Genomic DNA, 72089 nt, shown 5'->3' with positions numbered 1-72089 from the left:
TTGGACTGTAGTATTAGGTCGGCTACTTGCTCCCCACGACCATCGATCCTCAAGCTACCCCATTGATAGTGATGGGCGTTAAAGTCGCCCAACACTAACTTATTCCCAGGTAGATGTTCGACTAGTGAATTAAAAGCATCACTATCAATGGGGCCATGTGGAGGACAGTACAGAGAGCAAATAGACAGATACGTGTTATTAAATTTTACTCTGCACGCGACCGCTTCCAGAGTAGAATTTAGAATCACTTCCATTTGTGGGTGTGATTTGTGGGTGTATATGGCGACTCCATGACCTTCATATCTTCTCTATGAGTGGTAGTGTTTTAAATGTGAAGGATCAGGGTGATCCTCCAGGCGCATCTCCTGTAAACAAATAACGTCTGGCCTGTGTTTTGACAGCAAGATTGGTATATTTGGTAACTTATTCCCAACACCTCAACAATTCCACTGTAATACAGTGAAAGTGACGGTTTAAGATTTACGAGGGTGGCCAGTGCTCTTAGTTTTTTTATGCTGCCCGCCACCAGGTGAGTGGCTACCGGGGGACCTTTCCCGGTGCTTGCTCGTGGAGATTTCACTATTCTCATCAATGACAAGGCTCCCCAAATCCACCGGGGAAGAGCTATTCTTTCTCTCCCTCGCTGGACCAGGAGTGGGAAGGACATGAGGACATGACTGTTTGGTGACGGTGGTCAAGTTAGTTTTGTCAGACTTGTCAGGCTTCTGTTTTGGCCGCACTGACTGCGAAGGAGTAGCAGCAGCCTGAGAGTAGGAAGTGGCAACAGGGATGTCTGTCAGAGAGTTGGAACAGACAGGAGGCTTAGACTGAGAGGCAGGGCGTGGGGCATGAGGAGCGAATGTAAGGTCAGTCTGCGTCTCCACAGTGCACATCACAGGACGGGACACAAACGCCGATGCATAGGAGATATTAGGTTTGGGAGTTGCATGCAACTCCTTCACCTTCTTCCTAGCATCGTAAAAGGATATGCCCTCCATCGCTTTCACTGTGTAGACCTCTTTCTCCTCCTTCCACTTGGGACAAACCCGAGAGGAAGTGGGGTGAACACCCTGGCAGTGAAAGCAACATTCGTTCTCTGATGTACAGTGGTCAGCAGAATGGCCTACAGCCGTGCACTTGCCACATACTAGGTTAGAAGATTGACAAGCCTTTTCATGGTGTCCATAGATCTGACATTTAGCACAACGAAGGGGGTTCGGGATGTATGGTCTGACATTGAAAATTTCGTATCCAACTTTCACATTGGCTGGAAGAGATACTTTACCAAAAGTCAAAACAACTGTTGCGGTCTTCGTCCTTATGCCTTCCGTGAATCTGGTAATAAACCTTGCCTCATTTACATCTTGCTGAGCAAGTTCCTGTACAGTTTCTTCTTCCTCCATAAGCACAAGATCCCTGCAGGTGATAACACCCTTGTAGGAATTCATGGAGTGGGGGATCGTAGTTTGGACATCATAACTGTGGAACTTCCTCAGTTTCAGCAAATCCTTTACCTGGGTTGAATTTATTGTCTTTACCAGGAGATCTCCACTAGCAAGTTTTTTTACTTGTTCCACCTCACCTGCACATCCATCAATCACCTTCTTGATGATGAAGGGATTGAGGCTGGACAGGGGAGTGGAACCAACCGCATGGATCATGACAAACGATGCATTATTTACATTTATGTCTAGCGGTTTACGTGTCTGGGGCCGTTCAGTCTCGGGGCAGTCTGTCCGTGCAGCAGTCGGGGGTCGGTCAGGACTACCTCCTCCCCTGAAGGGGGGGGGGAGGCAGTAGGGGCATCCACCATAGTTACCACTTCCCCCTAAAGGGGGAAGTGGGAAGAGGGAGAAAAATGAGCAAGGGACGAATGACCGGGGTCCAGACACCTATGTCTGAGGTTGCCCTCTCAAACCACTCCAGGGAGGCCCGACCGTGTTTATTCACGCCCCAGAGCGATCAGTGGGGGGGACCCTCCGTGGGCGATAAGCAAAGGTAAACTCAGAAACAGACACAAACACCTATTGTATCTCTAAATAGGGAGGGGAGGAAAATGAATACTAGCTATCCTAACTTTATTGAAAAATGCCCTAGTGGCGATCAAAAGAAAAAGCTAATGCCGGTGAGGCAACCCTCGTTGTGACAGTGGGTGGGTGTATATGTTAAACTGTTGGACTGCGATTGCTGCAGTGGTGTGTGTGTGTGTGTGTGTGTGTGTGTAACGTGAGGGGGCGGGAGTTCACCACAAATGCTTAGTGTGTATGTGTGTGACACAACAGTGGAAATTTTATGAGAGAGAGAGAGAGAGAGAGAGAGAGAGAGAGAGAGAGAGAGAGAGAGAGAGAGAGAGAGACAGACAGACAGACAGACAGACAGAGAGTGAGAGAGATTCCTTGGCTGAGATTGAACATTTCCACCAAGTTTCGTTTTACAGGAATTAAAGGTTATTTTCTTTACACACACACACACACACACACACACACACACACACACACACACACACACACAATAGTCCTATTTATAAAAATAAGCAATAGCGAGAGACGCGTCTACATTTTTTTAATGTGTCCGACTCAGGGCATAGGCTTCACAACTTGTTCCCAAGGCCCAGTAGTCCTCATGCATACTATATACCTCCATTTGTCACCACTTCGGCGCTAACACACACCGTCCATATTGGATACATGCTAGCTCTGTCTCATACAGGACTGGTGTATTGGTATTAGAGGGGGTATTTTTACATGTCGGCGTGTCATTTGGTAGATCAGGATAGTCTGCATTTATGAAGTTCAAATCCTTAAAATGTTCCTTGGCCCAGCCGAGATTCGAACCTGGGTCCTTTAGGACTGCAGGCCACATTTCTACCCGTTAGCACTGGCTAAATTTTAATACCCAAATGAATAAAAACATGCACATGATCTATGGCTATGTCAAATAGCCTTTGAATATATCACCCTACATATCAGAACACCATGTTCAGATCAAATAGCCATTCCGTAAGCAAAGATGTCTAGTATTCTGGGCACACGAATCAGAGAACAAAGGATGTATAAGGCTGCATGCTGCATAAGTATTGTCGGTGTAGTCGCCATATCTCAGAAACAAACCTAATACAGGGCGAAGGAAGGTTGGAAGTTCACTCCTACTACCGATTTGCTTCCTTTTACCACACCAGTGATGTATATAATTGGTGCTCTCTCTCCCCTAAGCACATGAATGCCACTAAGAATGTGTCTTACTCTGATTTGCCAACATGACATAAAATGCTCAAGTTTGGTCAGAGGTCAGAATAAGCAGTTGAAGGACTGCTTAGTAGAAACATTTGGTTAAGATACGAGTGTGGTGCCTGATACGTATCGTTGTGGTAGTTGTGATACCACGTCCGAAACAACTCCGCTGAAATTTGCTTACTGGATTTCATATGTTTTATATGCCCTTGGATGTGTACTTCAACCCTTACTATGAGACTGTTGTAACTTATATCTTGACAGTAATGATGATAATAATGTTCCTTGCTATACAGCGCAGATCACTATGCTGTTTCTGTGGATGCTGTAGTATTTTAGAACTGTGAAGCACCGCCACACGTCCATTCACTCAACATTCCTGACATCGAAAAATTAGCCCCTTCCCAGAGGTAAATCCATCCACCTGAAGCAGTGCTTCATATTGTTTGCAGGGTAGAGATAATGCCGTCGACTGCAACCACTGCCATGTGCATCTTCATACATGTCTTCATCCATCCAGTTCATTCCTTGCTGATGACGATTACTGCTTCAGCTTTCACTCTTCTCTCTTTCATTCGCTGACAGTATCTTTTCCACCCACCACCTTGTTGGGTTTCTGTCACTTACTATCAGAATTATCGCTCAGCCACATCAATTCTTTCTTTAAGTTGTCATACCATCTAAGCACATCTTCCCGTTTACAAATGTACATCCTTACTTTAGTTTCATAGTGAATCTTTTTATTTTTCAGTTTCTGAAGCTTATGCGGCCCACATATTTCCTTATGAGTTTATTTCTTCTTCCCTCACTCTTGACGTATACTTATTCCATTATTAAGTAAAACACCCATGCGTTAATACTAACACCGATAAACCTCCATATGATCTTGCAGCCTCTACATTTCTGTCTCGTGTCATGTTTATCTCGTTAACTTCTACAGTACTAGCCAGTTTATTTCCATGGGTCACACTCTCTCCTTCCTTCACACAATTACGAGTAACTCTCGCTTCTCTGCAACAGCCTAGGTTCTTGCAATAATTTTATTTTCTTGTCATACATCAACTCAGTACAATGAATCAGCACCTATCTCTTCGCTCCTATTTACTTAAAACTTTTTGATCAATAACCAGCCACAAGCTGAAGGCCTAAGTTACGGAGGTGAGCACCGCATTTAGGTGGCTCGCGGCATGTGTCCCCACCTTTACCTTTTTGGCATCGTCACTCAAAGAAATAAAATAACTCTGAATCAGTTTTTTTTTTTTTTTTTTTTTTTAACTATTAAGCACAACGAAGTACCATCTTCATACATCAGTTTTACTTTCATTTCTACGCTGTTTATCACTAACTTCACATCCTCCACCAATTATGCTTCGATCGTCCCTACGTGGGCCTAATTGCCTAGGCCATCTGGGTGGGCTGGGTCTTTGGCGCAGCCCACCCAGAGGAGCCGAATGGTAATAGCCCACCAAAATCTGGTGTTGGCTAAATTATAAGACACCTTTAAGCCAAATTTAAAGAAAATTCGCAAAACTCTACGGAATTGAGTCACCTCGTCTCACAAAAAAACAGTCCATATTAAATGATACAAAAGCAGTCAGGCGCCAAATGCTAATAGCCTGGGAAATATGTTGTTGGCTAAGGCACAGTCTACCTGCAAACCAAATCTGAAAGTATGTAAAAATCAATGGAATTCATGTCGACGCGTTTCACAAGGAGCCAATCCATATTAAAATACGTAGGGCGGCTGGCATTCAGCCGCCTTTAATCAAATCCTCACCAAAAATATTAGGCTTCAGCACATCCATGTAGTTGCTCTTTCCTGCATGTTTGGTGACAGTTCGTTCAAACTTTTCGTGATATTTTGGGATCAGATAAACACACACACACACACACACACACACACACACACACACACACACACACACACACACACACACACACACACACACACACACACACACACACACACACACAGAAAGACCGACATCATCTCGCCTTGCTAAAGACGGGTTTTGTCCAATGGCATTGAATTTATCCCTCTGATCTCCGTCAAGGGTGGAATTATGAATACTTCAAGTGGACTACAACACAATGAAATCCTCCATCAGCTTCAGATTAGGGAAAAACAACAACACGCCATCATCAGTTGGTTTTTAAAAAATCGTAAAATGCACCAGGGGTAGTTTCCGGTGGACATAACATTCAATATACAGAAGAGAGATGTGTAGGCGATATACCATGTACTGTACTTTGCAAACACTGATAACAGTGACATAATTCGCTGCTCAGTGCTGTATAGTGGTAGCGCGATGATGTCTGCTGGTGTGTACCGCTCTGCTGGCCTCTCCCCAAACACAGATATTAACTAAACTGAAACGGTTGGCAGGATTCTTTAACACTGTGTTGATGCTCACTCTGTAAAGACGCCAACTTCGCTGCTATATAGAGTACCGTGTTTGTGGGACTGGGTGGAGGGGCTTGCTACATAGGCTACACTAGTTTTATATACCATTGAGTCAAAAACGTTTCTTTGCATTAACTCGCCCCCCACTCCTCTCTCTCTCTCTCTCTCTCTCTCTTTCTCTCTCTCTCATTGTACAGGGCAAGATATTGAACAGTGACGAAAGAAAGACATGTGAGACTGTTGAACCCTAAATATCGAGAAAAAGAATTGAGAGAGAGAGAGAGAGAGAGAGAGAGAGAGAGAGAGAGAGAGAGAGAGAGAGAGAGAGAGAGAGAGAGAGAGAGAGAGAGAGAGAGAGCCAGAGCCAGAGAGAGAGACAGACAGACAGACAGACAGACAGAGACAGACAGACAGACAGAGACAGAGCCATCGTGTGTGTGTGTGTGTGTGTGTGTGTGTGTGTGTGTGTGTGTGTGTGTATGTGTGTGTGTGTGTGTGTGTATAGTATGTTCTAGGGCCTTCAATAATGTATGAGGCCTAAGGGATGGATGTGGGCCCCAGCCATATAAAATTATGTAGAGTAGGTTTTGTGGAGAATATTTATCAAGACTATCACCACTGGCGGCAGCCTGGCCGCTTATTTACCATTATAGTGCGTTTGGTGATGAGCTTGTGGGTACTATACGAGTATATGAAAAGGAAAAAGAAGCAAAGGCTAAACCTCGTAAAAATAATTTTTCTCTTCATGGGGCAAACTTGAATATCCATTCACTTGAATATGCCAATATACACTGCTTTTAAAAGCCCACATCTCACAGGCAGAGAGGAATATGGGCTGAGGGAGACAGTTGCAGAGTTGACATGCTGCACATTTAAATGACTGACGGTATCGGTTAACTTTTGCTCTAGAGAGTTCGACAGAAGAAAGGTGAATGTACTGTCAAACCGGTCCTATGTGTACGTCATAATGGAGGAGAGAATGCAAGCAGATGTTGCCAAAGCGACAAAGTGACACGGTAGAGGAATAAACATTTAATACTGCGGCCAGGAGGCAGAGTTTTAAGCAAGTCAATAAGTGAAGACAAGTTAATGACAGGAAAAGTCTTTGACTCCTGTCTTTTTAGATAAGCATTTGTGGTGAACTCCCGCCCCCTCACGTTACACACACACACACACACACACACACACACACACACACACACACACACACACACACACACACACACACACACACACACATGTACGAGTTCTACTTCACACAGAGGCAAATAAGATCTATGAAAGCAATCACCAAATGCGAAACGGGAAAGAAAGCATAACGTCAGCGTAACAAACCCAGCGTACTGGAACGAGGTTTTGCAAAGCTGGCAACTTTATTTTCTCGTGAAAAGTTCCAGGAGAAAGTGACCCCTTGGATACGGAGAGATGATGAAGATCGTATTCTATTGTATATTAAGCAATATTTCTTTGAATGGGTTGTTGAAACATTTAGGAAATTAGTTTGTGATGCATTAAAACCAAGAAACACTCGGAGAATACAACTTCCATGTCGCACACTACAACTGGTCTGAAATCCCGCCCGCACGATCAGTGGGGACATGTGGTTTTCAAGTATGGTAATAACGCACTGCAGGAAAATATGTAGATATGATGAATTGAAGCATTTCTTCGCTTTAGATTTACCCTGTATAGCGTGATTTGTCACCATGCCCCGAAACTGATAAGTCGTGTGATCGGAAATGACAGGTGCCATTGACCCTACCTTATGGCCCTGGCCTTTGACTACTCTCATAATCGAATTACTTCATCCATATCTCTACACAACTTTCTTTCTTTTTTTTTTTCCTGGTTTTGAGCAGTGTAATTTCCAAGACATCATATGGCTTTCCTCGAGTCACTTGACTTCAGTTCCTCATCTCCAGAAACTCAGGCTTGGCAAATAATTTTTAACACTTCTTGCCTATTCATTGTTTTATTATGAAGAAATAAACCTTCTAGAATCTAAGGTGGATGGACTCGTTACTCAGTCAAATTATAAGTTATATGATTTTCCTCTACGAAACTGCAGGGGACGTCAGAAGTGGTAGCTGTCGGGTCATCATTTAATACTTCGAGAATGCACATAAGCTTGTTGATGGTGTCCAGAGCCGTTTGGAAATTCTCGGTAAAATGGGTTCAGGCCGGGATATAAAGTATCCAGCAAGACCTTGCACACCTTCTATCTCACTGGTCAGCTTAGCATCCATAGCCTCGTATTTCCTGTTGATAAACTATAGGAGCCCTTCAGTTTTGGACAGACATCATCCGCGTACCCTCTGCAACTCGTGCTATACGCTGTTAACAAGTTCCGCCACTCTTCTAGTCTCTCCTTTAACCTTCTCATCAAACAATGAATTACCCTTGTTAAATTTATGAACAGTAAGTACATTCATACCCATTATGTCTTCACACAGTTGTTCTACAGCACTTATAAACTCAATCTTCACACTGTGGGTCTTTGTCTCATAACGTTCCGTAGTTGCAGAGATCTCACCATCAACATAGGTTTTAGTAACAGCATCAATCGTTTCTAGAGGACTAGCAACTTTAGACAACCACGTATGTGTAATAATAACGTTCCCCTCACCATCAAGAATCGTGAATCCCACTCCCGGAACGTAGTCCCCATTGTTGCTGCTGTTGCCGGTGTACTGGTTCGATGTCGAAGATGTTAGCACTCACTTAAGGTGAAAAGACCACTCCCGACGAATGGTAGGATAGTTGACTTTCTTTACAGTTAGAAGAGAGAACGACTAAACACAGATGATCGTTGATGATATCGTTTAATTGCTGGATGCGGTAGGTTTAATTGCTGGATGCGGTAGGTTGAGTACGGAAAGGTACACTTCATGCAGTCTTCGAATTCCAGGGGAGGAGTTACTCCAAAGGTGTAGAAGGAATAGCACAGTGTTATCGATTGTTTATACCAGCAAGTCCAATGAGTTCCTGGACCCTGTACTGAACTGAGGTTCAATATACCGTATTCCTGTTCCTTTGGAGCCTCTGCAAGGGTGTCTCTCATGTACGAGTATATCCCCGAAAAGGATGAATGTTTAGATTTTTCGCAAATGTTATCAAATCATATCACTGACTGAGTGTTTTATGCGGGATGTTTAACCGTTGTATGTTGTTTATAAATGGTCTTTGCCAGTTTTCTGAGGTAAAGATTTTAGGAAATTATCCCTGCCATTTTTTTTTTTTTGTGCGGTAAGGTTTAAAAAAACACCGTCTGCTTCTCCTCCATCCCTTGGTTACGTCTTTGCAATTCTTTTAGTGGTTTGTCAGTCGCTCTTTCATCGTTAAAGCTATAGCAATATAGCAAGCACCACCAGTGTGAGCACAGAGTGCACCAGATGCTGCCAGTAAAGATGGTATAAAGAGGAAGGCCACACTTTGTTTAGACAACAGAGTAACCCGAGTCTTATTCAGTTTAAGGATAAAGGGAACTTGAATTCTGATTTTATCCACCTATGTCTGTGTCAGCAGCACATATATATTTCAAGTCTTTCTTGCATCGATCCTGACGGACACAGGCAGCTAATAATTAATGGTTTGATTCTGCATTTTGGCCTTACCTTGTTACAGGTGTATTTTGTACTCCTTTTATCGGAACGGTAAAATAATTCTAACTGTACTTTCATCATATATTCCCAACCGCAGAAGCTCGTCAATAATAGTCTGCAATTAACTGAAGTCATGTCTAGCAATAATATACGATGTCGGTCAAGAAGGGCATTTGAATACATGAGTAGAATAACTGATTCTCTTCCCCTTACACCTGTCATCAAGTACTGTTTGATGTCAGTAGGCTTCTTAGGTGTGTTTGACGATTAAGGTACATATTTTACCTCAGTTATGTAGTGTTTTGGTATTTATTTCCATTGAGTGGTTTGATGTTACCATCTCATATTTGAAACGGTTTTGTTTTCAGTATAATCTTCACATAAGGATTATCCTTGTCTGATACCAGACCTGATTCTTTTAAGATCAGAAGTTTCCATTATCCCACCGTGCCTTGATATGTTGTACTATCAAAAATAATATCGTTTTCTTCAATATCTATATCACTTCCTCCAACTCCTTGCTGAGGGGGGGGTCACCTTAATGTGGTGGCGGGGCTTGAAGTGTGGCTGGCAATGTCACCTACTCAGGAGGCAAGCCTACCTTTGTAGGGTTCGGTATTTGTCGGTCTCGTGGACGAAACATCCCCTACATCACTGGTGGAGGAGGCCTGCTGGTGATGTTAGTCCCTGCCCATTTGCCATCTAGAGCGGGACTGTTGCCTCCCCACGTGTGGGCCGTGTGTGGCGTCCCATAATGCTGTGAGACGGGAGTCCTGGAGGTTGAGTGATGCCGCACGATGCGCCCTGCAGCTAGCAATACACCTCTTTGGTCCCTTATTCCAGCTAAACGGGCGGCCTGGTTGGGCCCGACCAGGTCAATCAGCTGGTCATGCGTTGGCTAGGGTCAAGTGGGCACTGGGGGGCCTGTTGGCTCCTATTGTCCTGGAGTCACCCTTGCCCAGGTGCCCCGGTGGTTACCCGCATATACTCTCAGTTGAAAGGAGTGATTTTTTCTCATGACTTGCTTCGATACTCAGAGGCCAGGTTGTTGGAGGAACTGCAGTCTTCAGGCGTGGTGAAGATCGAACACCTACAGAAGAAAATCGAAGGTATTTTGACCCCAACACCGACAATGTTCCTGACATTTGATAGGTTAACGCTACCTACATCTGTGAAGCTGTCTTGGCTGTAACTTCCTGTGAAGCCATATGTGCCCACCCCAAGGCAGTGTTTTCACTGTCAGGGATATTGCCATGTCATCAAATTTTGCCGCCGAGCACCAGCTGGACTTCCTGGTGTCTGTGTGTCTTATGGTGGATCAAGCCATACCAGCGACTGTACATGACCCAAGAAATGTTATCACTGTGGAGGTCCTCATGCTGTCTCTTCTATAAACTGTCCAAGATACTGCCTTGAAAAGGAGATCTTATCCATTCATACACGTGAGAGGGTTTCGTTTCCTGAAGCAAAAAGAAGAGCCCAGACACTCTTCTTTCAGCCGGAGGTTACTTATGCTTCTGTCCTTTCTAGAACACCAATGTGTCGCCCTGTATCTCAGAGGCAGCCTCGACCCACTCCAGTACCCACTCCTTCAACTCGTGATAAGTAGAATGCTGTTCCCATGATTAGTACTGTTGGGGAGAATGATGTTTTCCCTACCGCTACTCCGACTGTTTCTGCCCCTGCTTCGGTGGCTGATGCCTTGCACACTTCTGTGGTGGTGGCAGACGTCCACGTTGACCGGACTTCTAACATCGTAGCCAGTATGCCCAAGGCTTCATCTGTACCTTGCAAACGTTGTCACCATTGTTCATCAGAGTCCTCTGAACATGAAGACTGGCCACCTAAGGTCTCTGTTGTTGACCCTTCTGTTGACACCTGTCCTGTTCCCTATGCCCAGCAGGCTGAGGGACCCAGCCAGGAGACACCTGAAGCTGATGGTTCAGCTCTAGTCCAGTCCCCACCTGGGGATGTTGGACTGCTCGTTGGTGCTTCAGATCTGAAGCATAGGATGGCCTCCTCAGATGTCTCTAGACCTATGGACTCTACTTCCACTTGTAGGGCTTCTGATGAGGGAACTGGGTGTCCTAAATCTCTAAAGGCAGCCCCCTAGCCGCCTTCCAAACAAACTCATATGCCCACTCCAAGAAGGAGTGTTGTAAAACTTACTTCCTCATCCTCACGATTGTCTTCGGATGTTAGACAGAAGGTTTTGGTTTCTGGTGCTGGGCAGGCTCCTGTGAAGGGCCTTCATAATCATCACTCCAAACCTGCTTGCTTGTCAGGTGTACAGTCCCACACTTAGTCATCATTCCTCCATTTTGGGTTCTATCATCCAGTGGAATTGTCAGGGTTATGTGCTAACTATGAGGTACTGTGTCATCTTATTTCTCAATTTACTCCTCTATGCATGTGCATCCAGGAGACCATGGTAGGTGATGCTGTTCCTTCCAGTTCTTCTGGCTACCATGCCTTTTATTCTGAACCTGTGCTGGGCCAAGGTCATCATGGAGGTGGTGCTCTCTTCCTTCGCCAGGATTTCCCTTACAGTCATCTGGACAGCCCTTCTCCCCTGCAGGCTGTTGCTGTCTGGATGTTTTTATGTCGGCAGTATACAGTTTGCAGTCTTTATCTATCTCCAAGTGCTACTGTTGAAAGGGGGATCTGGAACGCCTTATTCATGGCCTTCCTTCTCCGTTTCTGTTACTGGGAAATGTGAATGCTCACCATCCACTATGGGGAAACAGTGAGGCCAACCCTCGGGGTGTTATGCTGGCCTCTTTAGTGGAAGATGAGGAGTTAGGCATTTTAAACTCTAATATAATGACTTATTTCCATAGCCAAACAGGAACTTTTACTGCCATTCATTTGTCCATATGTTCAGCTGATGCTGTTTTAGATTTTAACTGGGATGTGTTGCCAGACCTGTATGACAGTGACCATTTTCCCTTACTCTAAACTGCTAATGCAGGTGGACCTCAGCCACGTCTTCCTCACTGGCTTCTGGATAAGGCTGACTGGCCATGTTTTAGGGAATTAAGTTCCATTTCCCTTTCTGTCAACGAGTTTGGCTGTCTTACTGAGGCAGTGTCATATTTCAATACCGTGTTGCACTCAGCAGCCCTGTTATCTATTCCAAAAACGAAGATAAGTTTCCTAAACATCTGGTTCCTTGGTGGAACTCTGAGTGCAGTTATGCAGTGAGAGTCAAACGAGTCGCCTTCCCTCAAGTTCGTCGTCACCGTGGGGATCCTCAGTATTTGGTGGCGTATCAGAAGGCACGAGCTCATATGAGGCGGGTTTTAAAGGAGGCCAAGCGTTCACCCTGGAAGGGTCATGTTTCCTCCATCAATTCGAGGACTTCCATCAACCATTGTGGAACCGGATAAGGAAAATTTCAGGAAAATTTACTGTTTCCTCCCCTCCTGTTTTATCTGTAGCAGGTGGAACTGTGGCTGATCCATTTCCTGTTGCAGAGTTGCTTGCTGATCATTTCGCCAGTGTGTCAAAGAAGGATGCAGATACACCTTCGGCTTGCCACCGTCGGCGCCTAGAGTCTTGTTGTCTCAGTTTTGCCTCTGCTGGGGAAGAGCCTTACAATGTTCCATTTTCAATTTCTGAACTCCAGGCAGCTCTGTTGCAGTGCCATGATTTCTCTCCTGGTTATGATGATATTCTTTATGCCTTTTTATGCCACCTGTCTGATGAGTCCCTGTTGTTTTTGCTTTCACTGTTTAATAAGATCTGGTGTTCTGGGGAGTTTCCGGCTTGTTGGGGTGTTGCTGTAGTTATCCCCATCCCCAAACCAGATAAGGACCACCTACAGGAGACGAATTATCAGCCTATTTCTTTGATGTCTTGTATATGTAAAGTTTTGGAAAAGATGGTCAATGTTAGGCTTGTGTGGTTTTTAGAGAGAGGCAACTTCTTCTCCTTTGCCCAGTATGGCTTTCGAAAAATGTGATCTGCCTCTGATGCACTACTGTCCTTGGGATCTTCTGTCTGTGAGGCTTTCGCCACTAACCAACACCAGGTCACGGTTTTCTTCGATCTGGAGAAGGCATATGACACTGCCTGGCGTCATGGCATTTTACTCTGTCTTCATGAATTTAGTCTTCGTGGGAGCTTGCCTATTTTTATTCCACAGTTTTAATCTAACCGAATTTTAAGGGTGCGAGAGGAAGGAGTGCTTTCTAATGGCCGAGCACTAGAAGATGGAGTACCACAGGGGAGTATCCTTAGTGTTACTTTGTTTGCTGTAGCCATTAACAACGTCATCAGTGTACTTCCTGACAGTGTACGAGGACCACTATATGTCAGTGACCTCTCGATTTCGTTCACCGCATCTAGAATGTCTTTGATAGAGAGGAAGTTGCAGCTGGCACTCAATAGAAGTTCTGACTGGGCAGACTCTCACGGTTTCCATTTTTCTTCAACAAAGACAGTGGCTATGCATTTTTGTCATCTTCGAGGGGTTCACCCAGACCCTGACTTGCATCTCTATGGTGGGAGAATATCCTGTGTGGAAGAGGCACTGTTTCTGGGTCTTTTGTTTGATAGACGACTAACCTGGGTTCCTCATATTCATTCTGTTAAGACGACTTGTCTTGAAGGTTTGAGTCTTTTGAGGGTTTTAGCTCATACCTCTTGGGGTGCTGACCATCAAACCCTCCTCCTCTTGCATAGGACTCTTATTCTTCCTTAACTTGAATATGGATGTGAGGTCTACTCTGCAACAGATGCCTGTCTTCGGTTGTTAAATTCTGTGCATCATGCTGGTGTACGTCTGGCAACCGGGGCATTCAGATCATCCCCGATTCGAAGGTTGTTGGTGGATGCTGGTGTACTTCCCTTGGATTTGCGATGCCAGTTGCTAATGATGTGCTGGTATTGTCTTCACTGCATTCCAGAATCAATTTCTTGTGCCATCGTCTCCCAGGATGCCCTATCTTCTGTTTATGACACTCGTCCTAATTTCCCAAAGCCATTTGGTTATGGAGTCCAGTCTGTTATGTTAACCCTCTCTGTTCCAAGACTGGCAATTTGTCCACATAGGATCTCAAGGGTGGGTTCTTGGTTACTCCCTCATGTGTCATTTTGTAGGTCCGATGTTGAAAAAAAGGGCTCACTTCCCTCTCACGTGTCCCTCTCTCTCTTTTTAGAACATGCCTCCATTGATGAGCGTTCTGTCCCTGTCTATACTGTCGTGTCTAAGACTCATACTGGAGTAGGATTTGGTGTTGTCTTCCCTTCCTTTCGTAGGGTTTGTAGCCTTCCTGGCATTACTTCAGTGTATACGGAGGAACTGACTGCAATTTTATATCCTCTTAAAATAATTTTTACTCTCCCTCAATCCGTTTTTGTGATTTTTAGTGATTTGCATAGTGTTCCATCTTCAATGGAGTCTTTTAATGCATCCTATCCATTGGTTTTATCAATTTTAGAGTGGCTTTTTCTTCTTGGCCATTGTTGCCGCCATGTGGACATCTGTTGGGTTCTCGCACACGTTGGTGTGGTGAGTAATGAGAGGGTAGGTACTTTAGCTAATGCTGCATCTTCTCAACAGCCCCCAACCAACTTCCCACTTCCTGTTTCTGTTGTAACACCTTACTTGCGGTACACAGTTTGTAAGTGTTGGCAGAGACACTGGGATGTTGTTTCTCACAACAAACTAAAAGAAATCTTTCAGAGAGTGGTTGTGCCAAGGGTTCTTCCCTCCACGTCTCAGCGATTGGAGGTGGCTCTTGCTAGGCTTTGCACTGGGCACTCTCGGCTTACACATGGGGTCCTCTAGGGTGGTGAGACTCAAACGTACTGTGATGACTGCCTTGTTCCCTTTACTGTCCGTCACTTGCTGGTCGTGTGTCCAAGTCTGGGGGACCTACGTCAGAGATTCTTCCATAGGCATAAGAGGGCAGATGGTGCCTACTGTTTCTCCTCGATGCTCGGTGAAGCCTCTTGCGATTTTACTGATGTTTTTAGTTTTCTTCAGGAGGCAGCCTTCCTTCCACTTTTATAAGCAATTGATATTTTCATAAAGATTTATTATGGTTCACAAAGATGTACAAAGGTTCATAAACATTTTACTTCCATCAGAAGTTTTGATTACTTTTTGATTGTGCCATTTTTTCCTAATTTTCCACTAGTGTAAGCAACGTTTGGTCTGGTTAGTACTTGGATGAGTGACCACCTGGGAACACCAGATGCTGTTGGCATAACGTTCTCCCTACGTGTCAAGTGGGGTTGGTGGAGGATTAGTGCCCCTCCCTGTAAAACAATTAACTCTAAGCCCTTGACCACCCCATTTGGGATACATGGCGTCTGGCAATGAATGAAAAATATTTTATAAAGTATTCTTTTATTATTTTCAGTGTTATTTTCCTATCCATCTATCTGTCTATAGCCCAACGCCCTAATCCCGCAAAGGGTGGCCACAGGCAAAACGCCTCCAAGTCGCTCTGTCACCCACCATTTGACTACCCTCCCCCCAACTCACTCCCCCTCCCTCATATACCTCTCAACTCCAACCCTCCACCTCATCCTCGGTCTACCCCTCCCCCTCCCTCCCTCCACCTCACCCACATACACCCTCTTAGTCAGTCTTTCATTCTCCATTCTCTCCACATGTCCAAACCACCTCAGTGTATTTCTCCTAATCTTCTCAACCACATCCACATCCACCCCACAACGTCCCTTCACTTCTTCATTCGTCAACCTGTCCCTCCATGTCACTCCACATGCTCCTCTCAAGTAACTCATTTCCACTGCTCTCACTCTTGACTTGTTCCCCTCTTGCAAGGTCCACACCTCGCTTCCATATGTCAGGGTAGGGATCACAATACTATCATGCAGTGACTTCTGAACGTCCATACTCACCTCCCTATTTCTCATCACTGCTTTCAATGAACCAACAACCTTCCTTCCCTGCTGTACCCTTTCACGCACTTCATCCCCCAAAGTTCCATCCTTACTCATCACACTACCCAAGTACTTGAATGCACTCACACTCTCCATATCCTCACCATGCAACCTCACTGTACATTCTGTGACTTCATTCCTCTCAAACACCATAACTTTACTTTTGTTTACATTAACTTTCAGCTTCCTCCTCCTACACACTGTCCCAAATTCATTCACCAAACCTTGCAACTCCCATTCGTCTTCACTCAACAATACTGTATCATCAGCAAACAGCAACACCGGAATCTTCCAAATCTCACCCTCATTCACTAGAGCCACCCCCACATCCACTGCCCTACCCTGCACCTCCTTTACAATCCCATCCATGTATATATTAAACAGCCATGGAGAGATCACACAACCCTGTTTCAGTCCCACATTGAGATCAGAGACTTCACTCGGCTCCATCCACTCGCACCGTAGCCCTAGCTCCTTCTTACATACTCTTCACAGCATTCAACAGTTTCCCATCCACTCCATATATTCTTAATACCTTCCACATACTTTGCCTATCTATTCTGTCATAAGCTTTCTCCAAGTCCATGAAGGCAGCATACACTTTCTTTCCCTTCTCCAGATACTTCTCCACTAAACATCTTAGAACAAATATCTAATCTACACACCCTTTTCCCTTCCTAAATCCCCCTTGTTCTTCTCCAACTAGCTCCTCTGTCATATGCCTAACCCTATCAATGAGTATTCTGCCATATATTTTACCAGTCACACTAAGAAGGCAAATACCCCTATGGTTACCACATCCTTCTCTCTCCCCTTATCCTTTATATAAAGGAACAATTATACCTGATTTCCAGTCCTCTGGAACCCTTCCCTCTTCCCAAGCCAATCTACACAACTTCCATATCCACTCCACAACAATCTCAGCCTCATATCTCAGCATTTCACCACACACTCCATCAATTCCTGGGGCCTTTCCTAACTTGATCTTCTTCATTGCTTCCACTACTTCCGCCCTACTGATCTCTTCCTCCCTCATCTCATCTCTTCTTCTCCCAGCCATTCCCCAACCACTTATACTTGCACTGCTGTCACTCTCAACATTCAACAAATCCTCAAAGTGCTCCTTCCATCTCCTCAATTCCTCTCTCTTCTCCACCAACAATCTATTATTCCTATCTTTCACTCCCCTACTCTTTCCCCCATCACACTGCCTTACTTTCTTTACCTCCTTCCATAACAATTTTTTACTCTCCCTCCATTTCACACTCAGATTCCTCCCAAACTCTTCATCCACTTTCTTCTTACTCTCCTTCACCAGTCTCTTCACCTCTCTTCACCTCCTAACCACATATACATCTCTTTTCTCTCTCTTATCTTCTCCCCTACCTCTGCTCGCTAACCATTCACTATATGCCTTCTTCTTTTGTTCCACAGCTCGTTTCACCTCATCATTCCACCATACTGTCCCTTGCACACCCTTGCATCTCCTCCTCACTCCACAAACCACCTCACACGCTGCGCCTATCTCTTCCATAAATATCTTATATATGTCTTCCACCCGTTCCATCTGCTCTAGCTCATACCTTCCCAATCTTTCTTCCACTATGCTCTTATCTATCTATCTATCTATTGCCAGACGCCTCAATCCTGTTTGGGGTGGCCACAAACAAATCGCCTCCAAGTCGCCCTGTCCCCCATCATTTCACTGCCCTGCTCCCAACTCACACCCCCCTCTCTCATATACCTCTCCACCCCATCCCTCCATCTCATCCTCGGCCTCCCCCTCTCTCTTCCCCCCTACACCTCACTCACATACACTCTCTTCGTCAGTCTTTCACCCTCCATCCTCTCCACATGGCCAAACCACCTCAGTGTGTTCCTTATAACGCTTCCTATCACATCCACATCCACACCACAACGCTCCTTTATATCCTCATTCGTCAGCCTGTCTCTCCATGTGACTCCACAGGCTCCTCTTAAATAACTCATTTCCACTGCTCTCACTCTTGACTTGTGTCCTTCCAACAACGTCCAAGCTTCACTTCCATACTTTAGAGTTGGTATCACAATACTGTCATGTAGTAACTTTTTCACTTCCATGCTCACTTCCCTATTTCTTATCACTGCTTTCAAAGAACCAGCAACCTTTCTTCCCTGCTGTACCCTTTCAAGCACTTCACCCTCCAAACCTCCATCCTTACTCATCATACTACCCAAGTACTTAAACGTACTCACATTTTCCAATTCCTCACCATCCAACCTCACTGTACATTCACTGACTTCACCTCTCTCAAAGACCATCACTTTACTCTTCCCTACATTCACCTTTAGATTCCGTTTCTTACACGCTCTCCCAAACTCATCCACCAAGCCTTGCAGCTCCCCTTCGTCTTCACTCAACAACACAGTATTATCTGCAAACAACAGTACAGGAAGTTTCCAAACACTATCCTCTCTCACCAGGGCCACTCCAACATCCACTACCCTACCTTGTACCTCTTTTATTACTCCATCCATGTACAGATTGAATAACCATGGAGACATGACACATCCCTATTTCAACCCAACTTTCAAAGAGAAAAATTCACTTAGTTCACCATCCACATGCACTGCAGCCTTCGCACCATCGTACATACTTTTCACATCATTCAACATTTTCCCATCTACTCCATATATTCTTAACACTTTCCACAATCCTTGTCTATCCACCCTGTCATATGCTTTCTCCAAATCCATGAAAGCCGCATACAACTTCTTTCCCTTCTCTAGAAACTTTTCCACTAAAGATCTAAGAATGAATATCTGATCTACACAACCTCTTCCCTTCCTAAAGCCTCCCTGTTCTTCTCCAACTAATGTCTCTGTTCTTTCTCTAACTCTGTCAATAAGTATCCTACCATACACTTTTCCTATTATACTAAGAAGACAAATGCCCCTATGATTACCACATACTTCTTTTTCCCCTTTTCCTTTGTACAAGGGAATAATTATACCTGACTTCCAATCCTCCGGGACTCTACCTTCCTCCCAGGTCAATCTGCACATCTTCCACATCCATTCTACTACTATCTCTCCCCCATGCTTCAGCATTTCACCACACACTCCATCAATTCCTGGGGCTTTCCCCGATTTAACTTTCTTTATTGCTTCCACAACTTCTATCCTATTGATTTCTTCCTGTCTTCTCCCCTCCCTCCTTCTCCCAGCCATTCCCCAGACACTTATACTTGCATTACTTCCATCCTCTATGTTTAGCAATTCCTTAAAGTGTTCTCTCCATCTGCTCACTTTTTCTCCCTTCTCCACTAGTAATCTACCATTTTTATCTTTCACTCCCCTGCTAACTTCACTTCCACCCTGTCTTACTCTTTTCACCTCTTTCCAGAACATTTTCTTACAGTCCCTCCACTTTACACTCAAATTCCTTCCAAATTCCTCATCCACTCTCTTCTTACTCTCTCTTACTAATCTTTTCACCTCTCTCTTTCTTTCTACATATAACTCTCTCTTCCGCCTCTCAACTTCTTCGACGCCCCTATTTCTCATCCATTCATTGTATGCTTTCTTCTTTTGTGCCACAGCCTGTCTCACCTCTTCAGTCCACCACGCTGTTCCTTGCACCCCCCTATAAGAGTATGCTCTTATACTCTACCATTTTCTCATTCTCTTGCAAATTCTCCACTCTTCTCACAGGAGCAGTTTCCTCCTGTCTTTCCCTTCGTCTCCTCAACCATTTTCTTTGCACCTTTACCTTGGCCATCACAAAGTGATGGTCCGAGACTCCATTCCCCCACCCTTTCCACACTCTTGCATCCAACACTTGTCTTCTCATTCGCTCATCCACACACACGTAGTCTATCATTGCCTTTCGTTCAACAAGTTCACCATCCATCATCCTCATTACTCTCCATGTATACCGGTGGATCATCTTGTGTCGAAAGTAGGTGTTAGCTACTGCCAACCCCTTACCAGCACAGATGTCCACAGAAGCACTGCCATTCCCATCTACTTCAGCTGGCACACTCCACTGACCAACCACTCCATCCACTCGTACATTCCCAACTTTGCCATTCATGTCTCCAATCAAAAGCACTCTCTCGCTCCTCTCAAATTTGTCCATACATGCTTCCACTCTCGCCCAAAACTCATCTTTCACTCTTGCCACTCGGTCCTCTGTTGGAGCATACACACATACAATCGCCCACGCTTGTATACCTACTTTCATCCTCACCCATACAATCCTTGCACCCACTGTTCCATACTCTCTTATATTCTCCTTCCACTTCTTGCTTATCATCAGACATACTTCCTCTCTTGCCCTCTCATTCTCATTAACTTCCGCACATATACCTAAACCATGTTCCCATTCTCTCACCCTTTCACATTTCCATTTAGTTTCATTCCACATATATCCACTATTGCATCCTCAAGCACCTAAACAATCTCTCTCTCTTTCACTTCATCATTCACTCCTCTCACATTCCATGTTCCCACCCTCAGAATGTCCTTTGTCTGTTCCTTAGTCGTCAACGTATGGTCCGTCCTGGTCCCATGCGCTTTATTCGGTTGTTTAGTTAGTTCTTTTTACGGGGTGGGGCACTAACCCACCACCAACCCTTTTAGTCGCCTCGTACGACAAGCAGGGTTACTGGAGGAGTATTCTTGAAACCCCCCTACCTCCAGGGAAAACCCTACTAACAGATATTGACTTTATTTTAAATATGCACTTTTTATTTTGCTGCGTCCTTTACCTTGTTGTCCGGCGGCATATGACCCTGGCATTTGCGCCGCCAGCTCTTATTTATTTTCAATCAATCAACTTCCACCAACTGCAAATCCTAAACCACCCTCGCTAGGATTTATACCATATGCATGATCATAATCCTGCGAGCATGGTCCCATTATTTTCGTGTACTGTTGCAATATCCCTCCCAACTTTAAAATTTTATATAGTTGAGGTGAAGTTACGAGTTGAGGTACTGTCTGGAGCTGAGGCCGAATGGCAGGAATCTGAGGTTATGGTGCTTTAACGGCTCAGTCAGTGGTTTGTGAAGTTTAGTTTTTTCTTCGTACACATCTTGTTCACTGACTTTCATATTTCGACACGGCTTTTTCAGGTTTTCTATTACATTAACGAAATCATTTTTTTTTAAATCTCGGCATACCCCATTTTATTTATTTATTCAAGAAAGAAGACCACCAGTCTGATTGTTGCAACCTTTAGTCTTGATTGCTGCAATCTTCAGTCCCGATTATTGCAACCTTCAATCCTGATTGTTGTGGTCTTCAGTCCTAATTGCTCCAACCGTTAATTCTGGATGTTGCAACACGGAATCCTGAATGCTCTAACCTTCAGTCCTGATTGTTGCAGCCTTCAGTCCTGATTGATACAATCTTCAGTGCAGATTGCAGTAACTTTAAATCCTCGTTGTGCAGCGTAGAGTCCTCTTGTCATGTTTCGGGATGTTACACTTCACCATTTACTCTTCATAAACACCTCAGTAATTTCGTCGCCGTCCATATCTTTCACTCGGTTTGTGGGCGGGTTCGTTTTTAAATTCCTTTGATACGACGTACACTTCAGTAGTAAAACTGAGAAAACAGCCTTTGTTAAACGTTTCGTACTTTCTCAGGTTCTAAATTTGTAACTAATCTTAAACTTTGATTTAGCTGTTTTCTTCGATATTGCTTGATTCCTATATTACCTTCAAATGCAGCCAATATTCCTGTCCCTAAAAGTATTGAAATTCTCGATGTTGCACTTAGCAGTACCCTCAGTTGACCTTCTCACTTTGGATCACTTGCTAAAACCGTTTCAAAGAAACTTGGTTTATTGTAAAAAAGCCGTAATTTCTTCACTGACGAGCAATGAGCTATAATATGCGAAAGTACTGTGTGCTCTCAGCTCGAATATTGCGCACCTTTGTGGAGTGGGTGTGGAAAGGTTGCACTATAACAACTACACAAAATTCAGAACAAAGCTATAAGGGTCATTGATAACCCAGTAATTACAAATGAACTATACCTCCCTTAGAAGTAAGTCGGAATGTTGCCTCCCTTGCATTATTTTACAGATACTTTTATAGCAAATGCTCAGATGAAATTCCATCCATTGTGCCACCTTTCCGTGCCTTCCTCCGCGCTACTCAAGCATCTGGTAGCCCTTGTGACTAGACTGTCACACTGATATATTGCAGAACTTGTACCAATCATAATTCTTTTATTCCTTGAACTGCTTCTCTTTGGAATTTGCCTCCCCAGAATAGTTTCCCTCTAAACTTCAACCTACAGATGTTAAAGTTTCTTGTGAATGGCAGACACGTTTAATCTGGTGTATGGATTTTTTTTTTTTTCATTTTTTTTTTCCTTCCTCTGTTATTTTTCTCTCTTAAAAAAAAAAAAAGTTGTACTGAAAAAATTTGAACCTTCGGGTGTCGTCATCTCGGTATTCCTATGATTGCTGGAGTTGTAGGTACTTAATTAAGGCAGTGAGGATATCAGTCCACCTCTTCGTTTTCACTAGTGTAAAAATCGTTAGGGTTTCTCTGTTTGGAATCAGTCATAATATCGAATATAAACAGGGTCTTTTTGTTTGCATCAATATCCTTCTGGTCAGGAATGAATGAGAAATTTTTATACTACAAAGCTCTATATATTTTGTCTGAGATTTTTTCTACGTAGTATTTTTATAAACACGTTTATGGCGTCCATTTCTACTTTGAAAAGGTTGAGAATCTCCGACTTATCGTATCCCCTGTCGAATGCATCTTACATCATGCACTCAGGTTGGTGTAAGGACCTACTGAAGAGGTATAGGTTCGTATAGTCTAACCAGTCCGGTTGAAGTAACATTCTCATAGTTATATTGGCCTTCCAACACCCTCACCCAACTAGATGTGCACGACTGTTTGGGGAAGGCATTAGAAAATGATGGATTTGTCTGCTGCTGAGGAAATCATTCCATTCATTGACAATGTTGACCATTGCATATCTTATGGCGGAATGATAAGCAAGCCCAACCTGCGACCATTTTTGACCTATATGAAATCGGTTTATAGTATTTTTTCTTGATGTAAATGGAATGCTCACATGACTCTGAAGTTCAATAATTTAAGTGCCTGTAACTCCTGTAAAATGGTGACCCTTCACAATTTCCCACCTCAGTATTCCAGTTCCTATGATGCAGACTATTATTGCTGGAAGTACTCTCCAGATGCATACTCACTTAAGGTCAATGATAAGAAGTATAGATACTGGCCTTGTGTACAGGATAATGAAAAGAGACTCGTTATCCTCAATTACCAATTTGAGGGAGCTTATAGGAGTGAAAGGAGAACAATAAAAAATGTTCTTTATATACATTATAAACTAATCAGACTGCTACAGTTATGCATTGCTTACTATAGTATATCTGACTTTAAAATACCGTGAACGCCAGGAAGATGGAATAGGCTGAATGCCTATTGGAAAGAATTCGTTAAATAAATTAATGGAAAACAGTACCCCTACCAACACCATCTCCATCTGGCATCAACGAGTCACCTTTGTAAGCTGTTATGCCAGCCTGTTTGCTGTGTTTATAGCAATGCCACCGACAAGTGGGAACATGGGGTTTATATAAGAACCACATGAGATGAGGGAGTTCATTTCATTCTAGACTCCTGTAGCAGACGCTACATTTGTGTGGTTCCTATACACTCTCCGTAGCAAGGTATCCGCTCTATAGAGCCTTTTTTTTTCTAATAACTCACACCATGGCAGTGTGTAAAATTTGTTAGAATATTGCCAAGAACCTCAGAGTTCATGAAATAACAGCAAGGGCTCGAAAGAACACGAACAAGCTTCTTGGATATTACTATTTTAACAAGGACAGGCAGGAATGTTAGCTATGCAGAGTGAGGGCCAACAATCTATAAGCTCAGGAGAAAACCAAATAACATCGCCAATGAAGTTTCATGAAAATGAGGCGTGGTGACGAATTTAAGGCATACTGCTAAGACAACATCAAAGCAGTAGATCCACAGGTGTTCATCACTAGGATTATGATGAAGATTTTCCACTGAGTGAAAGAGAAACGCTGGACAAATCTGAAGCTCTCCATCTGCCCCCACGATGAGTTCTATAAAACACAAGACTGAGAGAAACATAGAAAACTGATTCAGTGGCAGATCAGTGCCACCAATAGCACACCATTCTCAGTTCGAGGGAGTGGTCACAAGCATGACCCACATGACTGATGAAAAAGTATCAAAGTTCACGCATGATGGGTAAGGGTGGACTTCAGTAAACTCATCGGGTTTGCGATTAAAGTTGCTCGGTATGAACCATTGAAAGCCTGGTCATACATTCCATCACCCTCAGAGTGTCTAAAGTCTGACAGCAAACTCATTAGCTTGCAAAATGATGATCAAGAGTGCTGAATTGCTCCTGTAGGGTGTCTGGATCAGAAGAACTCTCGAATCATCTAAAACAGGGTACAGGAAGAGGCAAGGAAGTATAGTTGGCATAACATACTTTTCCCAATCGAGTGGGAACATATCAATAGATCTGAAAGGCAGAATGACGTATCAGTCACTGCTGTATGTGTACGGCCAAGCCAATGATGAAATATTGTACCCATTGAGATTCACTAAGCTTTAAGAGAAGAAACACGTGAAGCTACTTCTCATATCAAATCATGAAACATGACGATATCCTTGTGCAAGATATGCGTCCATTCATAGATAAAAATAATAAGCACAGAATTTACCTTATTCTTATTGCCTATACAGTTTCTACAAGCAAGAGCTGCTAGAGAAGCACAAACTGAACTGTGTGGCCCATACACCTGTGAAACTGAAGATAGATGAAATTCTTGTAAAATTTCATAACCATCATAGAAAAATTCACTATCCATTCGTTTTCTATGCTGACTCTGAAAGCACCTTGAAAAAAAAAAAAAAATACCCAGTACATCTTGATCCAGAGTAGTCCTATGTACACTCATACCAAAAAGTATCGGTGCACACTTGATGCAAAGCAATTTGAGACACGGACGATGGCTACAAGGAACTTAACGATTTTCTCCATGCTGATAAACTTCCTCTCTTAAGGATGCAATATAGGACTTGTTTATAACACGTTCTAGTCCGTATTTTTATTATATGTATAGCAAAGTAGTTATAAATAAATCTTACCGAGAATTCATGAGCTATAATGGTAATTTCGGATATCATCGTGCCTTACCTGCGCGATGCTTTTTGGTGTGAGTGTACATCACCCAAATAGCTGATGCTCTTATATGACATGCAGTGGAAGTGATGAACATTCCAACCTTGAGACCTATCATGGAGCTGATGTCTCAAAAAGATTCTTGAACGACCTCAGCAGAGTAGAAGGATCTGTGAATTAATGAAAAAGAACACTCCAATGATTTCAACCAAAGGAGATGGGACCTACCACAGGGAAGTGATCAAATGCTGTATCTGAAATGATTGAATTCTGTTAGAAAGAGACTATCAATACTTCACTGGGGAGTAAGTGTTGTAGTATGAAGGATAATCAAAGTTGTCTTTCTTTCCCTTAGTTGTCCATAAATACCATGTACATATTTACAAATCACTCGTAACTCTTCTGTATGTCTCTTATTCGCAACAACTTCATTACATATCGAGCCTTAAATCCAACGGAGAGGTAGGATAGTCAGGTCTAGTACGCGACGGGACTTCCAGCCCCCGACCGTACCTAACCTTCCTTCCCTCGACACTTCCCATTAGGCATTTTGGGTAATTATCATCTATATTTGATACAATTCATCCTCAACCCTTACATTTACATAAAAACACCATACCCTACATGGAAACTACACAGGAAGATGTTTCCTAAATTTGCATATTCGCATAACATCCTACAATGGAATAATTACATCTTTCGAAAATCTATGCAGACAGAGATACTACTACACACACAACAGAAGATCCAGAACATTTGATGAACAATCAATCCTTGCCTCAGCAAGTCTTGTTAAATGAAACAGATACACAACTCAGAATAGAAACAACGTGCATTCAACATACAACTCATCTAAAAATCCTTATGAACAAGAAAAGTACACAAATTACAACACAGAACATAAGCAGAAATCACATGTATATGAAATACAATATTCGCATTCCTTGGTCGTATGTGACAGAGACCACAAACATCTCAATGTACAATGCAGAGGACCTGCTCATAGCAGCTGCATTCTGAAGATTAGAAACTTGAAGGTCCAGTCTCTCTAAGTACGATGCCCACTTATTCACGCAGAAACTTGGGCAAGTGGAGGTCATTTAAAAGCTATACCGAAGACGGATGAGATCTAAATAAGCTTCAGCCAGAAGATTACTGGGGTTATGGAATTAGGGTTCATCGACTTCTTGAGGTTCATGTCCTCATCCCTTGCAAAGTCAGTGTCCAACCTCAAAGATGAAGATCTTAAGACACTGAGAAAATGCTTCCCAAAGGACGAGGAGCTCAAGGTCATTCATTGAAAGGGTGTATAATCCTACGATTAGGTGGATGATAAATATCAAGATGAGCACCTACCTCTGGAAATGAAACTTCATAGCACTCTGTTCAGTTAAGATATTTCCAATGGAGAGTAAGTACATGCTTAGCATGTGTGGATGTCATTCCAGTGTATGGCGTTCAAAGACTACCATGTTTTGTACATGATAACATATACTCTGTTAATCGCTGTTGTGTCTGAGAACTTCAGTGATACTTGGATAAAGATGTAAGAGTTGAATCCCACACGCTACTCCTCACCGGGGCTATCATGATCGAGTTGCCCTGCTCAAACACAGGGGAAATGAACTATAGAAGACTTTATCCAAGACCCTGACATGCTTTTGATGGTGGAGAAAGGGATCCGAGGAGGCATCAGTACAATCACTCACAGATATGCTAAGGGTAATCATCCAGCCATGGATTAATATGGTCCAACATAGTTTCATTGTCTGCTATGATGCCAATAACCTCAATGGCTGGATAATGTCTCAGTACATACCCACAGGCAACTTCAAATGGGTGGAAGAGATAAACAAAATAGACCATATATCCGACGACTTGAAAAAGCCTTATATCCAAGAGGTTGACCTGTAGTACACTAGAACATGAACCACCACCTTAAAGCTAGGTCTGTCCCCTAGCAGAAGAGAAGAGAGAGGTGGATAAAGTCAATAAACTCCTTCAAAATCTACGTGACATAGAGAATTATGTTCATTATCGAGCTATGAAGCAGTGCTTGAAGTTAGGACTTGTTCTAAAGAAGGTACACAGAGTGTTAGAGTTTCTTTCAGAGTTTTACATTGGAATAAGTAAACAAAAAACTAAAAGAAGCAAGGAATTGCTTCAAAAAAGACATTTACAAACCCATGAATAGTTCGGCCCTTGGTATGACTTTGGAGTACGTGAGGAGTTGGGTACATGCAGTGTTAGCAAAAAGCCTGGCACGAACACAAAAACCCGTTAGCAAACTTAGCTTTAAGGGCTTTACAATTTTCACAGAGAACTTGATGGCTATACTTACTTACAAGCAAAACTCATCTGCAGTTACCCGATTTATGGGCAAATGTCCATCTTGGGTATGAGCAAGACCATGATGTATGAGTTTCACTGTGGGCGCATGAAAAATGTTTATGGTGAAAGAACGCGGCTCTTCTTCATAGATGCGGATTCCCTGTGTCACCACGTACAAACTGGGGACATATGCAACGCCTTGGAAAAGCGATTAAATCTCTCTGACACTTCCAACTATCCCGCAGATGACAGCTTCTTCTCGGGCGAGAAGAAGGTGTTGGGGAAAATTAAATATGAGACGTCAGGGAAACCTATCGCGGAATGTTTGAGAGCAAAGCTATATGCCTTTCAGAATTTAGGCAGCGAAGAGGAAGTGAAGATGGCGAAAGAGGTAAAGAAACAAGTTATTAAGCAGTCTCTGGCCACAGGGGAAAAATCTTCTTTGGGGGTGGGATGTTCTACCATTCAGTGAAGGTAAAGTGGAATAATGTCATGAGATCTATATGACTCGGATCAGTTAAGCGGCATTATGCGGGGACGATCATAAGCGTCACATCCTCAACGGAAACATCAAGACATTAGCTCTCGGTCACTATAACTAAAGCTTGAGTTAGTTAAGTTTGCTGACTGTAGGTAAAGTTTACCAACTCTAGATTAAGGTGACAAACCCCCACAAAAGGTGCTTGCATTATGTTAAGGTTACCAACTGATGGTGGATGGGGCTTGCTGACCCTAACTGCTGCCGTTAACTAGGCGATGGTGCTTGAGACTTACAGGCCTGTGACTGATCATTAGGTAAAGTTATCAACATTCAAAATAGCAAATACAAAAAAAGTACATTCCCTTGGTTAAGGTTGCTAACCCGAGGTTAAGGTATTAGGGTATGGTTTTTATCTCTGCAATAACTGAAAGTGAAATTCAAATGTATCGTACTAACCCAACAATACCTGGAACTTTAAATGCGATTTTTATTCATCCATTCACCTCGACGGTCGAAGATGACATATGATCGCACTTTTCAGCTTAGATATGAACCACTCGGTTCCGAACATCGATGATTCCAACAAGCAATGGATCTATGAATACAGGGGAGGAGTTTATCATCGCCTTACCAGCTGGTGCATATGAGAGTCAAACCGATAATAAGAAAATACAAATGCAACTCTCACTCTATGGTCAGGAATATGCATTTGACATCACAAAAGAAAAATACTGCCCTCAAATGTGTGACTCACATTAAGAATCTCCACGTCAAAATATTCATGAATCGTCTCCGCTCACTGCGACACCTCACTGGATTTACAGGGTATGGTCTCGACAGCGCTAGTGGATATGAGGGAGAGAACTTGGTGACCGTCATACCCGTAAACTCTCTCCTGGTCAACTGTGATATCAGTGGGGGATCCTGTGTGAATGGTTCGCTGAGTCCTATTCTCTGCGGCTTCCCCGATATCCCTCCTGGCTATGAAATCAGTGAAAAATAATTCTTCATGATTTACCTGCCTATCACCCTTGCAGTGATTAACTCCATTCACAGATGGTTAACTAGTAAGAATCACAAACCTCTCGGTCCACACTGTGAAAAAATAACCCTTCGACTGTATTTGAAATCAACATTTCCCTCTTATAAAAACTATTTATTTCAACTGGCGTCAAGGTTTGGAAATAAATGACTCAGCCAAAAGGTTCGAGTACCAGGGATATGAAACATACACGGGCGCTGATTTGAATAAATCAGGCGACATCTACATCGTTATCGACAAGCATGACCTGTACCCTCTCCCATCAACGACTTACATCTGTACTGATGGTAAGTTAGCAAAAGGAGATGGAACGTAGGTCAGTCTAAATGATAGCGAAATCTTTCACATCAATAACGGTCTTGTATATCTCTTCAGCCTGAGTGTGTATTAACTGGGAAACGAAATAGATAGGTATTCCTGTCCTGAAAATGCATCCACCATGAAGCCACTCATAACCTATCCACGGGAGTATCCTGAGGGAATGAGCTTTATGTGGCATACTGAATCGAACAAGGGTTTGACAGATGATAAAAACATAGGGTTTACAGAGAGATTTCATTACAGCATATGTTAAAGCATGCATATCTAAGTATGGGGAATTTCGGCTGTGTCATTCTCCTTACCCCTCTTTTTAAATTCTGTGAAAACTGTAATAAGGTGCTGTGTGGAATTAAACACCAGTTAATACTATGAATGGAGTGCAGCCTTCACGATGCCATAGTCAATTGTTGCGTTCGAAGCAGTGACACAAATAAAGTTCCTAAAGAAAAACATTCTATCGAAATTGAGTAGGCGAATTCCAAAAAAGTACAGCCAACTGATATGTATGATATTCATCTGGTTAAAGGCATCGTGAATAAAGCCCTAATAGACGTAAGCTTCCTCAGCGATCGGTGAGAAAACGTAGAGATTAGTGTTGGACAAACACAATTTGATAGAAGCCTACATATAAATCCCTGGATTTCAAAAGAATAAGAAAGATGATCAGAAGCACTCTAAAGCTACATTCATTCACTATTGCGTCACCCACGATAATGTTTACCTGAACTGTAAAAGGTATCCTGAAATGGATCTAGACCTTGCTTTCGAGCAGCATATCTTTACTAACTCTTATAAAATGCTAATCGATGAATATAACCACGATATCCACAAAGAGGGCTGCTCCATCTCACTGATCGAATATAAGAAATTTATTCCATGATGTTAGTCCTCTGTCTGAGAAGCTTAAGAATGCCATCACCAACATCAGGATTAAGGACAAGTTCAAAAACATTATCATTACACAAACGAGTGCTTATGCACACATCTTCTCAGGCCTTCAGTGAAATTAGAAACGAATGGCTAAAAGATGAACATATTCAGTAACGGACCATCCACCAATGTCCATCGACGCCCAGTACCATAGCCACCTAAACACTCACGATCTCACCACCCAGGCTCAGGCTTACTCCCATCACAAAACATCATCCAACAACACTGTCCATTGACAGCACTACAAAATATCCCTCTCCTTCCCAAAACCCATGACTCCAGCAGGTGGGCTTGCATTACTCAAAATATACTCTAGCAACTGCACTTCACACTCACCTAAGGCGCACACATAAACTCATGACGCACACATCTATCGCTGCCCACATCACCAACATCTGAAATGAGAGTAGCGTGTAAAATGAGATGAGCACTTACTGACCAGAGGGAGGTGTGGGCTAACACCATCATTAAATGTGCTGCTAATATAAGTGCTTAAAGTACTTAAGATGTGTGATGAGTAACATAAGAAGTTTACAGGATGAAGAGCACGAAAATGTCCGGGGGGGGGGGGGTAGAATGGTTACTGGTTCACTGAAAGTAGTGATAAGGAATGTGGAAGTGCTTGTGCGTCTGTCTGATTGTCTGTGTGTAAACTAAATATTTCAAATGGTTTTGATCCAGTTTTAGCCAAACTTTGTGGAAGTATTGAGGGTCAGCAACTCAGTGACATAAACTTTTCCATGTCTGCCCTACGCGTGTCTGGCAATAAAGGCGGGAGGCCGTGACAAAGAGCCTATGTGAAGAGAAAGAGGATTATTACACCAGCACCAGCAATAACAGGAAACAGAGAAAATAATAATCTTTTCCCTTCGGGATATGTAAGAATAAAGAGCTTAAATCACACTGCACGATCGCCATCCAACCATTCATCATCCGTTTGTATACTGGTCTATCCGCAGAGTACGGGTCGTAGTGGTCCAGGACAATTGTGTTATTTCAGACATTTAATATGACCAGTCAGTACCGTATGAATGACATTACGTGAGTAATACAGTAAATCTTAACCATTCCTTAGAAATGAATCCAGAAAAGCCACGTCCTGCACCACCAGGAGCCTCTTTTTAGATAAAATAATTAGTACTTACTTTAGTACAAGGTTTCTTCAGTCGTTCATAACCTTACTTGTCGCTCATTGCAGGAAAGAAGGCAGTTCAATACTGAGTGAACGGATGGTGGCAATTGTCACCTACCCTACAATATCACCTCACAACATGCTTGCTACCTGCACACTATATTAATCAAATTTATGTACACCTGTCTTAAAGAACGAGTTTCATCATAAAGGCAACATCTTTAATTCTTCTAGTTTGAGAAACTTCCCACATAGCTGAATAAAATCATCCTGTGATCGCAGTCATTATGTTAAGTGGTTAAGAGGGAGTAATGGACGCACAAGGAATCTTTCATAACGTGATGAAAATCGACTGCCGAAAGCAACAAGAATTAACTGTAAAGAGGCTAAATATCTAACCCCGTAGTAGACAGGATCCATCAACATGTTAGTGAAAATCACCTAATGGTAGCAAGAATACGGTACGGTAGTCATGATCGTATTAAAAGTATTCGTAGTAATTGTTTTTGGCCCATGCACCCCCACGGGCAGGTCTTCTAAGGAAAGAAAAATCATCACGTTTAAGCAGATACATAATTCACAAGAAGTCATCAATGTGAAAGGGTTGGTAAATTACGAAATAGATAAGAAGGGACATCAAAAATAAGGCATCTGAAACAAAAAAGTTTCTAGAATTGCACGGAAGTAATACCAGCATATGAAAGCTACAACATAATAACAGAAGGCCTGCCATACATGGGAAAATTATATGCGCAGTGATTTCTTTTAAGAACACAGCACTTTGGTCATCTTCAGGTACGAGAAAACAGAACACGTGTTTGTCAAGTTGGGGACAAACGTGCGACAGATATTCCACTGCATCTACAGTACTTTCACACATAGGGCAGATCTGACCGTTTTCTCATCATATCTAAGAGTATTATTTACGTAATGAGGAGCGCACTACAACCCTACCTTAAAAATGCTTGCCAGTAGAGGAAAGTATGAAACCGAAGTCGCGAAAAGTTAGGCAAACTTTCAGAACCGCAGCAGGGAGAGAGAGGATTGAAGGGGGACAGTGGATCAGCTAAAATTGCGAATAGGAACGTGGCTGTGACAAATAAAGTCAGGCAGGACGAGAGAGGCCATTTCCTACTAATCATCATCATCATCATCATCATCATCATCTTTACTGTCATTCAACAATCCCATACCCTCATTCCTAGTAATATACGGGGTAGAATGAATTTAGCGGCAGGACTAGGAAACCAATGGGATAGGTAAGTACCCTCCTAAGGAAAAATAAAATCCACATACATTCTACTATCCTATTCCCCCTTACCCTCGGCTCATTCGTCTTCCCAGCTTTCATTTTGTTGTTTATTAGGTCAGAAACTTTGGTGGCGTTGTTGTTGTTGTTTGCATTTACCCCCCTTTGGGAGGACCTGGCCATTTGGTGGCGTGGTGTGACCCAGCTAAATATTCCGCCTTCGTACACATACCTCGGGCTACAGATTATCTTTAAACCCCCTACCCAGTAGAATAATTTTTTTTTTACCACGTCGAGATAGTTTATTCATTTTCTCTTCAGTTAATAGACGATAAGATATTACTGATCGATCTTTTAGTGAATGTGTTAGAACAATCTCCACTATAAAAATATTCTATTACGTACCAGTCAATAACCACTTCACTTTGCTACGAGCACCTCCTTTATCTGCCATTCATGTTTTCTTCAGATGATTACAGCCATGCCACGTTGAGTACACCGCTTCCCGTCCGATCAGCGAAGTTATTAGATATCATCAAATGATTCAAGTACTCGTACGTAATAACCTTCATTAATCCTTTTATTGGGAGGTCATCCCGAATTGAATATAATCGTATGGTGGCACAAAAATAAAAAGTAAAAGTTGTACCCTTGAATGAATTAAGCCCGACGTTGTTTGTTAGAGCAACTGTTGACATGCATAGCGTGACGGGAAGTGAAATTTATGATGTATATGCCGAATACCACAATTAGAGATGAAATATTCCAAATAGGTTTAAAAGAGGGTAATGTAATTGTTTTTGAACCAATTTAATTTATCCAAAAATATTTAGATCTGACCATTCATTTTTAAATTTCTGTGTAGGTAGTAGAGGCCAAGACGATTTTATTTGATCAGAGTCGAGCCATACTGAGCTGATTCTAGCCATGTCAGAAGACAAAATTATTATACTGAGATAAAATACAGAGACTTTCCTCAAAAAGATATTTAGAATTCAGCACGTTCGAGCAATCCTAGCCTATAAGAGTCACGAGAAGCATAAACTGAATGAAAAGGGGTTAGTTTCTTGAAGTGAATTTCTCTGCTTGCTTTACCAACCCTACGTTCCAACGTTCAGGGCAGACTATTTTATCTCATCATTATCATCATCATCATCATTAAGAACACCATCATCACAGTCCCTTTATTATCTCCGCCAAAGATGCTGGACCCATGTGTGTACAAGATCTCATTTTTAAAAATCGGATTTCAATGATATCCGGCGGATAGGTGGGCAGTGGGTTAATAAGGAGTTGGTCAGATTTTGAAGTATATTCAGATCTCGTTGCAAGAACAAATCATAAAATTTATTGGTGTTGGCGGAGGTGTGCACTTTCTGGGACTGTGTAATAGGTCAAACAACAACTGTATAATAACTGACATCTATTAGACCTTAAAAGTATCTGTCCAGCAGCAAAGAGGAATTACAGCAGTAAACCATAAACACTATTAAAGTTGCAGTCCACTTATCAGCCCACTGAGTTCCATTGTGCACCTACGAATGCTCTATAGTACAAGGTTTCTTGTTGGATTTGTAATCGTAAGGGTATTTTAAGGTATTTCAGACTGGTTGTCCTCTTGAAGACCTTGGGTATTTTTCTGTATACAAATTAGGGCGACCATTATTAAAAAAAAAAAAACATATTTTCATCAATATCTTTGGGTCGGAGCATGATAATGAGACAAATATGGTGTTTAAATCGAAGTTTTTAAGGCCAAGGATTAACACAAAGCCACTGAATATGTTGTCACATGCATTTATTTTGTTAAAACAGAGAACATTATACCAGAATTGGTGGGATAATTATGTCTGTTTGCATTATTAACGATATGGCCATAAGAGGATAAAATAAAAGGCGAAAGTGATATAATTGTATCTCAGTCTGTTGCTCTTTTACGCTAGAACCGAGACAACTATACCACTACAACTAGTTGATTTAAAAAGAAAGAATTAACTCTGGAGGGACGAAAGTATGAACCTGTAGTAGCTATTTTTATTTCTCGAAACTAGGGTTTGACAATGTATTCAAATATCTGTTTACAGGAATCTGTCTCTGGCATGAAGCATTAGTTCTACATCTATAGCTAGTGATCTGAACTAATTTATATGGTTCCTGCATGAAATTAGAACAGCAGATTTAAGTACATCTAATTTGACTTTTTTTCCTTTTTAATGTGTCTCACTCTGGGCAAAGGCTTCAGGGCCTATATCTCAGGGGCAGTAGCCTATCCCAAGGCCCAGTAGTCCTCCTACTCCTCCACATGTTACCACTTCGGCGCTAACACCCACCGTCCATATTGAATACATGCTATAGCTGTCTCACACAGGACTGGTGTACTGGTATTAGTGTGGGGGGGGGGATTTTTACGACATGTTGGCAGGTCTTCTGGTAGGTCAGGAAAGTCTGTTTTTATGAATTTCAAATTCTTAAACTGTTCCCTGTCCCAGCCGGGATTCGAACCTGGGTCCATTAGGACTGCAGGCCGCCTCTTTACCAATTCAGCCACAGTTTTAATATGTCATTAATGCAAGGTTGTAATAACATGCACAATATGGAGGAAATGGTAGCATCATCCAGTAATTCACTGTCATCTGGATTCCATTACAAAATTTCTAGTACAATGAAGACAATGCAACAGCTAAAGCATGGCATATAGGTTGGTGACAAGACTGTCTTCGACATGGAGACTATTTTTCTCAGTCTGCTCATGGTAGGACAACAACGGCAGCTGCAGTTACAAAGTATCTTCCAGTATGAGTCGTGTGCAATCCCTTCCTTACTCGCTGATAAGTATGGCTGCCTGCGCAAGGGCAACAAATCTGAACTTGCCAGACGTCTTGGTGTCCTGCAGCAGAGCGCATCAGCTCCCGTCATTATCAATGTGGATGCACAGCAGCTCCTGTATCACATAACATGGCCTCACGGTGGTGATGCATCTGCGCTTGTTGAGAATAGCAAGCGCCAGCTCTCACTCCACTCTTCAAATAGTCAAAAGATTTTGGTGTTCGACAAGTACCACGACCTCTCAGCCAAAGACCATGGCCATCAACAGTCCACTACCCAACAGAGATACCATTATGAAGAACAATCACAACAAACAGCAGCTTTCGGCAGTAATATCTTTGTTCAACCTGGGACATAATACAACTTTAGACGATCGAGATGACGGTGTCTTTTCTTATGGCCAAGCTGATATCGCAACGATTACATACTTGTGCAAGCAGCTAAGTGTAATCAAGTAATCAGGATCCTCAGTAACGATACCGATGTGCTTGTATTACTAATTTACTGGGTTTGCAAGGCTCAGCTGCACCAAACATGTAGAGTTCAGATGGACTGTTGGAATGGAGAAATTGTGGATATCAATAGGACCTGTAAGAAGCTGAGTCCTACATGTTTACAGTTTTTGGGCATGCATGCACTATCCGGTTGTGATACTGTATCGTATCCATTTAAAAAAGGGAAAATTGGTGCTCTAAATATCTTGCAGGCAGGAACTTCTCTGGATTGGATGAGATATTGGGTGAGGAAGATGCAACAGAAAGTGATCTTATGAAAACAGGACAGGAGTTCTTTGTGGCATTATAATATGGTCACCCGCTAGTCACCTCAGTGAATGCAGCCAGCTACAGGATCTATACAGGGAAAAAAGGGACATCAGTGTGTATCAAGGCCCTGCTTCCAACAAATGCCAATCTGTTTCTCCATGTACAGCGAGAACACTTCTAAATGATATTGTGGAGAGCAGCTGATCAGCCAGGCCCTCCAACAGTGGATATCGAGAAATTTGGACGGAATGTGAAGGGTGGAATCCCATCACCCACATTTGCTGCTGATTCTCCAGCTCCTCCTGGCCTAATTGATGTTCTCCGTTGTGGTTGCAAAGCAGAGGGCAAAGCCTGCACCTATACAACCAGCTCTTGTCACAGAAACCAATTATCATGCAGTATCTGTTGCATATGTGGAGGAATAGATGGATGTCATAATCCATTCTTGCTTAAAGCCAGTAATCAGTGGGATGAGGTTGATGGCTGTGATTGTTCTGATGTGGATGATAATTTGCTAGATGACATTTTAATATGTACTTTGTTCAATTTTTGCATGTTTGCATGGTTTAACAGTTTGTTTGTCTTACTGCCATTCAATTGATCTAGTTGTGCATTAACGTTGCCAGCGATACACACTGTATGATGTAATGTTAAAGGAATTGTGGTCCTTGCAAACATAGCTGAATTACCTTGACTGCACCATATGATTGCAAAATTAATTCATTAGAAAATCTTGAGCAGTAGACCACAATGAGACGTGTATTGGCGGCAAATGGACTGTATCATTAACAATGTAGAAAAGCGTTTCACCCCATTTCTTGGTAACATAAATATTTCTATTTAGCCGAAATATATGCACATGACAACATATTCTGCGGCTATATGGTAATTCTTGACCTAAAAAATGTAGGCTTAGACACCACATGTGTCTTATTATCATGCTCAGATCCTAAAATATTGATAGAAATAGAATTTTCAGTAATGTCGGCCATAATTTGCATATAACAAAAATTGCCCAAGGTCTTCATAAGGACAACCAGCCTGAAAAACATAAAAAAAAAAAAACTCAGGATTGCAAACCCACCAAGAAACCTTGTACTATAGAACATTCATAGATCCACCATGTTGGCAAATGAACTATTGAAGGAGGTTTGAGCTCTCTGAGGGTTGCTTGTTATCAGTGGGGTGGTAGGATACAGACACTAGAAGGACTCAGAGAGCACATACCTCCGGCACAGGCAATAAAATTAATGATTTATTGCTGCTATTCCTCTTTCCTACCAGACAAATAATTTTTCGGTCGCACATAGTAAATTATTCAGACGGTGTTAGTTTGCCCTGCAACAGTCTCAGGGAGCACATGTCTCTGTAAACGGCAATAAAGTCCATCATTATTATTTGCATCCTGATGCAGACCCGTCCCAGAATCTAATCAACCCTTCCTAGACTCATTGTTCACCTATCCACCATGTTTAGTTGACATCCAAGAACGACAATATTTTATTACTCGTATATCTTGGACACAATGAGGCAAACATACACGGGTGAATCAGTTGCTTCCATCCAAGTTTGTCGTCAGAAGCAATACCAGTAAGTGAAAAAATCATTTGTGCTATCATTAATGAAATACACCATACGGTGTACTCATCATATCGTTAAGTCTCAATGCTGTATGTATGACATTTCTTCTTAAGAGAAAGGATGTATAATTTCCATGTTTAGCCATCCTGTACAGGCATGTTTGACCCACGCCTTCCCGCTGTGCTACCCCCATCCCATAATAATAATAATAATAATAATAATAGTAATAATAATAATAATCTATCTATCTATCTATTGCCAGACGCCTCAATCCCGTTTGGGGTGGCCAATAATAATAATCGCCTCCAAGTCGCCCTATTTTCACCATCTAGACTACTAAGAACTTTCAGTAACTTAACATCAGAATATCCACCCCATCCATCCATCTCATCCTCGGCCTCCCCCTCCCTCGTCCCCAGGCACGGTACACTCTCTTCGGTGGAGTCTTTGGGACCCTCCATCCTCTCCACATGGTGCCAGAAACAAGGAAGCTTTGGGGTTGTTGTTGTTGTTCCTCATAACGCTTCCTATCACATCCACATCAACACCACAACACTCCTTTATATCCTCATTCGTCAGCCTGTCTCTCCAAGTGACTCCACAGGCTCCTCTTAAATAACTCATTTCCACTGCTCTCACTCTTGACTTGTGTTCGTACTTCCGTACGTTTGAGTTGGTATCACAATACTGTCATGTAGTTACTTTTTCACTTCCATGCTCACTTCCCTGTTTCTTATCACTGCTTTCAAAGAACCAGCAATCTTTCTTCCCTGATGTACCCTTTCAAGCTGGTTTTCTATCAGGCTCACCCAAGTACTTAAACGTACTCACATTTTCCAATTCCTCACCATCCAACCTCGCTGTACATTCACTAACTTCACCTCTCTCAAAGACCATCACTTTACTCTTCCCTACATTCACCTTTAGATTCCATTTCTTAAACACTCTCTCAAACTCATCCACCAAGCCTTGCAGCTCCCCTTCGTCTTCACTCAACAACACAGTATCATCGGCAAACAACAGTACAGGGAGTTTCCAAACACTTGTTCTCACCAGAGCCACTCCAACATCCACTACCGTACCTTGTACCTCTTACCCCATCCATGTACAGATTGAACAACCATGGAGACATGACACATCCCCGTTTCAAATCAACATTCAAAGAGAAAAATTCACTCTAATGCTATGTAAAGTTTGCAGCCTTCGCACCATCGTACATACTCTTCACAGCATTGGGGAACTTCCCATCTACTCCATATATTCTTAACACTTTCCACAATGACATTGTATACTGGCCAGGTCACTGTCATAAGCTTTCTCCAAATCCATGAAAGCCGCATACAACTTTTTTCCCTTCTGGCAGAAACTTTTCCACTAAAGATCTGGGTAAGAATGAATATCTGATCTACACAACCTCTTCCCTTCCTAAAGCCTCCTGTTCTTCTCCAACTAATTTCTCTGTTCTTTCTAACTCTGTCTATAAGTATCCTACCATACACTTTTCCTATTATACTAAGAAGACAAATGCCCCTAGGACGTTACCACACACTTCTTTTTTCCCTTTTCCTTAGCTGTGACAAGGGAATAATTATACCTGACTTCCAATCCTCCGGGACTCTACCTTCCTCCCAGGCCAATCTGCACATCTTCCACATCCATTCTACTACTATCTCTCCCCCATGTTTCAGCATTTCACCACACACTCCATCAATAATAATAATAATAATAATAATAATAATAACAATAATAATAATAATAATAATAATAATAATAATAATGATAATAATGCTTATTTTCACCATCTAGACTACTAAGAACTTTCAGTAACTTAACATCAGAATATCCACCATTCATTCATCCCTCCGATGCTATCCCCAGGCCCAGGTGGAGGTGTTTGGGGCCTAGAGGTACCATACACCTCTACATGTCACCACTTGTTGTTTAAAGATTCGCACCTATAGTGCAGGCCGGGCCATAAATTGAATACATGGGGTATGGGCTGTCTCATACAGGACTGGTGTATTGGTATTGATTGCCCAGCACACACGTCCAGCCTTGGAGTGGTGGCAAGATGTTCAGTTGAGGACACAAGTCAGTGACCCTGGCGGGTATTCCAGACGGGGCGTAGTCACTTCTCCTACAGATCTACAATAATTGGAGTATTGCCACATATCCTACACATAGGTGGTCATATTTCCTACACAAAAACAAGTATCCAGCACATTTCCTACACAAAAACTGAGTACCCTGCAGGGGACATCTACAAATTTAGCAGTTTTAGAGTAATGACATATTTCCTACAGTAAAAAATCTGCTCTGTCACATATCCTACAAGGATACAGCATATCTCCTACACACAATGATCTGTTCTGTCACATTTCCTACACTGTGTAGCCGCCCCCCCCCCCTATCGGGGCGCCTCTGTACTCGGCGCTTCTGGCTCACTACACTCCTGACGACCTTGACCAGTCAACAAGTACTTAGCTTGTTATATGTACGTTCTGCGCAGTATTATGGAGCAACCATAATAGGGAGAAAAGTATCGTTCACATTCAGACATGAGTCGAGTTTAGTCTCGATCCAGCAGTATTTGTTTCTCCATTCGACGGGACAGACGGCATTTCTGAACCTTGTACTCCACTACTCCTGGGCCAAGCATGGCTAGTATTGAGGGGAACATCCGCTTCAATGCAGTGGTTTACAAAGACAACTCTGGATTCCGGTACCTCCGAAATGTGGCCAGAAACAACAAACTGTACCTGCGTTGCATTCAGCATTCCAACTGTGGAGGAAGAGCCTATTGTCGGAGGTAAAAATTGTTGTAAAATGTTATAGACCGGGAGCTTGGTGAGATTTAATCAACATGTTGAGTACAAAATTACTGAGGTGCTTATATTCCTGTATTTATTGACAATTACATACTATTTGTACGCGGCATATTGATAAAAAATAATAATTTAGGCCATCTAATAATTAGCGCCATCTAAGTTATGCACAAATGTTGTTCTGTGATGGTGGTGTGAGGTGTTGTTCTGTGGTGGTGGTGGTGTGAGGTGTTGTTCTGTGGTGGTGGTGTGAGGCGTTGTTCTGTGGTGGTGGTGGTGGTGGTGGTGTGAGGTGTTGTTCTGTGGTGGTGGTGTGAGGCGTTGTTCTGTGGTGGTGGTGGTGGTGGTGGTGTGAGGTGTTGTTCTGTGGTGGTGGTGGTGGTGGTGGTGTGAGGTGTTGTTCTGTGGTGGTGGTGGTGGTGGTATGAGGTGTTGTTCGAATTATTAGGCAGTCATATTTTACAGACAACTGGTGTCATCAGAGCAACGCAAGGTCGCAACCATGAAGCATCCGACTTTGTTACAACAGATCTGAGGAACACTCTCAAGAGGAAGGCTGCTGAGGAAGTGGGCTCTACCAGCAACTCCGAGATCTTCAGGCGGGTAACAAGACATCACCCACATGGAGCAGATGTGTCTTTCTCATCTGTAGAGCGCAGCATGCTTCGAGTCAAGCGCCGAATTCAACCAAGGCAACCACACAATGCAGAGGAGTTTACCAACATTCTAGGAAGCCCAGAGGCCCAAGCCTTTAACGGAAACCTCAGATCTGTTATCACAGATCAGGGAAGTGGTCATTTGGCAATGATTTTTTACTCTCTAACTCTGGTACCACTGATGACCACAATTAAGGAATGGAATTTTGACGGTACTTTTTACACTGTGCCTGCACTCTTCTACCAGCTCTTCACATTGCTTGGCTTTTACAAAGGTCATTCATTCCCACTCATCTTCACTTTGATGACCTCAAAGTCTCAAAAGTTGTATGATCTCACAATGCAAAAAGTGAAGGAACTCATCCCCAACCTGAATCCCGAACAAGCAATGGGTGATTTTGAAAGCAGTTCTGGTAAAGCAATTCGCTCTTGCTGGCCACAGGTTCAGATAGGGGGCTGTCAGTTCCACTTTTCACAAAACCTGTACCGGAAAATTCAGAAACTGGGGCTAACTGAACTTTACAACGACAACAAGCAGTTTAATAAGTGGGTCAAAAAGATCATGACACTAAGTTATGTGCCAGCCAATCGGATGCATGAAGCAGTTGACTCTCTGTTCCAAGAAAATTTTGACGTGAATAATCATTCCCAGGCAAAAATTACTGCATTCAAAACCTACATCACAGACTACTGGATTCGAAAAGTCACTCCACAAGGGATATCTGTCTTCGAATTTTCTCGTGGAACTAACAATGATGCAGAGTCATATCACAGAAGACTGAAAGCCATTGTCCGCCAGCACAAGCCAAACATCTACACTTTCCTAGCTCATCTGAATAATCTGATAACAGACACAACTAAGGACATTGAACGTGTGGATGCTGGCTTGGACATCACTCGTCAGAAAAAGGAGAAGTTTGTTAGAAACATTGAGCGCAGGCAGAACTTGAAAGAAAAATTACAGATTGGAACATACACATTGACCCAATACATCAATGCTGTCGCTTACACATTTGATAGCTCTGTTTCATCATTTCAACTTCCTGGAGACAGTGCTGATGAGAGTGCTGATGAGAGTGGGGATGAGCATCAGGGCCCTGACAACAACGGAGCTGGTGCACAAGATGTTCCTCCCGAACTTCGGTGCAGCATCTGTCTAAGGCGAAGGGAAAGGACAGTTGTTCTTCTGCCCTGCCGACACGCTTCCTCCTGTGCAGATTGCATAACTATCCTTGTGTCAGCAGCAGATAATAACAACCCTGCAACATGTCCCACTTGTCGTACTGCCATTCATGACAGGCTTGAGGTTTTCATTTAAAAAGTGCCATTGTAATGTTTCATTTTATATACGTATGTTTTAGTGAGAAATAAAAAAGCGCCTTTGTAATGCTTCATGTTATGCCGGATGCACCATACTGCCGCGCTCCTACACATAGGAGGTCATATTTCCTACACAAAAACAAGTGTCAAGCACATTTCCTACATAACAACTTAGTACCCAGCATATTTCCTACACCTACTGTGTGTAGGAGATATGCTGTATCTCTGTAGGAAATATGTCAATACTCTAAAAACGGCTAAATTTGTAGGAGATGTGTCCTGTAGGAAATGTGGCATAGGAAATGTGGCGCACCCCCTTCCAGACTGCCCAACTTTGCTCACTAACTTAGCCGCGCTGCCTCTCCAGTCACTGTCTGTGTCTTGGACCATGTTCCATTACCCTGTACGTGTATGGAGCTCACTAGTTAGCCCGATTTCCTGCCATGCAGGTGTGGGGGGCATCAGTACAACATATATGTGTACATATGAGATCATTGTTAGAAGAAAATGTGGTTCTGTAAATCTTTGAAAGGAAATCACCTATTATTCTAAAATCACCTTTGTCTACACTTTCATTATTATAACTTACATCACTGAATGTAGCTCCCACATATTATCTAAAGGCACTTCTGTCTATTCCTATTTTTTAAATATATCACATTCTATTTCTTTTTGCACAATACTCTCGTTTATGCAAGCAGTGAATATTTTTTAGGATAGACTGGCGAGCATGAACAGAACTTATAGGGTGGTGAGTGTCTAGCCAAGCCTGAATGACGGTGGTTAACATCACATGTATATATGCTTTCCAGACTGGCTGTGAAGAGGAGAAGGATGTATTTTGGGATCGTTTGGATCAAAAGTTTAGGGCAAAACCGGAGGGAGAAAGAGTGATCCAAGATGAAGACCTGGATGGGCACGTAGGGAGTAGCAAAGGTGAGATTGAAAGGGTGCATGGTCGTCGGGGTGTGGGAGAGACGAGTAAGGAGGGAGAGAAGAGTAGATTTTGCACTGGAGTTTGAGTTGGTGATTTGCTAACACGTTTTTAAAGAACCAGCGAACCAGTTTTTGACATAAAGGAGTGGAGAAAGAGAAACTCAAATACACTTCATAATGTGTGGAAGATCCCATCTGAAAGTAATAAAGAATGGCTAGGTAATAGATGGGCAGTGTTGCAGCACAAAATAAACTGATATTGAAGGACTGAGATAAGGAGTAGCAAGAAAAAGGAATCCAAAGCATGGGGCACTTAGGATAAAGTGGTGGAGGTTGATAAGGGCGGATCTGAGTAGGCAGATTAGTGAGAAAGCTTTGAACGAAGTTTGACTACTGGAATTGTGGAAGGAAAACAGCTGAGACTGGGGAAGGAGGAGACGCTTTGGGGATAAGGAGACTTGTTGGTTAAACGAGGAAGTGCAGGAAGTAATAGAGGCTAAATTGGATACTAAGAAGAAGTGGGATACATCAAGGCAACAGGAAGATAGAGATATCTATTGGCGGACAAATGGGGAAACAAAGAAAGCAGTGGCATAAGCATGAGTGTAAGCTTGGAGTGACGTGCATGAGGATTTGGAAACACCGGAGAGAAAGAGAAAGATCTACGTAACAGCGAAACCTCGAGATAAGGCAACCAGGAAGTTTACTCAGATTAAACAGATGGAGGGCGATGGAGGAAAGGTTTTATGTTATCAGAACAAAATCAGGGATAGGTGGAAAGGACACTTAGAAAATTTGCTAACTGAGGAGAATTGGAGGATAGTCCTTGAGGATGGAATCCCAGATTAGGATTTAAAAGCAGATACACGCAGATAACAGTTGCAGGTTTAGGTGAAAAGAATGAAGAACGAGAAGGGAATGGGGTCAGGTGTGATACCAGTGAAAATGTGGAAGTGTTTAGGTGAAGAAGGATTAGGGAAGATTCATGTGCAGAGAAAATACAGAACGAGTGTAGACAGAGAGCGTGATTGTACCCACGAGTATCTACAAAGAGAAGGGAAACATCCATGATTTTAGCTGTTATAGAATATAACTGATGTCGTATTTGAGGAAGGTTTGAGGGAAGATTATAGAGAAAACTTATGAAAGACACAACAACAGGGAAGGAATAGCTTGGTTTTATACCAGGTAAAGGGACGACAGACGATTTTTTTTTTTTTTTTACTGAGCCGCATGATGGAGAAGCATAGGGAGAGGGTAGAAAGGTTGCATCTGATATTCATTGACATGGAGATGGTCTGCGACAGAGTGCCACGTCTGGAGGTCTGAAGGTGAATGAAGAAGAAGTGTGTGCTGGAGGAGTGTTTGAGGATAGTACAGGTTATGTATCAGCAAGCGAGAGCCGAGGTCAAGAAGCAGCGTAGAATGGCAAGAAGTTTTTTTGAGTTAGTTTACAATGCGGCTTTTCTTTTAAGTCCTTATCTTAGTGCGGTAAGATATCAGTCCCTCTGGTGAATATATATATATATATATATATATATATATATATATATATATATATATATATATATTATATGACTGCCATGATTAAGTGATTTTGGATAAGGGAATCTGAGGGGCACTTAACCCTGCCAGAAACCTCGGTTATATGGTTACCACCCAGCATAGTAAATGGTTTCCTGGTTACAGGAAACATTTGGCTTGTCACTCAGTGTAGAGCTCATATGACATCACTCAACATGGAGTGAGTGGATGATGGGTGCCTCCAACTCCCACACGCAATCGGATACGTTTATGTGAAGGTACAGAACATGACGAATGTTTTTGGCGTATCCGATTAAGTAAGGATTCCGGGGGCTTGAATGATGAGTCAATGGAAGCGTGGCCCATTAGATTGGGCAAATTTGGGCTGTCTGGACATTGCTACTCCTCACCCTGCCCTAGGGTGGGAAGGGAGGTCCGGATGATGATGATGATAATGATATATATATATATATATATATATATATATATATAATGTGTGTGTGTGTGTGTGTCAGCGAGAGAGAGAGAGAGAGAGAGATTTTTTTGTTTTAATTAATTTATTACGCTCATAGAGCGACAAACCTAGTACAGTCCTCAGTCTCTAATCATACATGGTATTCGTGACACGTAGGACACGCTGTCATGTAGAGTGAAGCTGGACAAAGGCAAGAGTGATCTTACAAGAAGGTGAAATACACCAGCATACACTGTGAAACAAGTTTCAGCACCCACCAAAGTGTGGGTGTCGGGCTAAAACAGTATCCAAGTTGTCATCATTTAACAAGTGCCGACACACACATGTATTAAGTCCTGGCCCTGGGGCAGCAAATCACTCACTGAGGGACACTCGAGGCAGTAGTGATGGAGACTGTTGGCATTTGGACGGTCGCAGAGCTTGCAGGTGGAGTAGTGGGGTACGTCCCCCGCCTCGGAGACTTGCCACAGAGGTCTGTACCCTAGCCGAAGCCGGGCAGTCACAATATTATGTCTGCGAACCATGAGCCCATGTCGGCGATACCTCGGGGAAGAGAGTCGGAAGTGGTCGAAGTGTTGTATAGATACACTCTGTGGACGCTCAACATTCATGCGGTGGAGTGTGGGGAGAAGTGCGGCATAGTATATGATCCGCTTGTAGCAGAGAAGGGAGGGTGCAGCACCGTCAGGCAGCTGCAGTTCGCAGGCACTCTTAGCGAGGAGGTCCACCCTGTCGTTCCCAACTATTCCAACATGGGAAGGAATCCACAAAAATCGTATGCAGAGGGAAAGATCTTGAGCCGCTACTAACTGATGCAAGATGTGGTTGATGAGTGAGCGTTGAGAGGGGTGTGGAGATGAGATGGCCTGAAGTGCAGACTGAGAATCACATATCACAACACCATTCACCTGCCGCTGACGGAGGAGACTGACAGCCAGGAGAAGGGCCTGAAGCTCACAGTATGTAGAGCTGGACGAATTGGGTAACCTGCGACCAACCCAGCCACCCTCCGGGGGCTCCAAGTCCGGTGAGTAGATGGCGCAGCCAGCACTGCCATCAGGCTGTATGGACCCATCCACATAGAGGTGATGTGTGTCAGAGACAGAGGAGGCGAGCGCAGCAATGTGCTCCAAAGCTAGCTGTTTCTGAAGGGAAGGTGGGTCAGTCTTTGAGGTGGGTGTGAAGGTGACATGAGGCTGTGGAATCCTCCATGGGGGTGGCCCATAATCAACCTCGGCCACGGTAACGTCGATGTGAAGACGCTGCAGGGAGAAGCACACTGTGTTGACGAGGGTGCGGACGCCAGGACGAAGTAGAAGGCGAGGAGCAGCAGGGTCAAGTGAGGCTCGCAGGACGTGGGAATAGTGTGGAACAAGATGGGGTGAGTGAAGGCACTTGATGCTGAAGGAGGTGACGTTGGCGTGGATCCTCTCAACAACTGAAGGAAGATTTAGTTCAGTCAGCATGGTTACTATCCTGGTGGAGGTGGGGCACCCAAGAATGTATCGCATCACTTTGTTCTGAAACTTTTCTAAAGGCTCCAAGGTGGTCCTAGAGAGCTGGCTAAGTGCTGGGGAGAGATAATCGATGACTGACCGTATGAAGGTAATGTAGATGTTTCTTGCCAAGGGGATGGAGATGCCGGCAGCATAATTAGTGAGCCACTTGAAGGGGACAAAGCGCTGTTCTAGCCGGTGGAGGAGATCTTGGATGATGGGATGGACACGCTGCCGAGCAGGTATGGCTGGAGTGATGCGCACTGGCGTTCCCAGGTATAGGTACTGCGTACAGGGCGGGATAACTCTTTGTCCCACAGTAAACACCGGGAGTGTACCAAAGCCCCGAGGAGAGAATACTCGACTCTTGTCTGGGGAGAGAAGGAGGCCACAAGCAGAGGACGACTCATAGAAAGACTGTAGGAATCTCTGAAGACCGGCAGCAGAGGTGGAATGCACACAGATGTCGTCAGCATAGCAGGTGATAGTCGTGCCAGGAATATCGGGTAGAAGAGTCAGCAAACGGTGCATCAGAACATTGAAAAGAAAAGGACTTAAAACTCCACCCTGGGGAGTACCAAGCTCGAATTCCCTGGACGTGCTACATGCCCCTTGGAATAGCACACGTGAGGTCCTGTTACAAAGATAACCTCGGATCCACCGTAGGAGATTACCGTGTACCCCAAACTCAACCAGCTGGTCAAGAATAACCTCCTTGTTGGCAATGTCAAAAGCACTCTTGAGATCAAGAAATGCTACCACACTGGCGGGGGAGAGGCGGGCATACAGGTCCATCAGGCAATGGTGTGTGCTCCTCTGTGGCAAAAAACCATACAGGCTCTGAGATAACTTGTCTTGTAGCCGGAACATGAGGCGAGCAAGGAATATGCGCTCAAGCACTTTACAAAAGCAGGAGGTGAGTGAAATAGGCCTGAACTTGTCTGTGCCAGGTTTGGGAATGGGCACAATGGTACTAGAGGTCCAGGCATGAGGCACGTATCCCCTTTGGAAGCAAAGATTGTAGAGCTTCAGCAAGGGAGAGCCGGGAACTTTGAGGAGGAGGCGGAGGACTTGAAAGGTGATACCATCTTCCCCGGGTGCAGTCGTCTTACTCCTGGCAAGAGCACGGTGCAGTTCATCTTCAGTGATGAGAGAGAGAGAGAGAGAGAGAGAGAGAGAGAGAGAGAGAGAGAGAGAGAGAGAATGTGGGTCTTAAAACTTGTTAGAGAATTACGGGATTTGTTACATAAATCTTGGCTCCGCAAGAACTTGGTCATATTACGCAAAGTAGCTGGATCGTGAAGATGTGAAAGTAAGGGCATTATCTGTTGATGATCTAGTCTTGTGAATCCCGGGACTTCTCACAGATTAATGAGTCACTTTGTGTTATCCTGAGATGAATCCATGAATGGACCACATCAGGAACGTGTTTTTAATAATCTGCTTTTATTCTTTTTGAACATTAATAGATCTCTTTGCCGACCTAAACGGGGGCTGTGATGGCCTGAATATTACACTCAAGATCGCCACTGGTGCAAGATAAGGTAGTGAAAAGTCGATGTGTTTATCCCTCCACCATGATGACGCCTTTTTCTCTTTGATCGTGTGGTCGCCAAATGAATTTTTTCTGCTTTGGAAAACGCTAAAGGTAGCCTAATCCAGGGTGACCCAGAAAAACCTCCCTCATTTCAAAGGTAAATGAAAAAAAAAAAATGGTTAAAGATAATAAAAAAATCACTTGCACACATGAAACTTCATTCAATACAGTTTTTATTCATCATATTTTAAAGATAATATCCTTCAAATGTTGGCCGTCATTGTCTACAGTATACACGCTTGGAGGCGATTTCTGAAGGCTGCCATGGCTCGACGGGTCATGTCGGGTGGAACAGTAGCTATCTCTTGCTGAACAGCAGCCTTAAGAGCTTCAAGAGTTTGGGGTCGATGAGTATACACTCGTAATTTAAGGTAGCCCCACAGAAAAAAATCACAGGGGGAGAGGTCAGGGGAACGGGCCGGCCACCCAACATCGCCAGGCAACGAGATCACCAGATCCGGAAACATTTCCCTCAGCACTTGCAATGATCTTTGAACTGTATTTGCCGTAGCCCCATCTTGCTGAAACCACACACTCATCGACCCCATATTCTTAAAGCCCTTAAGGTTGCTATTCAGCAGGAGATAGCTTCTCTTCCATCCGACATGACCCGTCGAGCCATGGCAGCCTTCAGAAATCGCCTCCAAGCGTGTATAGACATTGACGGTCATTTGCAGGATGTCATCTTTAAAACATGATGAATAAAAACTATATTGAATGAAGTTTCATGTGTGTAAATAATAATTTGATTATCTTTAACCATTTTTTTTCTCATTTACCTTCGAAATGTGGGAGATTTTCCTGGATCACCCTTTATTACTAACTCTTTCAAGGTGTTAGGACAAACATTAAAAAATAACAGGAACAACGAACAGCAAAGTTCGTGAGAAACATGGAAGAGGAGGAAATTACAGCAAAGAATGTGAGAGGAAAAATGGGCTGGATGAATTCTGGAAGTTATGGGAAGACTTGAGGAGGAAATGGAAGTTTGAGAGAAATATGAGAGGTGAAGGGAATCTGAGGGAGGTAAAGTGAAAAGAAACTGGCATTAAGTTATGTAAAGGGAACCAGCGTCTGTGGCCACGTAGGTGAGAAGTGATGCTTACTGCTACACTCATGGCTATTATCAGTCACGAACCACTCACTCCGAAAAATTGCTCCTTACATGCAGTCGCAGCCTTCTTGTTTCATGCTGGTTATTTTCATCTTTTCAGAATCTGTTCTGACCAATAATTCAATTGCAAGTCGGGGATTTATATATATATATATATATATATAAACAGTATATATATATATATATATATATATATATATATATATATATATATATATATATATATATATATATATATATATATATATATATATATATATATATATATATATATATATATATATATATATATATATATATATATATATATATATATATATATATATATATATATATATATATATATATATATATATATATATATATATATATATATATATATATATATATATATATATATATATATATATATATATATACTATATATATATACATATATATATATATATATATATATATATATATATATATATATATATATATATATATATATATATATATATATATATATATATATATATATATATATATATATATAAACATATATATATATATATATATATATATATATATATATATATATATATATATATATATATATATATATATATATATATATATATATATATATATATATATATATATATATATATATATATATATATATAAACAGTATATATATATATATATATAAACAGTATATATATATATATATATATAAACAGTAATATATATATATATATATATATATATATATATATAAACAGTATATATATATATATATATATATATATATATATATATATATATATATATATATATATATATATATATATAATCATCATCAACCGTTGAGTATCCACTGCAGGACCGGCCTATCCCGACCGAAGTCGGGACGATACAGCCAGTGTATCTCTACCAAGTGGCTTAGGGCAGTGATTCCCAAACTATGGGTCGCGACCCAAAGGTGGGTCGCGAAAGGAATTTTGATGGGTCGCAGGGACATAGAATAGGCCTAATGCTTTCATTGTTCAGGTATTTTATTTACGTAACTGAAATTGTATTTATCCTTGTTACACTATTAGCATATTCATAATAACTACGATAGGCTATATACCGGTTACTCTCTCTCTCTTTCTCTGTTTCATTTTTTTTACCCTGTGGGTCGCAAAGTCTTGAAATATTCCAAATAGGGTCACCCACTAAAAAGTTTGAGAACCGCTGGCTTAGGGTGTCTGGTAGAGATTGTATGTAGGGTGAGAAGTGCTTGTAAGTATAATTGTAGTGTTGAGTGGCTTTGGATGTGTGTGTAGTCTGTGAACCAAGTGTAATCCGTCCGCGCAAGCCGACTAGGTGCAAGCATACTTTTCAGTAACCGACACTGGTTCAACCACTGCACCCCTTGTGTCTGCCAATGAAGTACGTGGTCGGGTGAACACTCCCAAAGTTTATTACCCTGGTAGGGCGCGAACTCTGGTCCACCCGTGTACGAAACGCACACTCTACCACTGTACCACAGAGGCTCATATATATATATATATATATATATATATATATATATATATATATATATATATTGCACACTGATGCCTTTTATTAGAAAATCGACAGCATGCACACAAACAGGAAGCATGTACTAAAATTGTTTAATGTAAGTTAAAATCAATGTTTTAAAATGCATTTCTCTAGTTTCCTAGATCATCAGATAAAAATAGTGGCCCAGGAAGAGGTGTGCTTCCAGCAAGTGATTGATCTATCTCTATCTATATAGAGATATAGAGATAGCCACTGATATTTGGTATGAATTGTTCACCGTCCGTTGTTAGTTTCATTTCGAGTTGTGTGAAGCTTCAGTTGACCCACTTTCGTAATTCGAAAAAAAGGTTTGTTTTTTGATGCTGTAATTGGGTCAGTGTCTCATAGATCTCTGTTCAGTAATGGTTTAAATTTATTTATGAAATATTTTTCCTTTGATTTTCTTAATATAGGATCATCCCTGTTCACTTTATAGAAAGGCATAATATTAAAGTTTGGAGAACATTCTTTTTCACATTTAGCTATGTGGGTATTAACATATAAACCTTTACTTTGATTAATATGATCCGTATGTAGGTTAGTACGAAGCCTGACATTTGAGGTCTCGCCTATATAAATCTCTTTGCATCCACTGCAGCGAATTACGTAAATGCAGTTTTGTGTAGAGCATCCCATGTTTTCGTTAATTTGGAATGTATAGTTGGCACTGGGAAAAGTAAATTGACTGCCTTCAGTTATTTCCATGCAGAGTCTACATTTTTTTTCTTCACATTTCTTCACCTTGAAACTAGATATATTACTAAACCTAGCCCTGGTTAAAATTCTTTTTAGATTATTGGGTTGCCGCTTTGCTTTAATTAAGGAGACATCTTTATATATTTCTTGTGTTTCGGGTGCTTTTTGAAGGATATTAATTGTACATGAGACTTCTTTAAAGTGATCATCATAATTTGGGTTATAGGTTGTTATATATGGTATTGTGTGTGTATCACTGGCTGTTTATTACTGGAGCTCCGAAGGTTGCCTATGGGTATTTGTTTTGCTCTTTCTATGCCATTTTTTATTTCACTTTTGGAATTTTCTAATAAAAGGCATCAATGTTCATACGGTACATATTTATACATATATTTCCCCACAAGAATATTTTCATACCTTGTAAGACTATATATATATATATATATATATATATATATATATATATATATATATCCGACTTGCCATTGAATTAGATCGCCAGTAGTGCGTCCCTGACGGAAACCAACTGACGATCAGAAAGAAGGTTGTGATGAGGAAATTACTTACAATATTTTCTGTTAAGAATAGATTCGAAAACTTTTGAGACATAGCATGTTAAAGCAACTGGAGGATAGTTAAAGGATTGGAAATGGTCTCCCTTATTTGGGACTGGCTGAATGAGAGCAAACTTCCAGCAAGAAAGAAAGGTACAAGTTGATAGACAAAGGCGAAAGACTTACCTAAGCAGGGTGTAAGCACAGAAGCACAGTTCTTTAGGACAACAGGAGGGACCCCATCTGACCCATATGCCTTGTTAATATTGAGGCCAGTGATGGCAGAAAGTACATCAGTTGAAGAAATTTTAATATTTGCCATGAGGAAGTCAGAGGGGGAAAGTGATGGAGGAACAGCACTGGAATCGTCTAAGGTGGAAGTGGAGGAGAAAGTCTAAGCGAAGAGACCTGCTTTATCAGTAGAAGAAATAGCTAAAGAACCATCAGAATAGAAAAGAGGAGGGAATGATGATGTGGTAAAGTTATCAGAAAGGTTTTTGGCAAGGTACCAGAAGGAGCGGGAAGAATTCGAGTTGGAGAGTTGAGACCATTTAGTACGGGTGAAATTATTTTTTAGTAGAGCGAAGAACAGACTTAGCACGATTCCGGGCAGAAACATAAAAAAGATGCGATTCAGGGGTGGGTTGGCTCTGGTACCTATTATAGGCCCTCTCCTTGTTGTGGACAGCATTAGAACAAGCATGATTAAACCAAGGCTTTCTTGCATTAGTCAAAGGATATGAGAAAGGAATGTATACTTCCATGCCTGAGAGAATAACCTCCATAATGCGCGGGGCGCACTCAGATGGCTCCCTGCCATGGAAGTAATAATCATTCCAGGGAAAATCAAAGAAGTATTGCCTGAGGGCCTCCCAATCCGCGGCTCCAAAGTGCCACAGTTGACGTTTCTTTCGAGGGTCCACAGGCCGTACCGGAGCGATAGGACAGGTTAAGGTAATTAGGTTATGATCCGAGGAGCCCAACGGAGAGGAAAGATTAGCAGTGTAAGCAGAAGGATTAGTTGTAAGGAAGTGGTCAGGTATGTTGGAGCTCTCTCCAAGGTGGTCATGGATATGGGTAGGGTGCTGTACAAGCTGCTCTAGGTCATAGGTCATTAAGGATAGAAAAGATGTAGACTTGGTCACCAGGTGGATCAGTGAAAGGAGAGGAGAGCCAAAGGTGGTGGTGAACATTGAAATCTCCTAGAATGGAGATTATAGAGAAAGGAGAAATGGATAGATGGACGTATAGGGCTAACTAACAAGCGATCTATGGGTAGAAAATAGGTACATGTGTAAAAAATATGTACGTTCATCCATGGAAAAAATAGGCCAAAGGGGAAAATAGGTCCATGGAAGGAAAACAGGTTGACTGGAATAAATAGGTCCAGTGTGAAATACAGGTCAATGGGGAAAATAGGTGTTAGGGAAAACTAGAGGTCTTTGGTAAAATATTTCAATGGGGAAACTACATTCTAGGGAAATTAGGCTGTCTGCTGCAAGTAAACATCGGCTCACTGCACAAGATGGTCCTGGAGGGGCACGTGCTTGCCAGCGGTTGATGGGTCTGTTCAACCAGATTGAACGGAGCTACTCAACAGCAATAACAACTTAAAAGTTACACAGCACGTATTAAGGTACTTAGTGAGGGTGTGGAAGAAAGAAAACGATACTACAGATATGTGCTGGTGTGGATGGGACAGCTGATGAAAATACAATGACAAAGAAATAGAGATACCTGAAGGAAAAACTATATTCACCAAAACGTCACCTCTCCTTCACCTATGGAGGAGACCCACAGACGAAAATCTGTTACGGTCGATTTTCAGAGTTTTTGAAAAATATGACAGCCTTGAAATATCCAAGGCATTCTTCTCAACAGTGCTACAACCAACACTTGCTGGAAGAATGGCATGATGATAAAACCTGAAAAAATTCTGGAGAGGAAGCTGCACACGACTATCTGCAAACTTGCTTTGGCTGCCCTCCAACTAAAATCTTTTTTCAGATATTGGTTGGCCAGCTGGCTTAAGCAGCTTCATTGAACTCACTGGGCAAAACTGCACAGAAAATATCCAAAACGAACCTTAAGTACGGTTTAAAGCTGTGGAAATTCTTGTCACTGAATGATATATTCCAGAGGAAGTACTGAATGACCTCAGACATGATCAAAAGTTCTTGTATGAGTATTGCAAAGGTTACGAATCAGCATTAGTATAAGACAGATGGGCTGCTTGTTAGACTGGTCCACTTAGTCTTGAAAGATTATTAACCCTTGCCATTTGACTTCTGTGTTAGTATCCCATGGATAGTATCCCAGACCTGAAATAAAATGGTAGACCATGCATCGTTCAAGTTTATCCTTCTGTATGGGCGAGATAAAAGCATCCTCTAAGCTGAGTGATTCGTCTCGCATTTTCTTCTTTGCCATGATCAGAATGAAGCTTCTTCCATTTGCTGGTATGAAACGTATGGTAATGCAAAACTTTCTTTCTGCCTCCTACCTTAGAAATTCCTCTATGCCATGACTGAAAATAACGAAGACAAATCTAGCAATCGTGAATTTGAGAATACACTCATTCTCAAACACAAACAAATTTTTCACTTTGTTTTTCCAGGTCTGAGGTATTTATCAGGAGTATATAGATACTTATCATACAGTAATCATGTAGACTGTAACTGCATTATTGTGTAAAATGCAGTCCATCTGTGTCAAGCGTATGGAAAGTGGTTGATATACTGTATACTGTACATAAATATTTACATACACACATCCATACATACACACAGTACTAGTTGTGTGTTGCCACTCTAGGGTCCGTAAGGTTAAGTCTCGTGTGATCGTAGGCTAATGTAGGGATTTTTTTTTTAAGTACTTATTGCAGGATTTGCAGCCACTCTTGATAGCCTATGTAATCCTTTCACCGGATGGCGTCAAGGTCCAAGTAAATCCTTGAGCATGTAAAGGATTAACCTACCTCTTTTTGTCAGATTACCTCACCTACCTTCTTCCCTACTTACCTACCTCCCTACCAACTTACCTTCTTACCTACCTACCTGAATCCCAATATACCTCCCTACTTACCTCCTTAACTACCTCTCTACCTGCCTCCCTGGTTACTTCTTTACCTGCTTCCATACTTAACTTCATGACTACCCACCTACATGCCTACCTTCCCACCTGCCCCCCCCCCTTCAACCTACGTCTCTATCTACCTTCATCTTTGCCTGCCGACCCCCTACCTGTCTGCCTACATAACTACTATCGTAATTTCCTGCTTACTTCCCTGCCAACCTCCCTACCTATTTCCCTACCTACTGTACCTCCTAGGCTGTCTCCCTGCCTACATGTTCACCTACACCCTCTTTATTTATATCTTTGCCTACCTTCCTTCCTGCCCACCTCCCTACCTGCTTCCCCTCCTGCCTTGATAAATTCTTGCCTACCTGCTTCCTACCTTCCTGCCTACCTACCGCTTTCTCTTCCTCCTACCTACTACCCTGCCGACCAACCCCATTGCCTACCATATTTCTACCTACCTTGCTGGCTGTATGCCCCCTTACCTATCTCCTACCCACCTTCGTGTCTACCTACCTCAGTGCCTACCTATGTACCTACCAGTCTAACTACTTCTTTGCCTACCTCCTACCTACCTTGCTGACTAATTAATTGCCTACCTTCCAACCTATCCACCTCCCTTCCTCCCTGCCTACCTACAGCGAGAGAGAGAGAGAGAGAGAGAGAGAGAGAGAGAGAGAGAGAGAGAGAGACTGAGTATATATGGTAATTTGCCAGTTTCCCATGAACTGTGTCAAATTTGTAATGAGGGCATAAACTATTGCATTCTTATCGCTCAAACAAATGCCACAAACATTATGGTTATGCTTCTGGAAATATGAGGATTTGCTTAATGGCCTTGACCTTTTTTACGGGCACTGTGGCACAGGGGTTAACCTGAACTTGTATACCACTAAGCCAAGGGTACAACGTCAGCTTGAAGGGATTTATTTGTCAAAACTGACGTACAATTGCGGCCTCAAAAGCACAAACAGACGGATGGAGAACTGATTCTGGTTTAACCGTCCAAGGACCTTGACTTTGGCTTCAGTAATACATACATACATACGTACATACGTACAGTCGGCAAGATTTCCGACTGGACCACCTGGTTGCGGGATTTGGCTAATGTGGCAACAGCGCGCCCGTGTGTGTGTGTGTGTGTGTGTGTGTGTGTGTGTGTGTGTGTGTGTGTGTACATGCCCGACATTTTTTCGAATCGCTAAGCTTCATCCTTCGAATTATATTATGTGGCCATTGTATTATGCTATGATATAGGCTAATAAATATTATGTGATTGGGATAATGGGGTGTGCACTATACTATTTGTAGTCTGAATTATATCAAATAATTCCCTTGCCTTGCAGCATGAACCACGATACAGGTTGAGTTGTGGTTCAGAAACAGAGGGCAAGTTCACCCAGAAATGGTGCGATGTAGGGGAAGGGGGAGTATGAGTGAGCGGCCAACAGTTATACATTCTTAGTCATTACAGTATAGTTATCAACGTATCAATGTTATCCTGTGCCCAGATTGATGATAAACCTATTTACTTTTTATTATCTTTATATAGACCCGATTACACACTAGGATACCCCTCCCTAGTTAGCGGAAAACATGCCCTGCTCCACCGCCTCGGCTCTCTCTCTCTCTCTCTCTCTCTCTCAACCTCCTCAGCTGGCTATCAGTAGACACACACACACACACACACACACACACACACATTATCAGTTTGTGCTAATGCATAATGACGTTCCATTTAGTATGTTTACCTAAAATTTAATACCGTGTCAAAATACAAGTGCAATACATAACCACCTCACATGGCGGATTACGTTAACCAGTAATCAATACTTATTTGCATAGTTTATGTTTCAGTAATAGTCATGGGGTAGCCAGACCCACACTGATATTTTCGTTAATGCTAAAGGTAATCGTGTGTTCAGTGGCGGATATCAGTTAGTGGGGAGGTGGCCGCTGACACCTCCAATCCTCATAGCTATGGTGGTGAGCTATAGTGTCACTGAAGAGGTTCCTGTTCCTCCAGTTATGTCAATAATTAAACTTAACATATTGATGAACAGCCATTTCTTATGAAAAATACAAACAGCCTATATGGAACTATGAAGCATATTGTGGGAGCTTTCCAGCTCTCACGCACCAGTCACAGTCTTGGTCCTTTGTTTCAGTATTGCCAGCCTGACAGTGTGCAGTGTTAATGAACATGCTATTAATATTAGTTCTACATGCTTATTTACATTTAGAACAACAGAATTCGAAGCAGGATTTCATTCAGTACACAGAATGCCAAATACAGCATGTGTGTGCGTGTGGGTGTGGGACAATACATATGGTGGGGGTGGGAGGAGTGTAGTGAGTATGAAATGTGTCATAATGGTAATATGGGTGTGTGCATACTTGGCTAAGGACGTCCAAGATTGATATGTAATCTTTGCCTTTAACACCTGATGACACACACTTCAGTATTTATTTAGGTTCTGTTTATGAATTTGTAGCATGTTACATTATTATATTATTATGATTATGTTTTGGGGGTGAAACCTGAAATAGCATATGAAGACAAACACTGAAATATATATAAAAGTGAGTTTTACGCCAGGAACCCCTTTTTTAGATAAGAGCTAAGGCGTTGCCTCTGGGTAGAGGACTTTGGTTTGGAGCGTGTAGCATTTTATGACCGGATGCCCTTCCTGATGTCTATCAATGACCCTTGGGTGGATTCGATCCTCCGACCCTTCGGTCAGAACGGAGCGCTCTAACCCACTGAGCCACGGCTGCTACCCCAATATAATGTATATGTATAAAAATGCATTATGTGTGGCAAAATACATGAATAAGAATATTCCAGGAAGAAATATTACCGTATTATAACATGTTTAAATACGTTGTAGGTGCAGCGATTCTTAAGCTTAGATTATCGGATTTCCTTTGATCAGTATGTTACGTTATACTCTATCTTTGAGTTATGTTATGTATTGTATTATAAGTGATGTCATTGTGGACGTTCACTTAAAACTACATCGAGCAGACAGCAAGTGCAGTTGTTAGTAGTTTACCCGTATTTGTTATTGATCACACACTGACCAAGTTATTCCTGAGTAATTTTTAAAAATCTTTATCACGACTGGAAAACAGCACCTTAGGCATGTGAACAGGTGGCAAGATGTCTAGCGAGTTGGCAAAATGTCTGGAGAGCTGTGATTGTGCCAATCAAGAAAGCTTCATATTTTAATGGAAAAAAAAATGCAATTGTAACAAGAAAGTTGCGTTAAGAAATGCACATAAACGTCACTAATTTCTGTATAAGTCCATGTAATAAAAATCATGTCAGTGAGCAAAATGTATAAGAAAGTTTCGTATCATTTATATTGTCAGGTAAGTTATAGTAAGTTATTAAAGTTACTGATAGATTGTTATACTGCATGGAATAATATCAATTATAATCAGAGGATAATAAAAAAAATAATAAGATTTGTATGAAACTCATTCATTGTGTGTGTGTGTGTTCTCACTTTTACCTGATAACCATACACCCACGTATCACATTAATCAAGAAACTTCATACTGGCTGGGTTATATTCAATAAAAACACGTGGGCTATCGTGTCATTTACTCATATCTGTTCCAAGTGGCCCAACATTAAAATAAATAAAACAAAGATTCTGGGTGTGGTCATTCGGGAGGGTCATACAGTAATCATAAATTATTATCAGTGATCATTTTCAAACTACTATGCTACATAGGGTATTGGTTTTACACTTGACCACTCTCATTTTATAACGAATTACATTGGCCAGTAAAGGACAGCTGGATTTATAACCACACCAAAAAATACGTGAACTTCGTATCCTATTAAACACTGAACTTGCTGCCTTTTCGAAGTAGTTTACGTGAAAGTCCACTGTGTGAGCCTTCATGACATAGTTAATACAATATATAATGGATATATTGCATAAATCTATGCTCTAGTATAACTTAATAAACTGATCGCTTGGAATCCGGTAAGCTACCATTAAAAACAGATGCTCCTACAGTGTAATCTTATAATAAACATTAAAATAGCATTATTTTCTCCTGCAAGAAATAGTTATTCATAAAATATGGATTCCATATCACAGTTTTATAATACTTCAGTGTTTGTCTTTATATGGTGTTTCAGGTTTCACCCCCAAAACAAAATAATAATATAATAATGTAACATGCTACAGACTTATAAACAGAACCGAAGTAAATACTAAAGTGTGTGTCATCAAGTGTTAAAGGCAAAGATTACATATCAGTCGTGGACTTCCTTAGCCACGTATGCACACACCCATATTACCATTATGACAAATTTCATACTATACTCTCTCCACCCCCACCATACGTATTGTCCCACACCCACACGCACACACATGCTGTATTTGGCATTCTGTGTACTGAATGAAATCCTGCTTTGAATTCTGTTGTTCTAAATGTAAATAAGCATGTAGAACTAATATTAATAGCATGTTCATTAACACTGCACACTGTCAGGCTGGCAATACTGAAACAAAGGACCAAGACTGTGACTGGTGCGTGAGAGCTGGAAAGCTCCCACAATATGCTTCATAGTTCCATATAGGCTGTTTGTATTTTTCATAAGAAATGGCTGTTCATCAGTATGTTAAGTTTAATCATTGACATAACTGGAGGAACAGGAACCTCTTCAGTGACACTATAGCTCACCACCATAGCTATGAGGATTGGAGGTGTCAGCGGCCACCTCCCCACTAACTGATATCCGCCACTGAACACACGATTACCTTTAGCATTAACGAAAATATCAGTGTGGGTCTGGCTACCACATGACTATTACTGAAACATAAACTATGCAAATAAGTATTGATTACTGGTTAACGTAATCCGCCATGTGAGGTGGTTATGTATTGCACTTGTATTTTGACACGGTATTAAATTTTAGGTAAACATACTAAATGGAACGTCATTATGCATTAGCACAAACTGATAATGTGTGTGTGTGTGTGTGTGTGTGTGTGTGTGTGTGTCTACTGATAGCCAGCTGAGGAGGTTGAGAGAGAGAGAGAGAGAGAGAGCCGAGGCGGTGGAGCAGGGCATGTTTTCCGCTAACTAGGGAGGGGGTATCCTAGTGTGTAATCGGGTCTATATAAAGATAATAAAAGTAAATAGGTTTATCATCAATCTGGGCACAGGATAACATTGATACGTTGATAACTATACTGTAATGACTAAGAATGTATAACTGTTGGCCGCTCACTCCCATACTCCCCCCTTCCCCCTACATCGCACCATTTCTGGGTGAACTTGCCCTCTGTTTCTGAACCACAACTCAACCTGTATCGTGGTTCATGCTGCAAGGCAAGGGAATTATTTGATATAATTCAGACTACAAATAGTATAGTGCACACCCCATTATCCCAATCACATAATATTTATTAGCCTATATCATAGCATAATACAATGGCCACATAATATAATTCGAAGGATGAAGCTTAGCGATTCGAAAAAATGTCGGGCACACACACACACACACACACACACACACACACACACACACACACACACACGGGCGCGCTGTTGCCACATTAGCCAAATCCCGCAACCAGGTGGTCCAGTCGGAAATCTTGCCGACTGTACATACATACATACGTACATACATACATGAACACCTACCGACGGAGAAACAGACAAACATGATCTACAGAAAGATTACCGCATAAATATTACTATTTAAAGATTACGGTCTTTGCCGAAGTATATAAATATCAACCTCAGAAACCACTACCAAAAGATTATGATAATAATAATATTACAGTTATGCCAGAATCGGGATAAATATGTGTGAAACACACAAAACGATTAGCTACTGCTTGGGATATCGGCGAGTTATGGCTAAACAAGTACATATTGATAGGTCTGTTTTGGGTTTTCAGTAAATTATGTGAATCTCCGTGGTAGGAAGAATGTCATGGGCCTATTTTGGGTAAAAACTAATAAAACTCACTGGTCTTCTTGCTCAGGGAATTAAAGTGAGATAAAAACTTATAGGATATCCTCTGCGTAAAAAGGGGACCCTAGAGCAAAGACAAAGAAATGAGGAACTGATAGAGCAAAAGACTCACTTGGGATAAAGAATGTCGGTTTACGTAGAGAAAAAAAATCCATTTTACAAAAGAATCCTAATAACATTCTTGGTGTAGCAGAGACTTAAAAAAAAAAAAAAAAAAAAAAAAGCTTTCAATCTACTCTAAGAAAACATATTTCTATACTGTAGAGTTTAATGCCATGTCAAACAAGAAACAAACATACTGACGTGCGTTACTGTTTCATTCAGCTGAGGAACACGCCGAGATCCGATACGTGAAATGGTTTCTCGTGGGCAAGGAGGCTTCCAACATCTGGTCCCTAATTATTTGTTCCCCTGTTGTATCGTACCTCACCAGTTCCACGATGTCTTTTATTTCTTTATCCTGCTTCTCAGATAATTTCAGTCAGCTTAGAAGAGGCTCGCCGATGAGAGAGAGACAGAGCCAATGTCCATTTTTCCCCTCAAGTACTATAACATCATTTTTATATTATAGTTTTATATATTACAGCTTTACTATCCCCAGATGGTTTTATTATGTGTAAAAGATAATATATGGATTTGTTTTTTTTTATTCATTTGTTTTTCCTTCCTCTGTTCTGTTATTTAAAAAAAAAATTATATAAGCACATAACATCTATAACCACATCCTTGCCACACCATATCCATTTTTGCCACATCCGCCAGAATAATCGCATTCCACATACAGGCCAAAACACTCGGCCTCCACACCAACCATACAACTACTATCAAGATTCAGCTCTCGTCACAACCACATACCTACCACGTTTCCACATACTACCACCTCAATAATAGAACTATCACCCATACAATGCAACTACCATTACAACCATACAGCTACCACCACAACCACCCAGCTACAACCACAACCAGGCAACTTTTCTTTAAACAGAGGATGAATAGAGTATGGAAAAACAAATTAAATAAAGAATCCAGACACCAAATGACATATGCTCTCCATTCATCACAAATCTGTAACAGTTGGACCTGGACTGCTGTAGGATGAAGTTCCGGGCGAAATTAATATGGGGAAGCGAGTTCCAAAGAGGAGCAGCGCGGGGGAGCAATATAATTCTGCAAAATGGTAGTGTGACTGTCCAGCCATGAGCGCTACCGGATGTCCGAGTAGCTCGGAGGAAGGCGTGGAGGTGGCACAATGGATGCAACTTCGTCTGAGCATTTGTCATGAAAGTATCTGTAAAGTAATGCAATGGAGGCAACAGTCCTTCATAATTTTGTAAGGGAGGTGAACATACTTGGGGTTTCGTTCTCTTGGGATTTAACTTGGAAAGATCATTTTACATCTCTTGTAAAATCTGCTTCCAAGAAATTAGGTATGCTAAGCCAGCTCCGTGCCTTCTTTACCCCTGCACAGTTGTTGACTTCATACACGGGTTTTATCCGCCCCTGTGTATTGTATAACTCTCATGTGTGGGGAGGCTCCCCACATACAGCTTTTCTCAACAAGGTGGAGTAAAATGCATATCGTCTCATCAACTCTCCACCTCTTACTTGCTCCCTTCAACCTCTGTCTTTCCGCTGCACTGTTGCATCTTTATCTCTTTTCTGTAGCTACTGTAATGATCACTGCTCCTCTGAACTGTCTGGCTGCATCCCTCCATCACTACGGCGCGGCAGGCACATAGCACCCGTCTGGTTACAAACTCTCACCCCTTTTCTGTCCAACTCTCTAATCAAAGAGTTAACCGTTACTCTTAGTCCTTCATGTATGCAACAGGTCGACTCTGGAACTGTCGTCCTTTGTCTGTATTTCCTACTGCCTATGATCCCCAGTCTTTCAAACGCAGTGTATCCAGGCATCTTGAAATGAGTGGATCATGAATTTGTCTCACTGTTATCTTGTTTTTGTTTGTTCTTGGAGGGAACAATGTTGCGGGATCCTGACCCTTGGTTCCTTCTTCCTGGAAAAAAAAAAAATGAGTCAGGAGTACTCATGACTCCTGTAAATCATGGCTAACTGCTCGTCAGTGAAGGACTTAACGGATTCTGTACAATAATCCAGGTTTCTTTGAATCGGATTTATCAAGTGATCTATCGTGAGAGTTCAACAGAGAGTAGTTTTAAGCTAAACCCCGAAACTTTTAATACATTAAGCTATAGGGATACTGGCTGCACTGAAGGTAATACACGAATCAGGTAATATCTTAGTAAATTGGATATAATTAAATTTCCTAGCATATACAATGTTATTTCTTCCCCATTAAGTGATCATAAATGTCTTGATTTATGGATATTGCTGTGCTGAGCTGGGAGTTAGGGATATCAAACTTTGTGGGTGAGTGGTTTACTGTAAAGGAACTGTGAAGCAGTGAGTCATCAGCATATGGGTGAATGAGATATGGGTGACAAACAAGAGATCATTTATATGAATTAACAACAGGGAAAGAGCCAGGACTGATCCTTGTGGAGTGTCGGCATTAACAGAGTGGAAATTGGAATATGTTTCATCTCCCTTTACTCTTATCTTTCTGCTACCATCACAACACACAACTGTCTCGTTTACTTAACATGGTACTTATAGAAGTAAATCTGTCTAAGAGGTAAATGAGGTTACTTGTAGACAAGTAACTTACTTAAAGAGTGGAGTTTGGAATCGTGGGGCGTGGATGGTGACGGATTGTGTGCATGTCCATTTCATTAGGCATGCTGTCGCGTAGTTCTGTCATTATCGTATTTTTTTCCTTTTCCAGGCTTTCCGTTCACTACCTCATCCCACCTGAAGATGGGAAAAGAAAGCGACATGAAATCTATCCATCTGTCTATCAATCTATCTATCTGTCAATATATTTTATTGCATCAAGTAAAAAATTAGTGTGAAAGATTCCTCACAAATTCAATAGCAGCAACACCTCTTTTAAGTACTGAAGGAAAATGAAATATTTAGAAAGATACTGCAGGGAGACTAGGCAGGAGAAAGTTTACCAAACCCTACGCCGTGATCACCATCATCTCCTTAAGCCTGTGCGTACTATAGTATATGGGATGAATGAAATATAGAAAAAAAAACAAGAATTATTCCATAAATGAAAGAAAGTAGGATGGATATTATCAAAGAACTAATTATCAGGGTAGACTGTAGCACCAGTTGTACAGGTCAGTGCTCCCAAGGTGGATGGCAAGCTGATGGGAGGATAGTTGGAGCTCCCGTTTTTCCAGCCCTCATGACCTGTTCTTGACCATCTCCCTTTGCTGAAGAATATCAGTGTGTTTCTTAACACAGGCAATAGGCCGGTATACTCTCATAATACTTCTACCTCCATACTTAATGCACGTGTTTTATTCGCCCCTGTTTGGAGTACAACTCTCATGTGAGGAGGTTCCCCACATAGAGCTCTTCTCAACAGGGGTGCATTCAAAGTCTTTTAGTCTCATTAACTCTCCTCCTCTTACTGGCTTCCTTCAGCCTATTTCTCTTCGCCGCTTTGTTGCATCTTCAGCTCTTTTCTTTCGCTACTTCAATGATCACTGCTTCCCTGAACTGTCTGCTTACATCCCTCCATCGCTGCGGCTGGCATGTAGCACCCGTCTAGCAACAAGCTCTCATGCCTTTTCTGTCCAATTCTGTAATGCAAGAGTTAACCGCTACTCCCAGTCCTTCATATATGCAACAAGTCAACTCTGGAACTCTCTCCTTCTGTCTGTTTTTCCTGCTGCCTACGATCCCCAGTGTTTCAGACGCAGTGTATCCAGGCATTTTGAAATGAATGAATCTTGACTTTGGCTTTCTGTTATCTTGTTTTAGTTTTTTCTGGAAGGAGCAATTTGCAGGTACCTGGCCTTTGGTTCCTTCTTCCTTGCAATTAAAAAAAGTCAACAAGCAGCGGAAATAATAACAGATACACAGCAAAAGAGTATGGAGAGTCATAAAGAAAAGTTACAGTGCAAACGAAAACTACCGGGATTTAAGAGAAACCGAGAAAAAAGGAAATGGGCAAACAAAAGAAGGTATTTCGTGGATCAATATCGAGTATAAGGAAGGAATGTGGGGAGGGATAAGGTAGAAGAATAAAAGAGATGGGCAACGAGCAGACAAGAGAGGTGACGCAGAGAGAGGCTTGGAGAAAATTATTTTGGATAAATGAAGAGCCGAGAAACAAATATGAATAAGTTACAAAAAGACACATTATGTAGCGGGAGTGAATTGAAGGAATGGTTAAGGGCCAGATTGTAAATTTATAATATTAATAATAATAATAATAATAATAATAATAATAATAATAATATAATAATAATAATAATAATAATAATAATAATAATAATAACAATAATAATAATAATAATAATAATAACAACATTAAAGTGGGCAAATGGATATGAGAAGACTGTGTCAGAAGCAGATAAAAGAAAGGTGAACTGGGAGAGTGAAAGTGAAAACGAACCCACGGAAGGTTTGGACAGAACGCACCAGAAAAAGTTCACGAGTGCGAGAAAATAAACAATCGGTAAAAAGAGAATGAGGCAAAAAGATACTGGGAAGGCCAGGCGGGACGTCAACAGCTGCTTCCATTTACTGTCAAACAAAGTATGATCCAGGTCAGAGCTGCCAGGCTGTTTACCAGACTGGATGGCAGAGGTGCAAAATGAAAAATCTCTCTCTCTCTCTCTCTCTCATTGTCCATAAATTCGTGTGCTTTCAAGGATCATGCAAAAAGGAATTAAATAATCGTGATATGAAACATGTAGGCCAATACTCTTCTATGTCTGTCTATTACTTATTTCGTTAAATGATGTGTAAACTGTTGGCAAGTTGAAGCTGCATGTATGCGACATGAAATGGAGAGTAGATATTGATTAGTTGAGTGATATATGGAAACTCTACCGGGATTATCTTGACTTCTAGCTTCGTCTGACTCCACAAAGTGACTTCTTTAGTCAAGGCAACTGCACTCCTTAGGAAGTGAATTTCAACACATCGTTCTTTATATTATCATTCTATATATTTTCGAAATATTTAATGGTTAGTTGAAAATGGTCTGCTGATTAGTAATCACCTGCTTAGTTATCATCTGTTCTTGGGATGTTTGGAATTGCTGTCACAGATGAGTGGATGTATTCATCAAGTTAAACTATTACATCTGTATTATGTAGGCTTTGAATTTTTCCTTTCTTTCTTCCTTCCTCTTCTACCTTTCTTTTTTTCATTCTTTCCTCTTCATTCTGCCTATGGGTGACTCTACACTGAGTGACCAGCTAAATGGTTTCCTGTACACCAGGACACAATTTACTATGCTGGTTGGTGACCATATGACCAAATTATAGAGCATGGTGGTTTAGTAGGTAAGTAAGGCGTTGCAGTTGGAGAGAGCCAATGCGGGTTTATATCCAAGGAGTGGTTGGGGTTTATTGCTCACGTAATACCCCCTGGGGTAGGGGTAGGGGGGTTCAAGAATACTCCCCCAGTATCCCTGCTTGTCGTACGAGGCGACTAAAAGGGTTGGTGGTGGGTTAGTGCCCCACCCCGTAAAAAGAACTAACTAAAAAAGCGAACAAAGCGCCTCGGACCCGGACGGACCATACGTTGACGACTAAGGAACGGACGAAGGACATTCTTAGGGTGGGAACGTGGAATGTGAGAGGAGTGAATGATGAAGTGAAAGAGAGAGAGATTGTTCAGGTGCTTGGTGATGCAAAAGTGGATATATGTGGATTGACTGAAACTAAATGGAAATGTGAAAGGATGAGAGAATTGGAACATGGTTTAGGTATATGTGCGGGAGTCAATAAAAATGAGAGGGCAAGAGAGGGAGTATGTCTGATGATAAGTAAGAAGTGGAAGGAGAATATAAGAGAGTATGGAACAGTGGGTGCAAGGATTGTATGGGTGACGATGAAAGTAGGTATACAAGCGTGGGCGATTGTATGTGTGTATGCCCCGACAGAGGATCGAGTGGCAAGAGTGAAAGATGAGTTTTGGGCGAGTGTAGAAGCGTGTATGGACAAGTTTGAGAGGAGCAAGAGAGTGCTGTTGATTGGAGACATGAATGGCAAAGTTGGGAATGTACGAGTGGATGGAGTGGTTGGTCAGTGGAGTGTGCCAGCTGACGTAGATGGGAATGGAAGTGCTTTGGTGGACATCTGTGCTTGTAAGGGGTTGGCAATAGCCAACACCTACTTTCGGCATAAGATGATCCACCGGTATACATGGAGAGTAATGAGGAGGATGGATTGTGAACTTGTTGAACGAAAGGCAATGATAGACTACGTGTGTGTGGATGAGCGAATGAGAAGACAAGTGTTGGATGCAAGAGTGTGGAGAGGGTGGGGGAATGGAGTCTCGGACCATCACTTAGTGATGGCCAAGGTAGAGCTGCAAAGAAAGTGGTTGAGGAGACGAAGAGGAAGACAGGAGGAAGCAACTCCTGTGAGAAGAGTGGAAAAATTGCAAGATAGTGAGAAAATGACAGAGTATAAGGGCATAGTGGAAGAAAGACTGGGAAGGTATGAGCTAGAGCAGATGGAAGGGGTGGAAGACGCATGTAAGATATTCACGGAAGAGATAGGCGCAGCGTGTGAGGCGGTTTGTGGAGTGAGGAGGAGATCCAAGGGTGTGCAAGGGACAGCATGGTGGAATGATGAGGTGAAACGAGCTGTGGAACAAAAGAAGAAGGCATATAGTGAATGGTTAGCGAGTAGAGGTAGGGGAGAAGATGAGAGAGAGAAGAGAGAGGTATATGTGAGCAGGAGAAGGGAGGTTAAGAGACTGGTGAAGGAGAGTAAAAAGAAAGTGGATGAGGAGTTTGGAAGGAATCTGAGTGTGAAATGGAGGGAGAGTAAGAAATTGTTTTGGAAGGAGGTAAAGAAAGTAAGGCAGTGTGAAAGGGGAAATAGTAGGGGAGTGAAAGATAGGAATAATAGATTGTTGGTGGAGAAGAGAGAGAAACTGAGGAGATGGAAGGAGCACTTTGAGGATTTGTTGAATGTGGAGAGTGAGAGCAGTGCGAGTATAAGTGGTTGGGGAATGGCTGGGAGAAGAAGAGATGAGAGGAGCGAGGAAGAGATCAGTAGGGCGGAAGTAGTGGAAGCGATGAAGAACATTAGGTTGGGAAAGGCCCCAGGAATTGATGGAGTGTGTGGTGAAATGCTTAGGTATGGGGGTGAGATTGTTGTGGAGTGGATATGGAAGTTGTGTAGATTGGCTTGGGAAGAGAAAAGGGTTCCAGAGGACTGGAAATCAGGTATAATTGTTCCTCTATACAAAGGAAAAGGAGAGAGAGAAGTATGTGGGAACCATAGGGGTATTTGCCTTCTTAGTGTGACTGGTAAAATATATGGTAGAATACTCAATGATAGGGTTAGGCATATGACAGAGGAGCTAGTTGGAGAAGAACAAGGGGATTTAGGAAGGGAAAAGGGTGTGTAGATCAGATATTTGTTCTAAGATGTTTAGTGGAGAAGTATCTAGAGAAGGGAAGGAAAGTGTATGCTGCCTTCATGGACTTGGAGAAAGCTTATGACAGAATAGATAGGCAAGGTATGTGGAAGGTATTAAGAATATATGGAGTGGAGGGGAAATTGTTGAGTGCTGTGAAGAGTATGTACGAGGGAGCTAGGGTTACGGTGCGAGTGGATGGTGAGCTGAGTGAGTTCTTTGATCTCAATGTGGGACTGAAACATGGTTGTGTGATGTCTCCATGGCTGTTTAATATATACATAGATGGGGTGGTAAAGGAGGTGCAGGGTAGGGCAGTGGATGTGGGGGTGGCTCTAATGAATGAGGGTGAGATTTGGAAGCTTCCGGTGTTGCTGTTTGCTGATGATACAGTACTGTTGAGTGAAGATGAATGGGAGTTGAAAGGTTTGGTGAATGAATTTGGGACAGTGTGTAGGAGGAGGAATCTGAAAGTTAATGTAAACAAAAGTAAAGTTATGGTGTTTGAGAGGAATGAAGTCACAGAGTGTGCAGTGAGGTTGGATGGTGAGGATATGGAGAGTGTGAGTGCATTCAAGTACTTGGGTAGTGTGATGAGTAAGGATGGAACTTTGGGGGATGAAATGCGTGAAAGGGTACAGCAGGGAAGGAAGGTTGTTGGTACACTGAAAGCAGTGATGAGAAATAGGGAGGTGAGTATGGAAGTTAAGAAGTCACTGCATGATAGTATTGTGATCCCTACCCTGACGTATGGAAGCGAGGCATGGACCTTGCAAGAGGGGAACAATTCAAGAATGAGAGCAGTGGAAATCAGTTACTTGAGAGGAACATGTGGAGTGACGTGGAGGGACAGGTTGACGAATGAAGAAGTGAAGGAACGCTGTGGGGTGGATGTGGATGTGGTTGAGAATATTAGGAGAAATACACTGAGGTGGTTTGGACATGTGAAGAGAATGGAGAATGAAAGACTGACTAAGAGGGTGTATGTAGGTGAGGTGGAGGGAGGGAGAGGGAGAGGTAGACCGAGGATGAGGTGGAGGGATGGAGTTGAGAGGTATATGAGGGAGGGGGGGGTGAGTTGGGGGGAGGGTAGTCAAATGGTGGGTGACAGAGCGACTTGGAGGCGTTTTGTCTGCGGCCACCCTTTGCGGGATTAGGGGGTCGGGCTATAGATAGATAGTAATACCATTCAGGGATGAGTGAGACTGGTCACTCTCATCTTAAATGTCAGGACCAACTTGCCTAGCCACGGGCTCCTACGCCCCTCATGAGGCAACGCAGGATTAGATGATGGATGGGTGGGTGGATGAATTTGACTGTTATATAACACTTCTGACACAACTTCAACCCCATCCCCAAGTTACACATCATAACATGTGGTTTTATACCCCACAGACCCCCCGCATTACTTAATTTTTGAATGGGTACAGACGGGAGATACGTAAAGGAAAATGAGTGGCTCCTTGGAAACATGCACAAGCCCTCCCCCATCACCGAAGGAGGAGCCGAAGGATGATGAGCGAAACCCTGTGCCCTGCAATGCTTCACTTGAGTGAGTCAATGGTGGTTAAATATACAACACAAGAACGTCGTCGTAGGAAAGGGATTCATTTTAAGTAGGAAAATGTCAACTAAAGACGTAAAAAATTGCTTGTTCTTGAAACTGTGAATGTAAAATTATCATGGTAGTTTATCCCCCAAGGCCGGACATTTGATCTGGCCCGTCGTTCGCTGTGCCAAGTGATATTTACAGAAAATGTCTGTTTTCAAACCATTTACAGAAAATGTGTTTTCAAACCATCATCTCACCAACTACAAATCCTAGAACATTCAATAAAAGACCAAACACTCACCAATTGTCTCTCCACTGCAAGTGCCACGAGGTATCTACGTGGTGAAGAAGGAAGGTAAATTTTGGAAAACTGGCAATGCCGCGTTTGGGTGAGCGTGCGAGGCAGTGGGTAGGGTAACCCTCCACCCAGAACTGGGCAGCCTAGGCAGAACGAAGCTAGCATCTCCATTACCCTTCCTTTGACACTGTCACTTAGTTGCTTCCTTGCATGAATGGGCTGCTTGGTGTAGGTGGAGGTGGCATGGGTCAGGCTGGTAGCAGAAGCAGTAAGTGAATCGGATGAATTGGAACTAGAACTAATTGTTCCATACCGTTCTGTGGCATGCAGTTCACTGACTGGGCCGTCCACCTGCCTCCTGTACGCTTTTGTAACACTGTGGTGATAAAAGAAATTAGTGGTCACTTAAACTGCGGCGATAAAAAAAAAAACGACTGTGTCTAACACCCGGCATTCCCGAACACCTCGTATCCTACGACAGGTGCCACCAGCTCGGCTTTCGGAGTTAAATGTCCAAACATAATGTATCAGTAATGAAAAAAACAATATTCTGTTATATACGATACTTTCTGCATTACAAAACATCTTGATAAATGTGCACTTAATCATGATTTAGACACTGCATAACTTGGGTTAAACTGTATACTTGGTGCAATCTGTATAAGGAAAACACTATTTTTGCCTTGGCTTTACCTTATAATATATACAATATAATGAATAGTGTCTACCTTTTACCGACTGATATAACAGTACGATATATGTTTTGCCACTGTAGTTACTGAACATAGTAAGACATTATGGGACCTGCACTACGGGAAATTTTTCGAGCGATCGCTCACACGCTGGAGACTACATAATCTTATAAGCTGTTCATAA

At 42.1% G+C, this 72089-nt stretch overlaps 1 pseudogene; it reads left to right on the top strand.

The window, feature by feature from the left end:
• Positions 1–40678: 40678 nt before the first annotated feature.
• LOC145398284 (uncharacterized) lies at positions 40679–42753 on the top strand (annotated as a pseudogene).
• The last annotated feature ends 29336 nt before the right edge of the window (positions 42754–72089 follow it).

The sequence above is a fragment of the Coenobita brevimanus genome, chromosome 45 (genome assembly GCF_032717465.1).
Source record: "Coenobita brevimanus isolate Jiangsu-jjx chromosome 45, ASM3271746v2, whole genome shotgun sequence".
NCBI classification, from domain to species: domain Eukaryota; kingdom Metazoa; phylum Arthropoda; class Malacostraca; order Decapoda; family Coenobitidae; genus Coenobita; species Coenobita brevimanus.
This window is presented reverse-complemented; position numbering and strand designations above follow the sequence as displayed.